This window comes from Populus trichocarpa, chromosome 2, assembly GCF_000002775.5.
Source record: "Populus trichocarpa isolate Nisqually-1 chromosome 2, P.trichocarpa_v4.1, whole genome shotgun sequence".
NCBI lineage: Eukaryota > Viridiplantae > Streptophyta > Magnoliopsida > Malpighiales > Salicaceae > Populus > Populus trichocarpa.
In genome coordinates this window covers 3,283,330-3,335,875 of record NC_037286.2, presented here as the reverse complement: position 1 = coordinate 3,335,875, position 52,546 = coordinate 3,283,330, and the positions used below count along the sequence as shown (strand labels likewise).

The following is a 52,546-nucleotide window of genomic DNA, read 5'->3' as shown; positions in this document are numbered from 1 at the left end:
TATTAATATAAAAAATAAATTTTAAAAAATAAAAAATATTAACATGAACTCCATCGTTCATATGCATGAACGCTTTTGGATTTTTGTTAACATGTCCATGGATTTTTTTATTAGCCATTTGAGTTTTTTAACGGGATTTATTCTAATTTTATTCTTTTGAAGAAGTGAATGAAAAAGCTGGTATAAGCGCACATGTCCACGCGTCTAGATTTTTGTTAACAGGCTCATAAATTTTTTTTATTGATCATTTGATTTTTTTTATCAATTTTTTTATCTTTTATTTTCTTTTAATTTCATTATTTAATATGATTTTTTTTTCTTTAGGCTTTTTGACTTCTTTTGTTTTACATTTTTTCTTTCAATTTTATTCTTTAATATGATATTTTTATTTAATTTTATCTTTTAGTATTGTGTTGATGGTAAATCAGTTTTTATATTTTTTATCATATAATAAAAATATTTCGGCTCTATATTATTTTTCAATTTTATTATTTAATATGAATTTTTGATTTAATTTTATTATTTAGTATTGATTTGATTTTTTTTCTTTCGACCTATCCAGTGAATAAGACAATTTCTATATAATCTAATTTAAAATTTGAACTAAACAGAAAATTCAGTCAAAATTTTTCAAATTTAAACTAATATACTAAGTTTAATTTATTTATTTTACCCAAACCGCAAGAAATCACAATTAAGAATGTAATTCCACAAATCAACGGGAACAATTTTATTTTTCGTATTAAATTTATGCAAAAAACGGAAGAGAATAACTAAAAAAGTAGATGAATTCTTAACAAAAACTCTAAAAACTAAACAGCTTTAATCAAAAGGAGGTCCAAAGTCAATGTAAGGTAATTATTGAAATCTCATGGCATCATATTAGACAATGAAACGTGATCAGTTAGAACATCAATTCACCACGTTGAGAAAACAACGTCATCGTATCCGGTTTCATTGAATTTGATGTCTTAGGTTCTAGTGATGCAATGAATTTCTTCAGTGAAATTGTGTAGTTTGTTACGAACAAGAAGTTAAATCAAGGTTTAGCATCAGCACAAGAAAAATATGGCAAATATGGTCAAAGAAACTTAGGATTTAAAGTCAAGTTTGAATTGGATTTCTAATTAAACTAAATAAAATACTATCCTGGTAAAACTTGATTAACCTAATGATCTAGATAATGTTTAAACCCAACGGAATTAACAAAAAAAAAAAAACTTATTCGACCCTATAATTAACAAATTGACCACATAATCCATTAACTCAAACCTTTTTTCGGAACCAATCATGTAACCACCAAGCACTCAAGTTTGGATATGTGCTATGGTTGGGCCAAGATAAAGATTTTTAAAGGGAACAAGTTTCATAGAGTCCAAGATTCCCAGCCCAACCGCATAGAGCCCAGGCCTCAAATAAGCTAGGTGAAATCCAACCTTTTCCCTCTCAGTCTTTTTTTTTTCTTCCAAGAATGAGATGATATCCAACCTTTTCTTCCCAATTGGTCAAGATTCACATCAAATATGACTACTTTGAAAATAAAATAAAATAAAATAAAATAAAACAGACTCGGTCGAAGTGGGTTGAAAAATACTACTACTGACATTAATCGACGCTCATGACCGTGTCGCCCATGGAGGCATACCGAGCACTGCCCATCACGGCGATCATAAATGTGGACATGCTCAGGATACATCCATCCACGCGAAAGATAGTAAACGAACACGTGTTCCAAAAAGGGCATACAGAGCATGATAATAATCTCTCACGTGTGATTTATATATATATGCCCATGTAGATCTTTAGATTCTTGTACATCTATGATCCATCACATGAAAACAAAGGGTTGCTTGGAAATGACAAGGACCATTTGTCCATGGCTGCCCTTTTCAACATGCTACCAAGAAACGCAGCTCATCGAAAGGCATACGGTGTGTTCTTAGATATATCAGCACATGGCACACTGAAACCATTCATGATATTTGGGGCAGGGACAGTGGGGCTCTCCTTCACAGTTGTTTACCCTTTACGTTACAAAATCATGGAAATTATTGTATGTTTGCTTTTCAGATCTCTCCATGTAAACGGGCATGTGCAGTGGTTCTTGCTACTTCATTGCAGTTGAAATATATAAAAATTTTGTATTCAACCTGATGCAAGGGCCCCTCTGGCTTTAGGCCTTTCATCCCTTTCTTCTACTTGTAATATTTGAAGAGATATTCCAAAGCAATGGAGAACTGGTCAGGTTAGTGGGTACCCGAGGGACAGCATTTTGTAGATAGATTCTGAGTCTCGGAGAAGCTCCGGGAACAAAATGGTTCCTACTTGCCCTTCCTGCTTTAATTCAGAGCTATGATTTCTTCTTTTCCAATTTGTGCAGGGAGCTAGGAATAAAGTGAGGTAAAGAGAGCTGGCAAAGCAGTGGGGTTCAGGGTGGGTCACTGGGCCTCCAACCGAATCAAATCGCATGTGACCGTATCTAGAAACTAGAAAAAAAAAACACAATTACAGTTATTATTTTATGAACTTTGAATAAAGAAGAGGAAAGTGTTCTTACAGGTGGAACAAGAACAGGGGTACAAATCTAGTCTTTTTTTTTATTTTTAAAATTTTATTTTTAATATTAAAACATCAATACGATAAAAAAATACAGCCCAGTCGCAATTCCAAACACCAAATGAATTAGGAAGTAGAAACTGAGGTGAAAAACAGCATGTGATGGTAGCTAATATTTTACGTGGCTTGTTTACTGACCAGGGCTTCTGAGCTTGAGACCTGGAATTCCAAGCACCAAAAAATGGCTAGTTTGTCGAACACAACTTCGGTGAAGTTGAAAAGACAATCAAAGATCATCGAAATGTCCTCCAAAGAAGTTGTAGAAATCCTTGAAAATCACCCTACTCCCTCTGGAATAGCTAGGGGTGTAAAAAAACAACTCTATCTTAATCACCTCCTATATTTGAAATACACGACGATGAACGCGAGACATTCATGGATATAAGATTCTTTAAAATGAATTTAGGTTCTTTATATATGAATTAGTCTGCCGAACCTCTCAATTTTTATTAGCTTTTCTGCAGCATTATTTATCAAATCAACTATAGCACAGACGTAGATTAGGTTCAAACCTAAAAATCAAGTAACCTTTTACTTGAGGGGCCAAGAAAAAAAAAAGATTGAGCGGGTATTTTATAATATAAATAATATTTTGAAACTTTATTTAACAACTTAATTTTATTAACTAAACTATTATCATGGAATGTATTAAAATATAATATAAATAATAAAATTGCCAATATAATACAATAATTATAGTGATTTTTTAAAACCAACAAGAGAGAGATTTGATTAATAAATATCATAATCTTATTTGATAGTAAGTGATGATATTTGTTTTTACATTACAATCTATTTTTTAATTGTTTTTATTTAAATATATAATAAATTAATTTTTTTTTTACATATTTTTAGATGATTTTCACATGATAAATACACTTTAAAGGGTACCACGATTTTTTTTCTGTTCCTTTTATGTGGTGGTCCGGTTAGTTAAATTGGATAATCATCCCTCCACTGTTTAGGAAAAATAATTTAAATAATAAATCATTTGCCATCCATTGAAGAAGACCCCTCATCATTCTTTCTTTCTTTCTCTGTTTTTTTTCCCCTCGAAGAATGTGGCTAGTGGCTGAAAAACCCAGTACCAAACCCATGGCAATAATAGTTGGCTTCTAAGGTAGAGGCAAAAACAACATCAATGATGCGGGAGGGACCAGATAAAAGTCTTGCAAGTCACCTAACCTCCATAGCTCTACTGGCCCCTCTCCCTCTCGGCGATTGCTTCATGTCCCTTCCTCATCCATCGTCACTATCCTCCATCAAATCAAGAGCTTTGGCCCTCCTCACTCGATGAAAAAAACACTCTTACAGCATTCTCGTTGTTATCTCACAAACGAAGTCTCCGAGCTTGTGGCTTATCTGGAAGGTTGCCAAATGAAGACTAGACTTAATCGATTACCACCTTTTAACATGTTCCATCGAACAGCCGAAGACTCCAAGATGTCTTATCCCTTGTTCAATAATTCGGTTTCAATCGATGTCTTTTTCGGTAGATGAGTCCAAAAAATAATGCTTCCCACATAATTAGACTTTTGAATGCAATAACCTAGTGCTATATGTCTATCAGTCTATGTCCATGTTTGGCCATCTCCCCTTGCATAAAATAAAAACTAGCAAAGCTGAGTGTGCAATTCCCGACTTTTCCTAATCTTTGGTGTCCAAAATCCTCCAAGATAACACACAACCATTAATTATTTTCGTTCACAACAATGTGCTTCAACCATGAAAAAAAAGAAAAGAAATTTAGGCTTGGAGACTTAGAAATTTTATATAGCTCTAATACCATATTTAATAATTATTGCTAGTTACTAAATTTGTAGTCCAATACAGTATAATTTTATAAATCATAATTAATTTCGACCCATTTTCCCCGAGTGTTTGGATTCCTTTCTTCATTTTATTCGGGTGATATTCAGGTTTTTAACTTTTTTTTTTTTTTTTTGCCTGATGGGACCATGTTCAAATTAAATCAATTAAACAAGCCATTATCATGAAACCATATGGATCAATTATAACACTTATCATGCTAGATGCCTTTTTTCAGACACCCAAGAAGTGTTGTGATTAAGACCACGTTTACTCTTCCACGTTCGTTCCTCCATGACCTTTTGATAGGCTCCCACGGAAACGGAGCTGGTGACTTGCTGCTCCGGGCGGCAACACTCCCTGCATCCTGTGATGATTAACAAGAGTGCTGGACTTTATTCTTACAGTCAAAGGAAAAGCAGATAAAATTTAAAAAACACGCACCAGTATTTTGCCTCGATTTTCCACCATATAAGTGCGGCATTGTGGTCCAGTCGATCCCACAGGGATGAGAAAAAAACCGAGCAACAGATAAAATTAGGAAAATAAAAGAAAATTAATTCAAAAACCTAAAAAAAGCTTGGTTAGGTTTCAGTAACTAAGCAAAACCAAATTGGTTTGGTTTGAAACAAGGGTATATTTTACTAAATCCTAAATAAAATTCCTGCCGCATCCACCCTCCTCTCCCTCTCTATCTCTGGTCTCCTCTCTCTAAAGCCTGCCCACCCTACCTCTTTGTCTATATTCTCTCAGTCTCTCTGTTTCTAGTCATTGATTTCTAAAACACTAAATAGCGCAATCATTAATTTTGCATGTTGATCATCTAAAGATTGTTCTTGACACTTTCTTTTATCTAGGTTAAATTTATAGTGCAAGACAATTTTTTTCTTTTTGGAGGGGAAATGGGTTGTTACTTTATGACATTATCTCTGTCTGCTTTCATGGGTGATTTATCAGTTATTATTCAAGATTTGTGAACCCAAAGTTGCCCAGCTTATGGATTCTCTTTGATTTCTTTGTTTGGTCTCTCGGGTTATAATTATTTTTGTTCCCTTTATTTCTTTTGACTCTTTCCCTCTGGCAGTTACACTAAGAAAAACCTAAAAAAAAAAAAACTATTTTATACTATGTTTGTTTTAAATTTGGTGTTTTTCAGCCTTTATATTGTTTTTTTTTTTAATTAAACTTCATAATTATTGGACTACAAATATTTATGAAAGTCTGAGTAGGAGGTGAAGGAACGGAACGACAACTTCTTCAATATCTAAAAACATATTAAAATAAAGTTGTTTTTGTTGATATAATTTAACTGGTTTTTGACGAAAAAACTTAACCGAACCAAACTAAGTTATTTGGTTGGAGCTGGTGGGTCGATTTAATTCAATTCTTAACTTAAAAAAATAAGAATTTATCTTGATTTGTTTCTTAATCTAAAACTGAACCAAATAAAAAATCCTCATCCCTATATAACATGTTGCATTGTACTTAAGAAATGCAAGGTTTGATGTAGAAAATAATGGGCACTATTTAAGTTCTTTTGTTTTTTTTTTTAATAAGTGAGAATGAAGCCAAAATTTGATGAAATTAGAATCTGGTTAATGGCGTCGAGTGTAGAATTGGCCAAGCGGCAATTCAAACGGAGGAGAAAAGGAGTTTAAAAGAAAAATTCAAGTTAATCATTTGACCTTTAAAGCTATGTTATTAATTCTTACTTACCGAGTTGATTCCATTTTTTTATCCAAATTGGGTGTTAAAAAAGTCAACTTGAAAGCCTGGTTAAAAAACAATTTTTTTTTATTTTTTAAAACAAAGTTATTTTGATTAAAAAAAAATACTCAAATGACTCAAATCAATCCACTCAGCCAGTCAACTCCATGTTGGGTTTAATTAAAAAAATAAAAAATAAATAAAGAGATGAAAGTTTGGTGGTGGAAAAAATGCTTGTAATTTGTAACTGTGGAGATGTCCCTTGATGCATGGGTGATAACGGTATTTATTTTTCCTATGTTTTTATGTATATCATATCACATATTTTATTTAAAGAATAATTTATTATATAATTATATAAATTATATTGTGAAGTTTCATTTAATAATTTAAATTATTAGATTAAAATAATTCTTTAATATAATATTAAAATTTTATTAATCAAGCGATTACAAATTTCATTATATTTATTTTATTTGAATTTGAATTTTATTATTTTTATTTTATTTAATAAAAATTAAATTTAAAATAATATAAATTTCAAGTAGAAAAAGCAGTGGATGTTGTGTGCGCAATGACGTGATGGGTCATTGTCGAAGAGAATATTATCTTCACCAGTGCAATAAGTATAACTTATAAGAATATTTTTTGGTTATAACTTTTCATATTTGCGTTTATTATTTTGCATGCCAACTAGTGAAATAGCGGAAAAGAGGAGATAAAAAAAAATAAAGGTGAGGAAAGAGGGGCAAACCCAACCACCTGCGCCTAGCCCACCTGGCTGGATCCTGTTTTATTATTATTATTATTATTATTATTATTATTATTTATTAACTTTGTATTATCAGCATTCATCTTATCATTTATTACTAGCTTTGATACCCGCGTGATTCCGCAGGTCATTTTTTTTGCATAAAAAATATTTAAAAAAATAAAAATTTAAAAATCTTGGGTTTTTCTGCAAAGTTATACCCAAGAATCTTGGGTTTGGGTGCAACGCCTGACTTAAGAGTAATATTTATAATATTAATAATAAAATTAAACTTGCATAACCCAAGTTTAAGTGAGTCTGACTGTAACACCGGACCCAAGAATACTGAATATGGGTCTGGTTATAAGGTCGTGTCATAAAAGTGTGATAATTAAATAGATTAATTAAAAAAAACAAAGAAAAGAAATCAACAGGAAAGAAAAAACTAATGAAGAAAAAGAAAAAAAAATTGAATTAATTAGGTCAACCTTTTAAACCAGGTTATCCCGTAAAACCTGGGATTTGCGTCATGAAAGTTTGATAACTAGATAGAAAAAAAATGACGGGTTTACCTAGAATTAACCGGGTTAACCCATCAAACCAAGTTAACCCGTCAAGCCCAGGATACGTGTCATGAAAGTATGAAAGTCTGATAATTAAATAGAAAGAAAATTAACTTTAACAAACTAAACTAAATGAAAAAAATAATTCGTCAAATCAGGTTAACCCATCAAACCCGAGATTCGTATCATGAAAATCTGATAACTAAATAAAAAAAATTTAACATTAACAAACTAAATCAAACAAAAAAAATTCATTAAAAAAATAAAAAGAAAAAAATAGTTATATAATATAATACAATATAATAATAATAATAATAATAATAATTATAATGAAAAAACATGGGGAAAATTAAAAAAAAAATGAAAAAAAAAATGGGGAAAGCTAAAGATAAAACTAAATTCTCAACCAACTCAATATTGAAAAAATAAATTTAACAAAGATAATTTAAAAAAGAACATGTGGGGAAAACACTGTAGCCAAACAAAAATAATGTAAGGGAAACACTGTAGTAATTCATAGTATTTTTTTTAAAAAAAGCTACAAAGCTAATCTCTCAACCAGCTTAATATATAAAACAAATCGACAAAGGCTATCTAAAAAAAAAAATAAGTCAATTTTGGGTAAAAGAAATGAAAAAAAATGTACAAAAAAGGAAACAAAAGCGAAAAAAAAAACACGTGAGGAAAGCTACAGTGTTTTTTAAAAAAAGACAAAAAAACTAAATTTTCAACCATGTAGGGGAAACACTGTAGCAATCCATATTGTTTTTTTTTAAAAAAAACTACATAGTTAAATTTTCAACCAGCTCAATATTTAAAAAAATTAGCAAATATAATTTTGAAACAAATTTTTTTTTTTAAAAAAAGAAACAAAAAAAAGAAGAAGAAATCAATTTTGGGTAAAAAAAAAACATGTAAAAAAAAACAAAAGCAAAAAAAAAAAAAAAAAAACCTACTGCTACAGTGAAAAACCCACACGTTTTAGAGTATTCTATAATTTTCATTTTATTAATGATTTAAACTATATGATAGGAAAAAAAAATCTTAATAGGTTAGATTTAATGCATATTTGATAGCGTGACCAACCACGTTACTCGTTCTTGTTCTTCTTTTTCTTAGACATTTGTTTATTTCTTCTATTACAAGTTGAAACTTGAAATTCAATGCAAGAATTAACAAATAAAATATTTTGACAGAGCTATAAACTTAAAAGGGGCGTATATTTATGCGCTTGCTAGAGAAAGAGAAAGAATGGAAGATAAATTTTTGTTTATTTTTGTGTTTTAAAAGTATTTTTTTAAAAATTATTATTTTTATTTTTTAAAATTATTTTTTTATTTTTTCAGATTATTTTGATATACTGATATCAATAATATTTTTTTAAAAATAATAAAAATATTATTTTGATATATTTTCGAGTGAAAAATATTTTTAAAAACGATCACTACCACACTTACAAATACTGTCTTTTAATTTAAAAATAATAAAAAATATTATTTTAATATATTTTTAAATAAAAAATATTAAAATGACATTCCAAACATGTACGATGTGCCATGACATCATCGTGGTCGTTAGTGGACACGGAGGAATATCTAGTGGCGTGACGAATGACATCCGTCTTCCGCCACCGTCCAAGACGCCCCCAAGGCCCCACCTTTGTAAAATGTGTTGCCGCACACCGTGTCAACGTACAAAGCATTGAAGATTCTCATTTATTAAAATTACCATAATGCCCACATGCTCTTTTTTCCCCACGCCTGCCTACCATATTGACTGGAGTGATGCTAAGTGGTCCTTTATTTTAAAATTTACATCAACATCTAACGGCTTCTTTTAAACTAACGGGTGCCACGGTTAAGGGCCGGAATAAATCTGTTTCTTTCATGTTAGCATAGATTCGGAGGCCCCCAATATTGTTGTAAGGGGCAACTCCGTTAAGAGAATAACGGTGTTTTTTTTATTCATTTTAAATATAACATTAATTTTTTCATATCAAATCAATAAATCAAAGCGAATTGTTTTCAACTCTCACTTGCTACTTTTGTTTTTCTAACCTTTTTTTTTTATGTTTCAAAAATATTTAAAAATAAATTTAATATTTTTTTTTATTTTTTTCCTTACTTTAAATTAATATTATTTGATGTTTTCTGATTATTTTGATACGATTATATCAAAAATAATTTTTAAAAAATAAAAAACATTATTTTAATGCATTTTCGAGTGAAAAGTACTTTGTAAAGCAACCACACTCCAAACATATTTAAATAAAACCACACTCCAAACATGTTCAAGTCTCATATACCGCATGATGTACATGAAATAAAACATATTTAAATAACCGAGATATTTAATTTTAAGAAAAAACAATTAATGATCCATTAAATTAATTAGTTCTGTTTTCCACTTCAAACGGACATGATCAAACCTAATCTTGTTTTCTTAAACCTTAATTTACTTAATATTAATTATGCGTAGAACTGATCAAGGAGAAGCATCCCTCAAACATGATAACACAATCTTCCTTTTCTTACAAAATGAAACAGGCACAACAGTAATCTTCAGTCCGAAATAACTTTCAGAAACAAAAAAAAAACATTTTTGAAATCTAACAAACAAATAGATTTTTATCATTTCTAACCACATGTTTGTTTTTGTGGTTATAAAGTATTTTTTTTAATTTAAAATATTTTTTTTATATTTTTAGATTGTTCTGATGTGTCGATGTCAAAAATAAATTTTAAAAAATAAAAACATATTACTTTAATATTTTTTTAAATAAAAAATATTTTAAAAAAACAATCAATAACAACTCATAATCAATATCCATACCAAAACTTCTATTTCATTAACTGATATACAAATAAAATCCATTTTAATATTAAAAATAACTAACAAAACACTATTAATTACTCTATTAGTCAATTGTTTTTTTAATATATATAAATAAAAAAACATTATTAATAAAAATATTTTTATTATTTTTTAAAGATAATAGATTTTATTTCCTCTCTTTTTTATTTTTATCTTTATATTCAATATAAATTTAAATAAATAAATAAATAAATATCATTAATTACTAACTCAACATCGTAAATCTTCCGTAGTTGGTCACTGTAGGAGCATTATTATCATCATTATCTTCAAACTTTCGAGGCATTTGGTCTTTTCCTAACTTCAATTTTGTTCGCTTATTTTCTTTTCCTTTTCCTCTACGACAGTTCTTTCACTAAAAAGCAACAGCATAAAAAGCAAGCAACAACGGCAAGAGAGAGAAACACACGAACAAATAAGAGTGACACAAAGAGACACAGAGAGATCTAACAAGCATGGGGTGATCCCCGAGAACAAAAACAGAGGAAGCAGCTCTACTTGTTTTTCTTCTCGCTGCTATCAGATTAGCCTCTAAACAACTTCCTTTTGGTGAGTTTTTTTTTCCTAAGAAAATCTCTGAGCTGTTGGCTATCACACCTCTTCTTCTACAATGAATGTCAATGGTCAATGAGCCGTGTTTTTCTGCTCTTGTCTTGCCTGGTTACGTTATTCTTGTCTCTGTTTTTTTTAACTTGCGATCACTTCTCTCTATTTTTTTATTTTTATGAGAGTTTCATGCTTTAATCTGTCGTGTATGATCATGCAGTTGCTTTTTCTTTTCTTTTTATTTTTTATTGATTAAATGACTGGTTTTTTTTTAATTCTATGAAGCATATCAGATTCCTATGTATGATTTTTTTGTGTTACTTTGATCAGGTTTTTCTTACAAATTCTTAAGAGAGCTGTTACTCTTTTGCATGCCAATCACTATCTGGACTTGAAAGCTCTGCTGATCAGGTAGGGTTTTTTTTTTTGTCTCAATTTATTTGTTTTAAAATTTTCAAGGTTCCGATCTTATGAATTATTAGTGTTGTTAACATTGAAATCAGCTGAATTAAGTATGTTTTGTTTGTTGATTTTGTCGACTTAGGTACAAGGAGGGGAGTACAAAACTCAATATTGAGAAATCAGTGTCGGTTTGACTGGTCGTTGGTTTGGATCGTACTTATTGCTTCAAGGATCGTAGGTTTGTCATTTCTGCGATCGGAATTGGGAAGTGGTAGTGTTATTGGATTGAATTATGGCTGCCAGGTCGCAAGCAGATTCTAAAAGGAAGTATTCGTGGTGGTGGGACAGCCACATTAGCCCAAAAAACTCAAAATGGCTTCAAGAAAATCTTACAGGTATTGGCTTGTTTCTTAGGCACTCGGTTCGAATTTCTGTTTACTGTGCAAGTGGGCTTTAGTTAACTACTGTTTAATCATTTTTGAGTGATCTGGCTATTTGGAAGACATGATAACCAACACATTACAATGAATGACCCCAACATTTTTCTGAGATTGGGACTCCAAGTTAATTGTTGTAGCATACTTCCACATTGGTCGGTGTGATGAAAATGCATCTCCTGACCACTCTCCTGCAACTGGGGCCAAAAGGAAACATAGTTAATGAATTCCAAACAAATGAATGGAACCAGTTAAAACGCTTGAAATGTAGGTGCAAAATCAATGATTTGGAAGCTTAAAAATGGAAATATGTTATCCTATTGAAATGGAATTAGAAGGTATTTAACTTGCATTTACTTTCAGCTTGAGCCTTAATATGCATTTGGCTGTCTTTGGGTATCACAAACATCTCTGCATTTACTTGCTGCGGTGTATTCAATAACTTGACAATAAACTAGGTACTAAAAATCTAAGAATTGATAATCATTGCCAATTGTTTTTCGTGGTTTCATAGATATAGCATCCAAGTTATTGTCTCATGCTTCTGTCTTCGCTTTCCGTTACTTTTCAATTGATAGATTCTTTTATTTGAGGGCACAATCTAGAGTTTTTTTCTTCTATGGCATGGGATTCAATGACCTAACCGATATCTTTGATCTCCTTATTCTTTTGAATTGGTTGTCCTTTTTTTTCCCTATTGGTGAAGGAACCAAATTTTTGGAGAAACATTCTCCTTTGAATATTAAGCAAAGAGTATCAGTTAATGAGTTCTTTAAGTCTATCTGCATCATGGCTTGTCTGGGAGGGCTTGCAACTTCGTATCCCATTCTCGGTCAAATCTGCATAAATGATCAGTAATTCTTATTAGCTTGCCAAAGCATTTCTACTTTCCAATTCAAATCTGAAGCCTGCTAACCTCTTACATTATGCCTGAGAACTGGAGCTACATCCATGGCTGCTCAGTTCAACTTCTAATTTAATTTGGTGTGTTGTGGCTGAGAAAGCTGCAGTTACTTTTTTAAGCAGAAGATATCTGATCTATGAATATATCTTTTAGCTAATTACTTTTAAGCACAAAACCACACAGTGTCTTGTACTTGCCCAAAATATTTAGTGAATTCATGTTTTATTTTCTCCATCACGTCTTTCATCCTGTAGGTTTTGTGCTAGACTTACTGTAGCATTTGCTCCCTCTCTTCAGGTAACCATTTAACAAATCTCTTTTCTATGAACAGATATGGATTCCAAAGTCAAACAGATGATCAAACTCATCGAAGAAGATGCAGATTCCTTTGCAAGGAGGGCAGAGATGTACTACAAGAAACGCCCAGAGCTTATGAAATTGGTCGAAGAGTTTTATAGAGCGTATCGTGCCTTGGCTGAAAGATATGATCATGCCACCGGGGCCCTTCACCAGGCGCAACGAACAATGGCAGAAGCATTTCCCAACCAAGCCCCCTTTATTCTGGGTGATGATTCCCCTGCAGGTTCTGCTACTGACTGTGATCCCCGTACACCTGATATGCCACCAATACGTGCACCTTTTGACCCTGATGAGCTGCAAAAGGATGCTTTGGGCGTCTCACCATCCCATGCTATCAATAGGAATGGAGCTTTTACTGAGAAATCAGATCCTGGAAGAAAGGGTTTGAAACAATTCAATGATCTTTTTGGGCTTGGAGATGGGATGGACAATGCTAAGTTTGCAGAAGGGAGGGTGAGAAAAGGCCTCAATTTCCATGACCCAGAGGAGAAAGGACGAGGTGTGCAAAACAATGGCATCCATGATCTCAAGGCTCGAGCCCCATCTGAGTCTGAGCAAGTTAGTAAAGCTGAGCTAGAAATTTTAAATTTAAAGAATGCACTTGCTAAACTAGAAGCCGAAAAAGAAGCTGGCCTGCTTCAGTATGAGCAAAGTTTGGAAAGATTGTCTAAACTGGAGTCAGAAGTCTCTCGTGCAACGGAGGATTCCAGGGGACTTAATGAACGAGCTAGCAAAGCTGAAGCTGAAGTTCAAACTTTGAAGGAAGTCCTTGCACAATTAGAGGCTGAAAAGGAATCTAGTTTTCTTCAATACCAGGGGTGTCTGGAAAAGATATCTAATCTGGAGAACAATCTCTCTCTTGTCCAAAAGGATGCAGGAGAACTAAATGAGCGAGCCAGCAAAGCTGAAACTGAAGCTCGATCCCTAAAGCAAGACCTGTCTAGATTAGAAGCTGAAAAAATTGATGCACAGGTTCAGTACAGCCAATGTTTGGAAAAGATATCTGATCTAGAGGACAAATTACATAATGCACAGGAAGATGCCAAGAGGTTCAGTGAGCGTGCAGATGATGCTGAAAGGGAAATTGAAGCCTTGAAGCATGCTTTGACCAGGCTAACTGAAGAAAAGGAAGCTGCTGTCACTCAGTACCAGCAGTGCTTGGCAACAATTGTCAGTCTGGAGCATAAAATTGCTTGTTTTGAGGAGGAAGCCCGGAGGCTTAACTTGGTGATAGATAATGGGACTGTGAAGTTAAAGAGTTCTGAAGAGAGGTGTCTTCTGTTAGAAAAATCAAACCAAACCATACACTCAGAGTTAGAGTCAGTGATGCAGAAAGTGGCGGCTCAAAGCAATGAGCTTACGGAAAAGCAGAAGGAGTTGGGGAGACTTTGGGCTTGCGTCCAAGAAGAGCACTTGAGATTCATGGAGGCCGAAACTGCTTTTCAAACTCTACAGCATCTGCACTCTCAATCTCAGGAAGAATTGAGATCTGTGGTGGCTCAGCTTCAGAACAGGGCTCAAATTTTGGAGGACCTGGAAGCTCGTAATCAGAGTTTAAAAGATGAAATGGAGCATGTCAATGTGGAGAACAAGAGCCTTAGTGACGTCAACTTATCTTCAGCTCTGACTATACAGAATCTGCAAGATGAGATTTCAAGCTTAAGGGAGACCATAAAGAAACTTGAAGCAGAGGTGGAGCTTCGAGTGGACCAAAGAAATGCTCTTCAGCAAGAGATTTACTGTCTAAAGGAGGAGCTAAATGAACTTAACCAGAAGCATCAGGCAATCATGAGGCAGGTGGAATCAGTTGGCTTCAGTCCAGAGTCCTTTGGATCATCTGTGAAGGATTTGAAGGATGTCAACATCAAGCTGAAGGAGGTTTGTGAGAGAGACAGAACTGAAAAGGTAGCTCTTTTGGAAAAGTTGGAGAACATGGAGAAACTTATTGATAAAAATGCTCTTCTGGAGAATTCTTTATCAGATTTGAATGTTGAGCTAGAAGGGGTCGGAGAGAAGTTAAAGGCACTAGAAGAATCCTGTCAATATCTTGTGGAAGAGAAATCCGTTCTTGTTTCTGAGAAGGATTTGATGGCTTCTGAGTTGCAATTTGCTACTGATGATTTGGAGAAACTTACAGAGAAGAACCACATTCTGGAGAATTTCCTCCTTGATGCAAATGCTGAACTTGAAGGGTTGAGGGAAAAATCAAAGAGCTTAGAAGATTTTTGCCTGCTGCTTGTGAATGAGAAGTCTGAGCTGGCCTCCATGAAAGGAAGTTTATCTTCTCAGTTGGACATCAGTGAGAAAAGCTTGCAGGATTTGGAGAAGAATTATACAGAATTAGAAGAAAAATATTCCCATCTGGAGAAGGAGAGACAATCCTCACTTCATGAAGTACAAGAATTACAGGTTCGTTTAGATGCTGAAAAGCAAGAACATGCTAATCTAGCCCAGTTGAGTGAGTCCCAATTGGCTGGTATGGCATCACAGATTTGTTTGCTACAAGAAGAAAGTCTGTGCAGAAAGAAAGAATATGAAAAGGAGCTGGACAAAGCTGTGAATGCAGAGATTGAGATCTTTATCTTGCAGAAATGTGCGCAAGAATTGGAAGAGAAGAATTCTTCCCTCTTGCTTGATCATCAGAAGCTCGTGGAGGCATCTAAACTGTCAGAGAAACTGATCTCTGATATGAGACATGAAAATTGTGAACAACAAGAAGAGGTGAAATGCTTATCTGATAAAATTAAAACACTGAGGATGGGACTTTATCAGGTGTTGATGACTCTTGAACTTGATGCGAACCAGTGTGAAAATAAACCCAAGCAAGACCAAAAACTGCTGAACCATGTACTCAACAGGCTTCAAGAATCACAGGAGTTTCTCTTCAAGACACAAGATGAAAATCAGCGGTTGTTCACTGAGAACTCTGTTCTAGTTACTCTGCTTAGGCAACTGCAATTAGAGGTGGAAAATCTTGTGAAGACTAAAAATATCCTCGATCAAGAATTGACAACCAGGTCTGAGCAATTCTTGGTTTTGCAGAATGAGAGCCAAGAGCTTTCAGGGATAAACGAAGAGATGAAATTGAAGTTAATAGAGGGAGATCGCAAAGAGGAGGCTTTGAAGGTTGAACTAAATAATCTCCATGTACAGCTGTCAGACTTGCAAGGTGCTTTCCAGAACTTACAAGAGGAGAACTGCAAGGTTCTTGATGATCAGAGGTCCTTGATGAAATCATTTTCAGACCTGCAGATGGAGAAATGTGAACTGGAAGAGGAAAACTTCTGCATTCTTGTTGAAACTGTATCTCAAAGTACCCTTTCTCTAATTTTCAGGGATATCATCTGTGAAAAATCTGTGGAAATAAAAAGCCTTGGTGTAAGCCTAGATAAACAGTGTCATGACAATAATGGTCTCAACGAGAAGGTGAAGACACTGGAGAAAGAGTTAGATAACTTCAGTGGCTTAGAAGATGATAAGAGAGAGTTGCATAAAATGGTGGAGGATCTGAAGTGCAAGTATGATGAGGTTGAGGTGATACGATCAGATCAAGAAATGCAGATCATTAAACTATTAGGAGATTATGATCAGAAAATTAAGGAGGCTGAAAACATTCGTGAAGTAAATCAGAAATTGGAGTCTGAAATTAGGAAATTGCATGAAGAATTTCAAGAAGTTAAAGACAGGAAGGAAAATTTGAGTCATGAACTGGTCAAGGAAAGAAATGAGGTTGAACTACAAGAGTCTCAGGCTGTTGCATTGTTTGGTGAGCTGCAGATATCTGCTGTCCGAGAAGCCTTGTTTGAAGGAAAGCTTCGCGAGCTCCTTAAAATATGTGAGAGCCTTGAAGATGGAAATTGCTCAAAAGACATGGAGATTGACCAGCTGAAAGAAAGAGTTAGCACTTTGGAAGGCGGAAATGCAGAACTAAAAGCTCTTGTGGCTGCATATTTGCCAGCTTTCATGTCGTTGAGGGATTGTGTAACATCACTGGAGAAGCACACTCTTCCAGATGCGACACTTCATGAAGGTGACAGCAAGGAATCAAAGGTAATTTCTATTCGTCTGATTTTGAATCGTTCCATTATGGCAATATTACTTGGTCTGGTTCTATAAGTGACATGACCATAATCCAACCAGTTAATTGTATAATCATCCTCTGTGGGGTTTTGAAAAATCAATCACATCAATAATTCCTTGAGATCTTGTCTGTTGTAACCTTATAAGCTCTCAAGCTTCATTCACCCAATTTTGATATGCCCGTACATTACTCCTATTAATATTCCTTGCACTTTGCAGTTTGACCCCATAGTTTGTAACCTTTTGCATTATGTTCACAAAACAACTCAGTTGGAATATGGGCAATGCTTTCGTTATATCCTTTAAAGTTCATGGTTTTAATATTTTTCTTATATTCCGCTTGCTGCAGGATGCTGCATTGGTGGTGCATGCCAAAGGCTTTCACCAAATGAGTGAAGGACAGAGTGGCATGGTGCCAGGTGGAACCTTGGACTTCCAGGATTTGCAAATGAGGATTAGAGCTATTGAGAAAGAAATCATTGAGAAGGAGAGACTTGTTATGCTAGAAAATTTGAGTTATCATTCCAAACTCGATGCTGCAATAAGGCAGATTGAGGACTTGAAATCTGGAAGCAGTGCACGTCAAAAAGGTGTCGAGACAAGGAGGTATGTTAAGCCAAAACCGGAGGATGGGGAACTGGGGGCCACACCAAGTGATGATCTGAGGCGGCAGAAACGAACACATGAAATCTCAGAGGATGGGAATGAAGTGATGACAAAAGACATAATACTTGATCAGATATCAGAATGTTCATCCCATGGAATCAGCAGGAGAGAAACTATGCAGGCTGATGAACAGATGCTTGAAATATGGGAAACTGCTGATCGGGATGACAGCATTGACCTGACTGTTGGAAAAACGCAGAAGGTGACTGCTTCACAGAAGAAGAAAAAACACATTAGGCAGCATCCTTCTGCAGAATCAATGGTTGAGAAGGAGGTGGGTGTGGACAAATTAGAGATCTCAAAAAGATTATCAGGGTCTCGTCAAGAAGGGAATGAGAGGAAAATTCTAGAAAGACTTGATTCTGATGCTCAAAAGTTGACAAATCTTCAAATAACAGTTCAAGATTTGATGAGCAAGGTGGAGATTACAGAGAAGAGCGAGAAGGGAAAAGGTATTGAATATGATAATGTGAAGGAGCAGCTGGAAGAATCCGAGGAGGCCATCATGAAGTTGTTTGAAGTGAATCGCAAACTAATGAAGACTGTTGAAGATGAGCCACTGTACTTTGACGAGAAACCTGAATTAGCACCAGATGAGAGTGGCAGTGTCAGGAGAAGAAAGATTACAGAGCAGGCAAGAAGAGTGTCAGAGAAAATCGGGCGTTTGCAGTTGGAGGTGCAGAAATTGCAGTTCGTTTTGCTGAAACTTGATGATGAAAACAGAAGTAGAGGGAAAACAAAAATCACAGAGCAAAAAACAAAAGTTCTACTGCAGGACTATCTGTATGGCAGCACAAGAACTCGCCAGAAGAGGAAGAAAGGGCACTTCTGTTCATGCGTGCAACCTCCAACTAAAGGAGATTGAGGCAATCACGTTTTATCGGGAAATAATAGATGTAGTTCAAGCCCTCAAGGCTTAAATATGAGACATTAGTTGCTTTGTGCATAAGCTTTCCGTGCTAGATATGGTTATATAGAGTGCTAGCTGCTAGACTTCTTTTCTTTTGACCTTTGCTTGATTAGAGAGGACCCTGTCGTCTTTTAGTTTAGAGATCCTGCTGTACATGCCAGTCCCCGTCGAATCAAAAGAGGCTGCTCTATTAGAGCTTGTTTTCCCCTTCATTTCGTTTGCATGTTTCGACATTGCTCAGGTTTCCATGGGGAGCTATTTTCTTCCAGGTGCACCTGGCGTTATAGTGAATGACTCTTCAAGGCCCTTTGGTTGGATCCACTTATTACAATGCTTAGCCGCAATTATTCGTGATTTAGGATTTACAATAGAAGAAGATCCAAGTGATTTTTTACCCTTTGTGCTGTTTTTGTCCTACAGTTCAGTAGTCGTAGCTCAATTACTTTTTTTCTTTTTTTTTTTATTGCTGGGATGGATCATTCATTCTCAGGGCTTTTGTTAGTTGATTTAAATTCATATATACTGGTTCATTTCCCGCGTGGCGGGCCAAATCTTTTTTTTTTTTTTTTTGCAATGATATAAACTTGGATAAATTTATCCTTAAATTTTTTATTTTGAATTTTTGCTTGGCGTGAGTTTCCAATAAAAAATATAAAAGAAATCTGGATAATTATTTTTTATTTTTAAAATACTTAATATTAAATAATAAAATTAAAAAATAATAATAAGAGAAAAAATAAAAAATGATGTCAAGTCATATAAACTTTTCAAACCAATAACTCGGGATATTAGATCAGAAATATCATACATGAAAAAACAGTGAAACTCAATTCCCAGCAAATCTAACATCGAATGATAAATTATTCATATTATTATTATTATTATTATTGTCGCTATCACTGTCACTATCATTACAACTATCACTATCACTATTATCATCAATAAGTATTATTATCATCATTATTATTAATATTATTATTATGATCACTATCATTATTATTGTTACAATTATTATTATTGTTGTTGTTGTTGTTATTCTTGTTAATACTATTGTTATAATTATTATCATCACCGCTACAACTAATATTACTATTATTTTTATTCTTATCATTATTATCATTATTCTTATTACTGTTATAACCATAATAATAATAATAATAATTATTATTATTATTACTACTACTATTATTATTAATAGCATTAATACTATTATTGTTGTTGTTGTTGAAATAACAAAAATCATAAACTTGATTTGAAGGATAAAATTAAAAATCATAAATTTTTTGACAAAATGGCAAAGGAAACAAATAAGAAATCAAAAGTAGAAAGACCGAATCGAAAAACATCATATACACAAATTAGAATTGAAGGACTAAATTTAAAAAAAAACATCTATAAAAGGAATAAGAATGAAATAAGAAATTAAAAGAATGAGGACTAAAACTATAAAAGGAATAAGAATTAAATAAAAAATTAAAAGAATAAGAACTAAAATGAAAAAAAAAATATATGAGAAATTGTAATTGAATGACTAAATTGAAAAAAAAACTATTATAAAGGAATAAAAACGAAATAAAAAATTAAAAGAATGAGAATTGAAATTTAAAATCAAACAACAGAGATGACAATAATGTATTTTAGTTGTCAAGAGAGAGTTAAAAAAGAAAAAACAAAAACAAATGATCATTGGCAACAATTCGACCACCACACGTCTACACGCACCACATTATATGAAAGAGAAAATAGTTGCACATCTACTAAGATAACAGATGATCAAATTTGATAATCAGGTTGCATCACATGAGCCATCTAAATGGTGTAGATGCCACCCACTCATTGGTGTGGAACACACACCAAAAGATTTTTGAAAAAATTAAAAATAAAATGTGAAAAATACCAAAATGTCTCATGAATTGTTAATTACACAAAATAACCATGTAAAAATATCAAAATATCCTCAAAGATAGTTTTTTTTTTTTTTTGTTCCTTTTTAAGGATAACATTGTGCTTTCTTTGTACATGGATCATGGAAGAACCATAAATTTCATTGCCCAACAACTCAATAATTTTTTTATCTTGAGGTTAAAAAAAATAATTTTACTATTAAGAAACTTGTGAAAAATCGAGAAAACCTTGATCAACATTTATAAATTTTGTTAACTTTGGACTAAAAAATATTTTTATTGTATAGAAAAATTTAATAGACGCATTCACCCCTAACAAAATATTTTAATAATTAATGGGTGAATGAAAAATACCAACAGACTTCCAGCTTCAAGGCTCAAGTTTTTTTCACTTAATAGTAAAATAGGAAATTTACTGTAATAATCCATAATAAACTGCAACTCACATGTTTACACGCCCTTTAGCTTCTCTTTTTATGTGCTTTCTCCCTCCCAAGTAGCTATAATATGAAAGGTCTTATCTTAAGGAAGCTAGTGGAGCCTGCCTTCCTTACAAAATACTTGCACACAGACTACTGGAACAAACCAGCTCATTTTGTCAGGTACATAAAAGAAAAATTAACACGGATACCCTGGATGTATATTATTAGCCCTGCAAAACCCATCACCTGCAAGGAGTATAGGATTAAGATTAGGATTGGTCTGATGGCTAAGGGATAGTTTAACTGTAAATTCTATCAAGTAAGACATGATTAGGATTTAGTGTCCTTGATACATGTTCTTACACCTGTTACACAAGGATTGCTTTGAGCTCCAGAGTTCACAAGACAAATTCATCCCACTGTGAACTTACAAGAAAAGGATCCTTGGCACATCTGCTAACATTCTCAATGGTATCACTAAAACTCCTTAAAACGATCCTTTATATGGAAAAGGCTAATATTATATGCCCCCAAATCCGTACCAAAATAGGTCTGTAACACTTCAAATGAGAGCAAAGAACAAGAGCATGTTGGAAACCCTTTTCATAGACGAATTCCACAGTTCATAAATTTTGTTGGTCTCATCAATAACTGTGAACTCACGTGACACTTCATTGCTTGCTTACAGCACTGTTCATAAGATATCTCTTCAAAACAGATTTCTATTTGTTATGCTGCAAGTGTTTCGCAAGGTTTTCTCTTGTGATTTTTCCCGAGGGATCGACTTGCTTACAACATTGTTCTCCATAACCAGAGTCGTGATGACCTGACAGAGCAACATCAGGATGCAATTGATCTCCACAATCGATTATAATATTGTGGAGTAAACAACATACCAAGATAATACTTGGCAGTTTCCGCTTATCAGGTCTCCACATGACCTTGCTGAGGATTCTCCAACTTCCCTTCAAATGCATGAACGACCTCACTGCAAGCAACCTTGCAGCCTCATGCCTTGCGTTGAATGCGGACATGGAACCTGAGATTCCCTCGCTCACTTCTGGAGTTATGAGCCATGGAAGAAGTGGATAGCCTACCCCACCAACAATATATTCTCTGATTTCTGCTCCTTGAAATAAATTCCTTGAATTTCCATTTAAACGTTCTCCATTCTCACAGAGTTTGAAAAATCCTGAGCACTTCAATAGTCTTGGCACTGTCATGCCACCAGGCCAACCTGTCACAATATCTAAAAATCTCATTTCATGGTCGACAATACCCTGCAAGAACATGCTGTAATTTTTCTCTCGGTCACACCAATCATCCGAGGTTTCGACTGCAGGAAGGGTCATGATAATGTGTGTTGCATCAATTGCTCCACAACAATTTGGCAAGCCAAACAAAGTTTCGAATTTACACTTAATTTCCTCCATTCTATCAGAATCAGGCCACTTGAGATGGCGCTTGGCCCGCTCTTCTAATGCTTCAATGAATCTCCAAGTCACTTGAGAGACTGTAGACTGACCAACCCCGAAGGAAGCCCCAACTGAGACCTGAGACTCACCAGATGCCAACCTTCTTAGAGCAATTGCAACCTGTTTCTCAACACTAAGAAGCCTTCCCTCGATGTTGATGAGTCCAGATGGTGGCCTCGATATAAGATCTTCTCTTACAAGAGAACAGATGTATTCGAAAGTCTTCTTTGAAATCCTGAAGAAATACTTAAAACCTTCTTCCTCGTCAGACGGTATACCTACAAGGTCAATCAATCTCTCATTTTTAGCACATCGGACATCAAAATCCCAAGATTTCTATTAAAAATTTGGGTAAATTCAGTACGGTCTATATTCTACATTCTCAGCATTGAAAAGCTCTAAACTTTTTATGAAGTTCAATTTTCCACTTTGAAGCCAAAGTCACCCAAGCACAAAGGACATACAGTATGGAGATTATAAGCAGATAATTGCCTATTAAGAAATTTCTCATCAGAATCGAAGATCTAATTAGGTCCCAAATTTATTAAATTATCTCAATTTATTATACTTAACAACAGCAATGAAGAATAGTATTACCAGCAACAGGAGTGGAAAGCAAACAAATTCCATTGATTATATGAGCATTTCCAGACTGAACGAATACTAAAGAGAAAACCAAAACAAAAAAACAGAAACTAAAAAAAAACCAAGGATCAAGAGAACCTGGGGAAGAAGAGTTTTTGAGCCAGAAAGTATCCCACCAATCGGAATCAATGGCAGAGGGATCGATGGGAGCAGAGGTAATGTTTTTGTTTTTGAGTTTCTTCTTTTTCAATTTCTTCTTTGAAACTTTTTTGCTTTTCTTCGATTTGATAGGCGGAGCCATCTGATGTAGCACTAGATAAAATCTTACTACAGCTGATGCCCTATAAGCTCTTCTTGTCCCGGTTGATTTTCTGGGTTAATGTCCGTTTCTACGAGAAATGGGAAGGTAATGTTAAGTGGAAGATAAGCGGAAAGAGAGACTGACCCCTCCCGCTGTGTCTGTCGGAAGATGGCTCTGTGACACAATAAAGCGATCAGTGCTCTCTCCTTAATATCGAGACTTCATACGGTGCCGTTTAGAACGATCAGACCTTATAGTTCTTTCATATAATAAGTTTGAGGAAAACCTAAAAAAAAAATCCAAGAGGAATCTCGAATAAATGCCGATCTTTTTTTTTTTGGTTGATTAGGTCCTCAGCGGGTCGATGTATTTTAAATCGGATACTCCAATCGTGAAAAGTTAGTAAGCTCCACCCAACTTATATCTGGATAAATGATTAGATAAGTTAATAAGAGTTAATTAAAATAATATTATTTTAATTAAAAAAAGTTATGTTAACTTAATTTTGTTTTTTTTTTTTTAAGTTAAGGTTTGATCGAGTTATAGGTTAAGTGTTAAGTTGTCGGGTCAATTTTCATCCAAATTTTTTAAAACCCGGCACATGTTAGGTGTGTTAAAAAACTATATTAATTTTAAATTTTAAATTATTAGATAAGATTTCAAAAATACATTTATATTACTCTCTAACATATATATTCAAGTGAAAACTTTTTTGATGTTTGGGTTCTCATCTAGTTTTTTTTTACAAAAACTTGTTCTGAGTTATGTTTATCAAAGAACCTTGACCCAAAAGGTTAATTATTATGTGAGATTCCAATAATAATTTTATATTATTTTTAACACATTCACTAAGTGAAAGCCCTATGAACTTGAAACTTGTATAGATCTAAATTACATTATATTTAATTTTATTAATTAGAATAAAGATGGTGAAATTCAAACTCGTGATCATTTGATTATTAAGATTTTTAATATAATTTTAAAAAATTATCTCAATTTAAAAATTTAAACTATTAAATAAAATTTTAAAAATTAATTATATATTACTCTATAAAAATATTCTGGTTGTATGATCAGAAGTCGAAGCCAAGTTTACATGCCAGGAGAGTAGAGTTAAATTAAGATTTTTTTATTTATGTAAAACTTATGTGAGAAATTATATTGTGTTTAAGAAATACAAAGTTGTTGTTTTTCTTTGTATACTTTATTCTAGTGTGTGATTAGTGATGGGATGGGAAGAATTTTATTAAATTTACAGGGTTTTTTTTATTAAAAAAAGATTAAATAAGTTTAAAGTAATTATTGAACGTTTTTGTTAACTAAAACTAATTTTATTCAAGACAAAAAAAAAATGGATTAGAGGACTTTGCTTATAACTTTTTGGGACTTTTTTTAGTTTTCCCATTGGATGATAAATTATTCGATGCATTTCATTTTATTTTGTTATAAAAACAGATATGTTATAGTGAGATGAGCGGTTTGTTATATTATATTATAATTACAACAACAAAATGTGGTTTCTCTTACTTTTATGAATATTATTGTAGGTTGTAATAGTAATTTATAGTACTTTTATGAATATTGTTGTGGATTGCAATAATAATTTATAGTATTTTATAATTTTTCTTTAGATATTTTCATCTTTTTTTCTATAGTTATTGATTTTTTTTCAATTTTTTTTCTTATATTATCTATTTATTGGGATTTAAAGTTAATAATTTATTTTAACTAGCCTTTTATATGATTATAGTAATATTGAAAAAATTTATTGACATCATTTTGATATCAAAAAAATATCACAGCATCCCGATATAGTCAATTGGAAAAACATTGTTTCTCTTCTTTTATAAACATATTTACGTTGTTTTGTTAATTTTTATTTTTTTGTTTTCATCATTATCTTCTTTTTTTCTTTGGTTATTGAATTTTTATTTTTAACTTAGTCCTTATATTGTGTTTTTATTGAGATTTGGAGTTGATAATTTATTTTGATTTATATTTTATATAGTTATAGCAATATCAAAAAAATATTTTGATATCAGGTTAGTATCAGAAAAATATTTTAATACCATGATATGATTGATTTTTATTAAAATATTTAAATAAGAAAATGGTTTTGAAAAAATAACTAAGTTATTAAATTTTGTGAAGTTAATGACCTCCTTTGCGAGTTTGATAAGGTATATAACGCGAGTTACCCGAATTCATGGGTTTGGAGAAGTACTTTTTTTTTTTTAATTGAACTCAATTCTGCGATCTGCTTTTTTTATAATATAGTTAAAAAAATTATTTTGATAAAAAAATCATGTTATTAAATTTTAGAAAGTTCATGGACCTATTTGCGGGTTTGGCAGTTTGAACTTTTTTTTCTTTTTAAATTCATTTTTTTTTAATTTTATCATTTAATATAGGGATGGTTGGGAATTTAATTTTATAGTTTGTTTTATTTTGCTTTCTACGAGGTTATTGCGATCTCAAAAAACATCATGAAATAGGGTTGATACTTGATTTTACGATCATTTATTTTTGCTATCATATAGTTAAATAAACAATAATTTTGAAGAAAAAAGTAATTAATTTCAATAAAGTCCATGATTTAATTCACGAGTTTGATTAGTTGATCCAAATGACTAGATTCACAAATTTAATAAGAGTAATCAGCGAACCCGATATATATATATATATATATATATATTTTAGTTTTTAGTCCTTTAGTTAAACCAATTTTGGTATCTTAATTTCTCACCTTTTCGATAGTGTTTGGAAGAATGACCAGACCATGTAGAGACAGAAATACAACGTGTGTTTGGGTGAATTTCTGTATCTCCTTTGAAGGGATACAGGAGACAAAAGGGAGAAAACATAGATACTGTTTGTCGAACTACACGAATTGTACTTGAAATATTGGAGTTCATCTTTTGATAGCATTAGCAAGCATAAAATGTGATAAAAGTAGCATTGCTTTCATTCAAAATTTAATTTTAATCACTCTTTTTAGCATTGAGATTGGTCATTGAACATTGCTCAATAATCCTCTTGCACTATAAGCTTGCTTGGAATGAATTCTCATTCCATTTTCTTATTTCTCCATTGATGGCAAAGGTTGGATGCAGAGTCCAATCTTATGCCTGCGGTCGCTCACCAGAATTACTCTAAAAAGGTTTTCCATTCGAAATCTCTTGTATAAAAGATTCACACTGTAAAACCTGTACCTTGTCGGAAGAGAAAAAGTACCTCCAACTTCAACTAATGATTCAAGTCAGCTTCTATTTCACTTCCAGCAGTTGATTTGATGCAGCTTTATGTGATGCATAACAGTTCCTACATGCACGCACAACTGATACATACATATTTATACAGTTGACCTACATGGAATAAAATTAATACTCTTGCTGATCGACAGCTTAGACTTTGTTATATGCCTCAGATTCCTCTTTCAAAGGGCTTGGACTGCATCTGTGAAGCATGAAATCGCAAGCTTCGACAGCTTCCCCTACTGTCAAATGGATCCATTCTTGCCCTATTTTCTCAATGAACTTGGACTTGTTGAGTTTCTTCATTACTTCAGCTCCAGGATTGGCCAAGACAAGCTATAAACATGGAAGCAAAACATTAGAACATATAAATTAGTGGTGCACGACGATTCAAATATTTCGCACAAGATAATAGAACTTCGATCAAAATGTACCTTAAGCCCCCTTCTGTCCATTACTTTCTTAACTTCCTCAAGCATGCTTATCCCACTTGTGTCAATGTTACCAACCGCTGTCAGATTAAGAAATAAAGGTAAAGGGATTTTCTATGTATAATCATTTTTTGCGGAAGGAAAATATTGCAGGATCATCCCTTACCTCCCATGTTTAGTATAACATACTGTAGGCTCGTTTCTCCTGAAGATTTTAACTTGTCTTCCTCGTCATCAACCCACCTCGCAATCCTGATAGATATAAAAATATATAGCAGCACTTGTGAGCTTCAAATTTAATTGGTTAATTTTAAGAATACTAGGTGTGCAGATATGCAGAAAAATTGTGTTTGATAAGTTTTTTATTAGATTAGAAGCTTCTGACCACACCTTTCTCTTAAGTAGCCTGAATTTGCAAAGTAGATGGGAGCATCAATCTCGAGAATGAGAACACCAGGAACGCTGCTTGTGTTTAGATATTGTTCAACATTTCTGTAGATCATTGAATTTGGAATGTTTCCGAGAATAAAGGTTTTTGGTCTTGCGACGAACAGAAGTAGTCTAAGCAAGGAAATTGCCACCTGCATTTGCACAAACGAATTGGTATCAAAGGATGGTAATCAGACATTTACGATTGCAGGTTTTAGGCCATAATTAGATGTCCATACCGCAATGACTAAGCCAATCTCGACGCTGGCGAAAACCACGCCAGCATAAGCGCTGATACAGACGATGAAGTCGAACTTGTCGACAGTCCAAAGATGGATTGCTGCTTCATAATCTAAGAGACCGAGCATAGCAGAGATAATAATAGAGGACAGAACCACAAGTGGAGTGTAATGGAACAATGGCGTTAGAAATAACAATGTGACCATGACTGCCAATGCCATGACAATATTTGATACTGCTGTCTTGCATCCTGCATTGTAGTTCACGGCCGATCGCGAAAATGGCCCTGGAAAATTTCATTGTATCACCAAGAGTACTTTTAGTTTAGTATTTTAAGTTTGAATTACGTTCTCAATTAAGTACAATTAGGAAATGAGAGCTGGTAAGTCAGTATATACCTGTGGTCAGATAGCAAGAGGTGCAAGAGCCTACAATGTTCATGGTCCCAAAAGCAATCATCTCTTTGTTACCATCTATATGGTAATTCTTGAACATAGCAAAACTCCTTCCTACTGCTATTCCTTCCTGTAACCAAATAAAAACAGGCAATCGCTTAAGCACATGACATTGATGTGCATGTGTATATTAATTAGGTGGTAGAATTTATCTTATTTTACTCTTACAAGGCGAGAGGGGCAGGTCTTAGTTCAACTTCTATCTTTCTTATTAATCCAAGAAAAAGAACAGCAAAATAACAGAGGAGAAGGGAGCTTACAGCAAGAGCTATGACACCAGTGATGATGCCAGTTTTAATAGCTGTCGTAAGATAAGGAGATACAAACACGAGATCCGTAAAGGACAGTGGATTTAGCCCCTTCTTCAAGTTTCCTATCTGAAAAAATTACACCAGCATGCAGCAAATAAGAACACATGACATGAAAACAAAAACAGAAGGTTGAAGAAAGTACTTCAAAAAATTGACCCACAATGACCACTCTGGACTAGCGCTCAAAGTCCAACGTAGTCTGGGAATGTGGTTTTTTTAAAGTTTAAAATTTGTTTTTAGTAAAATTAATTTTGTTTATGTTTTTATATTATTTTAATATGTTAATTTTAAAAATAATTTTTAAAAATAAAAAAATATTATTTTTATATATTTCTAATAAAAAATATTTTAAATAATAATGCTATCATAATTCTAAACGATCTCGATCTCGAGTGTATCCACCAAGTCTCTAGGCAAAACGTAGGAGGCTGAATTGGTGGGACGAGATGGAAGAAGACGAGATGTAGAACTATAACAGTGATTTATATTTATAAAAATGATTGCTCTGTATTATCCACCTGTTCATGATAAATTGAAATGCATTTTAGAGATATTAAATTAAATTTATGTTAAATTGGATTGGAGACATGACTTGGAAGAGAACAATTATTTGGATTGGGCCCAAAAGACAATAATCAAGTACCCAATAGGCCGAACCACATGTAGGATAGACCTAGGCTTCATATTGAAACATACTTAGCCCACTGAATCTCTATGTTTGCAACTTGCAGGTCACGGTTGCTTTCGTGGAGAGTAGCATTGACAGACAGGGACTTGAGTTCCGTAGAAAGTGAACAAATACAAACAAGAAGGAAAGGCACTATTAATAATTTATGGGAAATGCTCACCACTTGCACTCCATGTTTCTCAGCATGAGTGAGATACACGAGAAGGCTTCCTAGAATGACTGACGTCAATGGTGCCATTGCTGATACCCAAAAGTATTTTGGTTTTCTCTTGCTCTATACAAATAGTCAATCATCAAAACATTATTATCTTACGCCATTATTAAACTAATCAGATGAGCATGTTATTAGATGCAGCATGACAACATTAGCGTGCATATATTAGTGTAAGAATATTGAAAAATGAGCAAAGAAATTAATTTCTCCAGAATTCGAGTCAAAGGAGATGTGTTTATAAAAGTCTTCGTCTTTTGTTCTAACGTAACTAACAAGTTGAAAATGAAGGCATGGAGAGGTATATATATAATCATACCATATAACACCATCGATCTTTTACGATTATCTACAAGAATTGATATATTTTTTTAGGATGGAGCAGGTAAAGAGAGAATTTTGATCCCAAATTAAATTAAATATTTATATTGGTATATATAGAGGATGAAAAAAATGAGTCATAAAGTGAACAACAGGCTGCTTAGTAAAGCAATTCACAATTTAATGCTATATATATATATGGCGGCCCTTCTCTCTTTATATACTAATATATTCATTTGTTTTATTTAATTTTGGCCGCTACGTGTGGGGTAAGTCTGCGACATGGAAATCAGAATATATAGCAGTCTGCGATTACGTGAAAGACTGAAACTATACGAGAAAATACAATTAGGCTATATAGCAGTATTTATACTTACAAAGTATCTGGTGGTGAGAAGGAAGAATAAGAAGCCAAAGCCCAGAACGGCACTTTCCCATCTCCACTGCATTAATAATCAAGAATCAGCGTTAGCTGAACAGTTTATTTTAGTATGTGTATAAAAGGTGATGAACAGTGGATAATGTTAGCGCTAGCACTCATGGAAATTAAGAAGCGAACCTGGTGAGTTTGGGTGAAGACGGAGCGCATGACAGAGACAAGATCGGTTGAATGGGTGAAATGATTAAGTCCCAGAATCCCTTTCAGCTGTTGCATGATAACTACAGTTGCTGCTCCAGCCATGAAGCCTATTATCGTTGCATGTGACAGAAAATCCACGATAAACCCTAACCTGCAGTACAGTAAACACGGTAACTATTAAAATTTATAAAAGAAAACGTTAACATGCTCTTCTTGTTACTTAAGGTGTCTTTGTCCTTGTTGACTGTTTACCAAATCTGATAATAATAGGTCTATCACCGTCTATGGGTCTTCTTATTCATATAGAAATAAAATAAATAACAAAAGCTCCTGTATTTATATAACATATATAGAGCAGCGAAAGACAAGAACGCTAGCACAGAGAGAGTGAGAAGATAGGACTAAATAAAAGACTTGTATTTGTCTGTTGATCTTACTAAAATAGTAGTATAATATATGTGTGTGTGTGTGTGTACGTACGTATATGCATATGTATATGTGCCGAAAATTACTATATTATTAAATACATACTAGTAAATTAAAGAGGAGAGGAATGAATTAATTACTCTGTCTACTTACCTTAATAAGCCAAGGGAAGCTTGAAAAACTCCGGCAACGAATGTTGCCGTGAATGCAAGGTGGAGATAAAGTTTGGGGTTCTCATTAGCATTAACTACATTTCCTAACATAGATGCTGTGAGGAGAGATGCAACAGCGACGGTCCCCACTGCCAAATCTCTCGAACTTCCCATCATCGCATAAACTAGAGGTGGAATAAAGCTTGAATCTGCATGCATTTAAACAAATCCAATGAGAAAATGCTCTTAAATTATTCAGTTCAGCTAATTAAAATCTGCTCTAGCAATATATATTGGTGATTTTTATACTGGCTAGCACTTACATAGACCAAGAATTGGTGGCAAATTGGCTAGTTTTGCATAACTTATCCCCTGAGGAATAGCAAGACTAGCAATAGTGATCCCGGCAATAAAATCACTTTTCAAGAAATCCAAAGTGTAACTAGGGGCCCAATCAAAAATTGGAAAGAAGTATTTTAGGCCTAGTACGAATCTTCGTGAAGTGGTCTGGTTCTTGAATTGTCTGAGAGGATCATCAGGAAAGAAAGTCTCTTTAAGATTATATTTCAGCGACTTCATGGATGATTGCGGTGGTGGAATCACTACTCGAGGTGTACGCTCTACATTAGTGGACGGATAAACATAGTCGGCGTTGCCCATATCCTTTATTGTTTTGCACGAAATTTGGATGCTTAAAACTTGAATTTGCTCTGAAATTTGGTTAATTTGTTTAAATTTGTGCGGCTAAATTTTCTAGAAATTGTGGGTGGAGAAGATAAAGAGAGAGAGGAGATGGCGGGTCTTGAGATTTAGTGAGGAAGTGTGTGGTCTGGCCATGAATTTATATATGGGTGTGTAGGGGGCGGGGGCCGGGTTCCCTTGCATTTTCAGTGGGTTGTGGGAGCCACAATTAATAAGATTCATTTTGTAAGAAAAAAGGGTGAAGTTATTCGATATTTTTTTTTTGTAGCCTTGCCTGCCCACCTCGTGGGCTTTTATTTTGCTTTGTAATGATTCGGGAGAGTTTGGCACCGAGGTGGTTTATGTTTTCTTTATCTAACTACAAAAAAAAAAAAAAAAATGTTTAGTTAGTAAAATATTTTTTGTTTTTTTTTTTTGCGGTGTGGTGTGCATATATATATATATTAGACCTTGATTTTATGAAAATTAAAATAACACATTTTTTATTTATAGAGGTATACTTTACATTCCTTTTGCATGTATTTTTTACATTCATCTTATAATCATTTTAACCAAACATGAATTTTTTAATCTATTTTTAAAAAACTATAATTAAAAATGTTTTTTGAAATTATCTTTTTTAAAAACTACTTAATTACCAAATACACACCGAGTCCGAACTCTCCCTACCACAGAGGAGGCAAGATCCAGGAAGCCGACGTCTATGTTACAATTCAAGGACGGCTGTTCTTGTGCCACCAAGGAATGCCATTGTGACTTGGTACAGTACTGCCATTGGATAATTCTTCAAGTGGAGATCAACTAGAGACGTGTTAGATGACGGTTCGATTGTAAGATGTTAACTTCTGGACATAATTGCATTAGACAAATCACAGTGCCGACATATGCTAAAAATGGATTACTGCTTGGCCAAATCTTTGATGTGCTCTCCTATTAATGGCAACTTGTATTCTTGGACCTAATTAACGGCGCCTAACTTTCCGTCAGCAAGATAAAAATCTCTTTAAATCAACTTTGAACAACTAATTCTGTGTTTTTTTTTCCAATCTTTATCTCGGACTTGATTGTTTTATATTTTTCATAGTTCCATGATTGCAGATAAAATGAGATAGCCCGCGGGAAAATATCAACCACCTTACATTGAATTCAAGGTACAGGAACTAACTTGAGAGATGACCGTCAAAGACCTGGGTTGTGGGCTGGTTTACTTGTCCGAGAATTAATCCGAGTTATAATTTTTTTGGGGAAGAAAATGAAAATAAAAAAATTATTTTAATATAATATTGAGGTTTAATAAAGAAGGTCATTTGACATGTTAAAATATTGAGGATAACAATCTTATGAGAAAGAAAGTATCATCTATATATCATGAGCTGTTGTCTAATTCACTCATTAACGAGAAAGGCATTTGAGAAAAATATTGGCAAAATAAGACCAAAAAAAATGAAAAGTTGCACTGTTTGGTATATGTATGACATTTAAAGTAGTTGCTAGTGGAAAACATGACATTTCAAAAAGAAAATGAGTTACACAAATTAATTACAATGAAAAGAGATATGAGAGAAAAGGAAAAAAAAATATCTTGAAAGTATACTGAAATTCTGATTACGACACCACTAATACCATACTAAAGATCTCAATGACACAAATCCAACGACACTAAAAAAAATCAATAACGATGAACAAGGTGGGTCATACTCTTTATCCAAAAGCGAGTGAGCAATTACAATAAGAGGAGAAAGAGAGAGAGAGAGAAAACTTTAATTACAATACCATCAATACCTTAAAAAAGATCTCAACCACAAGAATCCAACAAAACTAAGTAAGGACATTAATGGTAATTGAAATGTGTCACACTTTTCGTTCAAAGGCATGTGAGCAAATGCAATAAAGAGCCTTAGAGGTAAATAGAAGCTCTAATTACAACATTGTCAATACCATTAGAAAAATCTTGATGAGATGAATTCAAAGACATTAGAAAAGTCACTAGGGTGATCGAAATAGGTCACACTCTACATCTAAAGGCAAGTGAGCCACATGTTGTATGTGACCCACTTTGGTCATCGTTGGTAACCTTTCTTAGTGGATTCGCGTCATCGAAATCTTTTTTTATAATACTAGCGGAAAGATGATTGGAAAACCAAGCTTGGGTTTTTTGGACCTAAAAAATCATTTTCAACATAGTTTCACTTGGAAACACCTAATAAACATCTTTATCATGTCAATAAATTAATCTCTCAACTTAAAACACCTATAAATTGATCTAAAAATATAAAATCAAACGGGGGAGATTCTTTCTTAACTTTGATATACTTTTTATGGCAATATGAAGGCTTAAAAACACCTCAATGGAGACCGTTTCTTGTCGAATGGAACTCGTTGACACCAAGATTGATCTTTCTTGTTATCAGAATATGATCAACCATCAAATTTCTCTCTTTCTTATTGTTTTCCAATGAGTTTCTCTCTCGTCTCATAAAACTTAGGAATTGAAAAGGAAAAAAAAAACAGAACTTTCATACCAAAACTAAAATTTAAAAAATGAAAATGTTAAAATCAGAGAAGAAAGGAAAATAGATGGGCCAAAGAGCATTTTTTTACTGACTTTGAGAATACTCGCCACATGTTTTTCTTTCTATTTTATATTGTGGTCCTCTCTCTTTTAATTTTATCTTACACAATTTAAAAATTAATCTTTTGAAATTAGGTAACCTAAGGATTAAATTATAACATATGCTTAAAGAATTAAATTAAGGACAAAAAGTTAAAGGTATAAATTGGAAAAAGAAAAGAAAAAAAAGGAGTTGGTTCACACTTACTAACTCCAGCTCAATTGTTACTAACATCGGTGTTTGCACTTCGCCACGGGATCGAACTATCTTTTTCATACAAAAAATAATGTTTATATAGCACAAATGTGTTTAAAAAAGGAAAAAATAAATGACTTGAGTCATAGACTGAAATGGGTCAAATAAGTTAGTTTTATTTTAATTAGATGACAAAAAATAGATCAAATTAAATAAAAAATGATAAAGATAACCTGGGAAAAAGAAATATTGTGTGTGAACAGGTCTAAAGGATGTAGCTCAATTCTCGTCTCATTAAATACATAAGGGAAAATTGGGTAAAAAAAAACCAGCTTAAGTCAATCTGAGTTAACATGACAACCTTGTAACTCAAGGAATAAAGGGCGAGTCAACCCACCATTATAGTAAATAAAACAAATAATCAAAAGAACAAGGACCAAATTAAAAAAACAAATATTGTATAGATAATTGGAATGAAAATAAAAATAAAAACAAATAAAACTTTTACAAATTAAAAAGACCAAGAATAAAAATTAAAAATCAAAAGAATAAAAACTGAAGTTAAAGTACTATTAACAAAGAGAGTCAAGTTGTAATGTTTTTGGAAAGAGAGGGAAAAAAAGGGAAAAAAAAACTCATCAGCAACAATCCGGATCACCATCAATGACATGCACTGCTCTATCAGGAAGATACACAGTGGTGCTTCCATTAAAACAGTGAAAGAGTATTTTTAGATGTTGGAAGGCGTTACACAGAAGGACGTGAGTGCCTCTCACGTGTCGATGAGTGCACTACACTCGCCCCTTTTTATTATTATTTATATTTGGATAGATACTAAATTGCCTCTAATTTGACATAATAATAAAGAAAAAACTATTATGAAAAGACAAAAAAAAATTGAAACAAGTTTTAATTTTTTACTTTTAAGGGCATTTTAAATGTTTTATTGTGCTTTTTATTTTTATTTTTTTTATATTTGGTTAAATATCTAGTTTCCTCTTAACTGACAATATAATAAAAAAAAATTGTGCAAAAACAAAAATACACTTTGACATAAATTTATTTATTTTTATTTTAAATGATATTTTGAACATTTCACGTGTAAATAGAATAAAAAAAGTTATTTATTTCTAATTAATTTTATAATAATTAATAAGTTCCGTGAATAGACATGAATGTACTTGAGAGCGAATGTTAGATTTCTTGGAATGAGAAGGGAAATCATCATTAACTATTTTAAGAATCAATGCTTATATAGTCCGGCCGTGTTTTCTTTTCCAGACTATTCAGCTTCTTTTAATAATATGTATCGACATCGTCTTGACCATCGGAAAGAACCCACACTTGCCAAGCCTCTATCTTATATCTCTAACTCGAGTCATGTTAAAGGAAATCATATTTATCTATCTACATTCGAGATGTTGGTATCTATCACACGAATATCTCTTTCTATTTTATTTTATTTTATTTTTTTATCAAAAGGTGGGAATCCATGCACTTGCGCAGGCACAAAAACTCTTATCATTTTTCCCTTCTAAATATTTTTTAAAGAAACAAAATAGAAAACCCAGCACCGATAACTGGAGCTCGAGAGGTTCAAGAGCATGATGATTTCTACTTATGGAAGGTTGACCGCTAATGTGTAGCAGCTGAGGTAGAGAGAAAACAAAAGCATTTTGTTTTGTTTTCCGAGAGAGAGAGAGCATTTTGTTCTCCATGTCCATAATTCTAGCACCGAACGGAAGACCATCTCAGGATGGGGACATCTTATTTCAATGTCCAAGATTAATTTAAGTATCTGGGTCAAGCATGAAACGCTGAGGAGTCTAGAACATTAAAAAACACCAAAAGCTCACCGACGATGAATCGGAATGCCTGTGCAGGACACGTGCTGACATCAAGTTTCACCGGATTACATTTTCATCAGACTTTGTGACAAGTTGTGGCCTTGATTATTAATTTTTTAAATGTGCTCATCTGTATTTGTTCATATTTTTCAATGATTAGGTGTGTTTACAGTGTAGAGTATATGTATTTTTGCAAAGCATTAAGCTGGTTCTTTGCAAAATATATTTTTGCAGTGTCACTAAAGCCGTGGTGTGTAAAAACCCACCACCACAAATGCCCATTAGTTGTTTTACATAGTTTTAATTACAAAGATTAACACGAGAATTAAGGGATAATTAGCTTTTTTTGGTCGCTACGCCGTAGGGTCATTTCTTTTGTAACATAAAAAAAGTCAAAGTGATTATAAACTGAGTCACCCAGATTAAATTAATTATTCCTCGATCTAGATTAACCCTAGCTGAAAAAAAAAAGAATTAGAAAGATGAAGGCCAAACAAAGCTAAACTCAAATAATAAAATTACAAAAAAAAAAAAAAAAAACTCAAGTCAAACTGGGTTCATTTTACTAACCCATCACCCATGACATGAGATTAAAATAAAAAAAATTATTTTTTAAAAAAAGTAACATAGAAAAAAAGATCAAAGCAAAAAAAATTTAAAACATTAAAAAAAACTTAAGTCACCATGGGTTAACTCAACAAACTTATGACTATGAACTTGTGACTCAATATAACCCTATAGAAAGAAAAAACATAAAAAATATCAAGACCCAGTACCTCAACATCAAACAATAAAATTAAAAAATTAAAAAAAATCTAAAGTAATTCAGTTTAAATTGACTAACCTGCAAGCATGATAACTCTTGAGAAAGGAAAGGAAAAGAATTAGAAAGAAAGCTCAATGCCCAATACCATAATAATGATGGAATTAATTAAAAAAATAAGATAAAAAACAATTAAAAAATCAAATAAAAAAACAAATGAAATAAAATTGGATAAAAAAACGAAGATAACAAATGAAATATCATAAAAGACTACTTCCTTTTAAAGTTTTTTTTAATATTATATTTGTATTTGTTAAGATTTATATTTAGACTAGGCTTAAATCTGTTAGTTTTGATGCGGATAATCTGTCGTCAATCAATTTTGGGGAAGATAAATACAGTATTGATGATGAAAGCTGACACGAAATGCATCTGGTCATAATTTTTTTAAAAAAATATTAATAATTCTTAAAAAACAATTGCTAGATAGATCTTTATAATGTAGAAGGCAGGAACTTTCTTTCTTTTACTGGAACGTACATGCACTTGTTAAGCTCTTCTTCGCAGTTCCAAATTTTGCGCTTTAAGATTGCAAGATACACATAAAAAATTCGAATCAATTTTGTCAAAAGAACAAAGTGATAAGAAATCATGAGAGTGTAGGCCCTCGAGCCCATTGGTTGGTTTGAAAGACTGGTATGATTAAAACCGTGTTTTGTATTCGTTGTAGTTTAGAAAATATTTAATTAGTCAATATATTTTATAATTTTATATATATTCTACTGAAAACTTTTTATTAAAAAAATTATAATTTATAACTATTTTTCCAATTTTCACTATAAAAGCTATCACAATGTTGAATACACACTTAGCTACCTACTAATGGTTGGTGGTGTGTGGCTATTGTGAGTGTGTTTATTTACTCGGCCATGTATGTTTTTTTAAAAAATTAATTATTTTTTTGTTTTGAATTATTTTTTAAAAATAATTATTTTTTTAATATATCTTGAATAATTTATTTTTTTTGAAAAACAAGTATTATCGGAATATCAGACTACCTACAGTTACCATGCTACATAGAATGATTATTGACAAACAAAATTCAACGTTTACTAGCTGAAAATAGGATCTAATTAACCTACTACAATTAAGTAATTAATTATGAGCTCTAAACTTCTCGTGAAGTGCATTTGTCCACTTTAAGATAAGATTAAGAAGCTAGGCAAGTTGTTAGCAACATGACAATTGACAGCAAGGCCTCCGTTCTTATGTTATGATTAACTGGCAGTGTTTTTCATGGAGAAACCGAACATAAAACAATATCATGTCTCTATGCTTTTTGTCTCCTTCACGAAAATATATAAGAGTCTCGGGATCATCCTAATTCCTAATACCTGAATCGACAGCATTAATCGGACTCTGTGATGTGCACAAACGTGCAATTCGTGGAATGTCATTATTAATTTTGAAGAGGTGATTGAAAGCACTTGTTGTGATGATGCGTTAAGAGTTGTGTGATGTCGATGATTTCTACATGTTACAGGGTTTTTTTTATATATTTTATCAAGCAAGCTCTAAAAATTGATTTTGTTTTTAATTATTACGAGTATTAGGATCAGTTTATGTATATCTTGATTAATTCTATAAATTTTAAAATTAATAATCATGTAAATTTTTAGTAATTTGTTTCGATAATAATAATGTGCTTCTAATTATACCAGAAACGTAAGTCCAGCCTTGGCAAAATAGAGGGAGTGCATCATTCGACAAAGATCATGAAAATCACTTATGGTTGCTTTTGAAAACAAACTTTAGTGAATTAATTTTAACTATGTGACCAATATTAAAAAAAATTATTTATTTAAATGCATTGTATAATGTGGTGGTGCCCATTGAGTATTTGTTTGATGAGGTGGTGGAGAATGTTTTTTAATAGTAGTTTTTAATTGAAAATTTATCAAAATTATTATATTTTGTTGATTTTTTTCTATTTTTGACATTGATATATTAAAATTATATAAAAAAAAATTAATATTTTTTAAATAAAACACAATTTTAAAACACACTAGAAGACAGAATTTGTCTAAGTCCCAAATACTCACCTAATTCTTAAGATGGTCAAAGAAGTGACTTCCATTTCAATCAAGGCACAAGCATCTTCCTCGGCACGCCTTATTATCGAATTAAAAAATAAAAAACTATAGTTACAAGGAGACAACGTTTGTGTCATAAGTGGCAGTGTCACGGGCATGACGCTATCGATTTCCGGAAGTAAATCTTTTTTCTTATTATTTTTTAAAATATTTTTTATTTAAAAATATATTAAATTAATATTTTTTTAATTTTTAAAAATTATTTTTAATATCAACACATTAAAATGATTTAAAAACACCATAGAATATTATTTTAAAACAAAAAAAATTAAATTAAAATTAAAATTTTTTAAAATATAAAAACAAACCGTGCCTAACTTTATTCATTGTAATTAGAAAAATAATTAATTATGGTGTGCAATTTATCCAGATAACCTGTTATTGCTCAACCTTAAGAAAATCAATCCTGACAGGGATGGACCTGTCCTTTCAGAGCTCTCGTTATGAAATAGAAATGGTATACTGCAAGAAGAAAACAAAATTGAAAATGCAGCAAATAAAACAACTAATCAAAACTAAAGGGAGTGTATTAGTGTCTTTCTTCTTCTTCTTTTTGTCTCTCGATTTCTTATTCAATTTGTCTACTTAATATTTTATTGACTTGAAAACTTAATTTGAACAATAGATAGATATTCATCCTTTTTCTCTTTAAATAATAAGAGACTAAATTGCAATATTTACAGGGAAAAGATCAACCCCAATTTTTTTTGGTCATTTGGTTTTTATGTTTTTTAATTTTTTTTAATTTAATCATTTAATATTAAGTTTATTTATTATTGAACTTAACAATATTTTTTGGTTGCCTAAAAATAAGAATCCTACGATATCGAGAAAAAGTTATAACGCACAGTTGATGCTCAATTTGAAAAATATAGTTCAATTTTATTGCTCTAAGAGTGTGTTTGGTATTGCGGTAGCTGTTGTGGTTGTGGTTTGAAAAAAGTTGTTTTGTAAAAAGTACTTTTAATTGAGGTTGGTTTGAAAAAATAGGTGTTTGGTTAAAACTGTGGTTGAAATTGAGATTGAATAAAAAGTAGTTTAATGTGTTTGGTTAAGAATGCTTTTAAAATTAAAGTTATAAAATAATTTTAAAATATATATATTAAAATTGATGGTTTTTAATTTAAATGTTGTAGATTTAACTATTGTTATTACTTCATGAAATAAATAATACTTTATATAAAATATTTTTTATTATGCCATTAAACCATCTACAATTCCATTACGTACAAAATTCATTCGACAAGAATTAAAGTTTCTATTATTTTTTGAGCGTGTAATAAAATTAGATAAAATATTATCAGGAATAAAATTAATTTGATATTACAGTGCGAGTGAATTTAATTCACTCTACACTAGTTTTTCGAGAAAGAAAATATTATTTACATGACAATGCGAGTAAATTTAATTCATTATAAACTAATTTTTTTAAAAAAAAAATACAAAAACTAAACACACTGAAAAAAAAAAAAGAAGAAGAAGAAGTTCACGCAACAGTGCAAGTGAATTGCACTGTTCACGTGAACAGTGCAATTCATTTGCACTGTTTGCGTGCACAGTGCAAGTGAATTGCACTGTGCACGTAAACACAGGATTTTGCAAAGCAGCTATGAGCTGCTTTGCAAAATTCACGTCCAAAACGTGAAATTGTATGGGACCCACTAGAATTAAATTGCGTTTTCAGTGGAACCAAACATTATGTTTGCTGTGGTTGCTTCAAACGCAGAAGCAACCACGCAAACAAACGGGCTCTAAAACAACCAAGGCTCGAGGGACAAAATTTGAAACTAGTAAAAACTACAGAGACTAGGATCAAGGGGCAGTAGCGAAGAGGTTGGCACGTGCATTGCACATGCTAGCATGTGAAAGAAGCCATCTTGCTTTAGCAGTGCATGCGGCTTCCTCCAGTGTTAGAACGTCACAATCCTTGGTGTCTCTAGAAGCGTCTCGATGAGGTTGTCCTAGTGGTGCAACATGTGTTGTTGGTGGAGGCCTCTGGAGGCACATTTTTTTTTTCTTCTCTATTTTTTTTCTCTTTCTTCTCCTCGATTTTTGTGCCTGTTCTCTCAAAAATAGCAAGGGGCCATGCCATTTTATTTTTATGACAAATTTATTCATTATTTTTTTGATTGCTATTTATTTTATTTTAAATTATTTTTTAATTGATTTTTTTTCAATTTCATCCATCGTCATTGAGTTGATTAGGAACTGAGCTTCGTGATTTTCTTTGGTTTGCCTTCTATAAGGTAACTCAAGCCTCATGATTCGGGTTATAAGTTTAAACGGTTAGTTCGGTTTAACTTTGGTGTTTTCTAGGTCCTCTTAAAATTATTATTTTTCAATTTCATCATTTAATATTGAGTTGGTTGAGAATTGAACTTCATAATCTTTTTCGCTTTCTTTCATTTGAAGTTATCTTAGACTCTATGACCTGGGCCAATGTTTTGGCAATTTGACTCAGGCTTCTTTATTTATTTTTATTTAATATTTTTCTAATTTTGTCTTTCAGCATCGGATTGGTTTGGGAATAGAACTTCATAATTCTTTTCAAGTTGCTTTTTATAAGGTTATCTTAGTCCTATGATCCCGGTTATCCTGACCTTTCAACTTGAGTTGAATTGAGTTATTTTTTTTAATAAAAAAACCCTTTTTCTTTTTAGTATTGGACTTCAACATTTAGAGTTGGTTGAGGATTAATATTTGTGACTTTTTCCAGTTTACTTTCTATTAAGTTATCACAATCTTATGGCCCGAGTTATATTTTATCGGGTTAATCTAGGCTGGTTTATGTTTTTTTTTTTAAAAAAAAATTGTTTCTTTTTTTAATCTTGTTCTTCAACAATGGGTTAGCTGAGAGCTAGGCTTTATAATGTTTTTAATTATTTTTTATGGGGTAATCTCGTTCTCCTTGATAATGGTCGTGAGTTTAGTTAATTGAGAATTGAGCTTTGTAATTTTTTCAACATGCTTTTTATTAAGTTATCTCGATCTCATGACTGAGGTTGCGGATTTGTCAGGTTAACCCGAGTTAACTCAAATTATTTTTTAAGTTGTTTCTTTTTCAATTTCATCCTTCAATAATAGGTTGGGTGAGAGCTGAGCTTTGTGATTTTTTTCAATTTGCTTTTCATGGGACGATTTTGTTCTCATGACTCGGGTTGTAGGTTTACCAGGGTTGATCCGAGTTGCTTTTTTTAAAATTGAATATATATATTTTTAGTTTCATCAACATTTTTGCTTTTTGATAATAAAACTTCTTAATTTGTTTCACTTTGTTTTTTATAGGGTTATTACGGTCTTATGATTCGGGTTACAGGTTTTGTATGTTAGTTAGGGTTAGTTTTGATCGATCTGATATGTCTTCGTTTCAATATTAAAAAAAAACTTTCATCCAATATGTTACCATATCGGTATTTAAAAAAGATGTTGTCCATTATACATCAAATTTGAATTTCATGATTGATTTTAATTTTTTGTTTTTAGAAAACACGTTAGCCACCATTAAATAATTTTTTTATTAAATAACTTAGTCCACAGCGTAGCACGTATCAAGAATCTAATAATGAACTATATTTTATTTGTTGTTACCCATACACACAAAGACTCATTGTTCATTGCTTTCATGAACGGTAAAGCTAGCCCTGTACGAAGAATTATAGTGAGTTCTGGAGAAAAGATACATGCAACAAGAATAATAATTAAAAAAAAAAAACAGTAGTATGTTGAAATAATCTTTCCCCTATTGTAGTTTGATTTTTTAAAAGTTTATAGTTCGTTGAAAAAACGACTCAAATTCAGGCAGAGTCGACTCTTAGCAGATTCATTAAACTGTTCGTCTGTTGGATTTTTTTCTTTGAGGAATTCAGCTGTTTTATTTTGAAAGTTGAAAGGAGTTTAAACATATAATTAAGAGCATCTTTGATCAATCTCGTCTACATTTTCAGACTCTTGAAGATATTCTCTCTGGGGTTAGAAGGTCAAGACTGGCCACTATAGTGGGTAGATACACGATTCTTATCGTCCCACCATAGCGCACTGATCTGGTCTCCAATAATTTAGAAATTTTTCACGTGCTTTTATTTCTTGGATCTTTTTATACCTGTTCAGCTTACATATCTCAAGTTTCTCGAGATGTCGTGACTCGAGACGCACTCGTACAGATTCTTTCCTCATTTTTCACACTCTCGATCCTTTCAATTTAAAAACCTAACACACAGGCGTTGACATTCTGTCACCCCCAACTTTTTTGCGCCAAGGTCCCAGCTCCTCAACGCATTCATGCGCAATGGACCGAATAAAAAAATTTGTATGCAGTCAGTCCCTTGACAAGTCTCCTTCAGTTTAACACCTTTGCTCGTACTTTGTATAGCAATATGAGTAGGATAGATGGGTAGCATGTGTGTATTCAAGGTCAACTTAACATTTTTTTTTAAATTAAATCCTTGTTTAAATTTAAATAAATAAAATAAAATAAAATTTAAGTTTAGAATAAAAAAAAACAAAAAATAATAATACAGACAACTGTTGTAATCCACGATAGATTATATATTTCTCATGTGTATTACATTTTCATTTCATTATTTTTTTAATATGTAATCTATTTGGCATGGCCTTGCATATTTTTATAATTTAAAATATCATTTCATGGTTTATTGGGTGTTAATTTTGTAAAATTGCATTATAATTATAATTTTTAAATGGGAGCATAAAATAAAGAAGAAGAACGTGAACAGAAAAAAAAACATTTGAGGTGGTTAGTTCTTCGTCCACCACCTCAAATGTTTGAATTGTACTCTGCTAATAATTAACATGTTGAGGAGTATATATCTTCATTCTTTTATTTCTTTTCTTTGGTCAGCAAATGTCAAAAAAACACAAATTCTGGTTAAAAAACACTTGGTATTGTGATTGATGACAATAATTTTCTCCTGCCCATGTGTTAAAAGTGTTTAAATATGTGAGTGTTTGTTTTTGTTATGTGTTTTTAAATTATTTTTATCTAAAAAATCATTAAATTGATTCTTTAAATGTCTTTGAATGATTTTAATATGATGATGTCGTATATAAGAAAATCTTAAAAATATTCTTTTAAATGATGTCGTATATAAGAAAATCTTAAAAATATTATTTTATAGATCAATTAATTTTAAGGAAAAAGATATATAGATGATGATGATGGAAGAAAAAATAATTAACATCTAGACTCATAAAAATAATAAGAATGTAATTTTAACTAGATTTCAAAATATTTTTTTATTATCTCTTTTTTATTTATATTTATCTCTCTTTTATAGAATAATTATTGATGATTGTTTTAAGAACACTCTAAAATTTATCAGTCATAGTACCGCGCGTGATATATAAAGATTTAGTAAGTGGATGGGAAGATGTAGAGATTTCCTCCCGTGCTCCATACATTATTGTTCATGACGATAGCGATTCGCTTAAAAAAATATTAAAAAGAAAAAAAAAAAAAAAAGGAAGGAAGGAAGAAAAAAAAAGAGAGGCTACTGATGGAAAATTATTGAGGTGGTCGTGCATTCGTGCGGTCTTTCCAGGACTCAAATTTAGACCGGGATAGGGTCGGCGGAATGTCACTCTTTTCTTTCAAAAAGCGTGGCGTCCGTTTTATTAATTCCTTATCCTGAAAATTACGCCATGTTTGTTTGTTCCTGAACAGTGGTTTATTAGAAATTATTTTTTAATTTTTTTAGTGTTTATTTATTATTAAAAAAGTTAGTTAATAAAAAATACTAGTGTTTTTAGTTAAAGAAAAATTTACCTTGATTTTTATGAAATTGTTTTTCTTTTGTTTTGAGTGAAAACCACTTTATGTGAAAATTAAAAAATATCTTATTATTTATTGGCTATATTAAATTTAATTGTTATATATTTTATTTTATTTTTTTAATTTCTTCTTTTAGAATTTGGTTTAATTTAATTTTTATATCAACTTTGGTCTTCGTTCTTTTGATTGTTATTTGTTTTTCTCTTATTATTTTTTTAATTGAATTTTTTTATCTATCATATTTAACCCTTATTTTTTTTATTTATTTTATGAAATTTGATTTTTTTCAATCATAATTTTTTTTAACTTTTTAATCCATCAGATTCGTTTCAATTCGTTTTATTGCTATTTATTTATTTAAAATAATTTATGAAATTTGATTTGTTTTTCAATTTAATTCTCCTTTAACTTTTTTATCTGTCAAATTTAATCATTGTTATTTTAATAAACTTGAAAAAAATTTAAGACATTAATAAATTATTTTTCATCTCATTTTCTATGATATAACCAAATATTAAAAAATATTTTTTAATTTATTTTTCATGACACCTTTAAATATCAAAAAAAATAATTTACTTTTCATAAATTTATTTTTTATGAAAATCACTTTCCAAAAATAATATTTTCTGGCAAATAATCTGGTTTAGTTTTAGTACCTTAACATTTAAAAAGAAAAGAGAAAAAAAAAAAGGATACAAATTTGGGTTCAACTCTGAATAATTCATGAGTTGAAAACTGGTGTCTTAGTAGACTGTTTAAACTCCTATTTTTTTTGTGCTTTTTTGACCGATGAAAATAATCCATTAATTTACACATTCAAATATTCATAATCTTACAAAGCGAAAAGAGTTTGAAGTACTTTCGAATTAATGTAACTCAATTAATTGGAAAAGGAGTCATCTAACGTTGTAGTTATCCCATAATTAAATCACTGGAGGGTGCTGTATGAAAATTTTAAAAATAAAATATAATAAATCTTGAATATAATTTAGAATAAATTACGCAAAAAAATAATCCAATACGATAAAATAATCTTTTTATTTTTAAGAAAATATTAAAAGAGATATATAAACTAAAAAAACTATTAAAAAATTAGTGAAATAATATAAAATAGGAATGATCTTTCTTTCAGTAAATGAATGGTATTATCTCACAATTTAATTTCGATTAATTTCAGCTTTACTTTTTAATAAATGAATAGTATTATATTCACTATTTAAAATTAATATATTCGTTAATTATCTAATTATACATATTTTTTTAAAAAAATAGTAATTAGGGATGTTTTGTTTTTTTTTATAAAAAAATAATCTATTAAATTTTCAGAATTTTGAATGATTTTTCTTTTTTAATTCCCTTAGTTTATGAGAATTCTGCACTAAACTATCTATGAATATTCATCAATTATCGATAATTAAATATGATGTTTTCTGTCTCGTGTCTCCCGTATCTGTATTTTCCCTCCCATATACTCTCACCAAGCACTACCTGTACAGTAGAGGCTGAGAGCTAGGTTATGATTACTTCATGGTAGTTAAACATTCAACCTCGTCATTTTTATTCATCTATGATCTATGATCTTAGGTTTTCTATCTTTTTATTTTTTGCGTGGAAGAACCTGCCCCAGTTGAGGACTTTCTGGATAAAACGCTGCATATAGTCCTAGATAAAGCCTCTTGATCTCTTCCAGAAACCGTCATGATTCATTGTTTTCTTCCGTGGGAGAATTCCTACCATCCTTTACCAAAAAGTCCTCCACTTAGCCTTCACAGTGCAATAAAATACAAAAATATTCAACCCTTGGTTCAATGGACATTGACGAAGATTATTAAATTTTGATGAAAATGAAACAATAATTGAAGGTTAAAAGCTTGCCATATGAAACGAAACCCACTACCGCACTAAAATACATTATTGCTAATATGCTCAAATTTTCAATGACATTATCAAAGTCAGTCAGTGGATAATCACAATGTTGGACAATTCTATCAGTTCCCATTTGCCTTGTATTTGTTGGTTGGTGCATCTAATTCAACAGTTGGGATCTGTTTAAAAGTGTCACATCTGAATATTCTTCGAGATATTGGGTATAAAATCTTCTTGGTTGCCATCTTTTTAGTCACGATCGTGTTACTTCCTACTTACATTAAGCATACCAATTAAGGTTGTTCATCCATCAAATTCTAAGCAGACGAAATAATTAACAGCTTGTGTTCAATTTATTTTCAGTGCTTGCATAATGATCAGCCCCCCCTTTTTTTTTTCATGACCAATCTTCAAATGCTGCATATTTTTGTGCTTCTCACTTTCATTAACCCACCATTTTATTGTCATATTATTTCTTGATGCTCCAAATTCCATTCCCACCCAGTTCTGCTTGGCTCTGGCGGAGTGTCCCCGTTGCAAGATACTGTCGTTACAGGAGTATAAACATTTTTTTAAGGACCTAGGCAAGTTTTTGATAGGCAAAATGATTATGTAATTAAGTACACGGTTCGGAATAGTCAAATAATCATGTGTAAGATGCAGAATGCAGTTTGTAAAAGGTTTCATGGCTTTAACATGGCTAGCTCGGGCTAGTTGGCTCAAAGAAATTTGAGTTAGCAGTTGGTCATTATCAGAGCCATTTCTTATAATTAATGATGGCAGGTGATCATGCTAGAGAATTTGAGACGTTTCAACCATTTTTTTCTCCTTGAATGCAAGGAAATGTCCTCTGTGGTTAAATGAGAAACCAGGATTCCTTTCAGACTTGGACCAAAGTGATCTCTATATCACAGTGGGATTATAGAATGTAGACTAGATTGATGGCATGCGCTTTACTACGCGCCGAATCAATTTCTTTACAGCTTAAAAAAACAATGTCAAAGTGCTATCGTTGTATTCTAAAGAGTGAAAAAAAATTAATGACTTGACATAATAGAAAAAGAACTACAAAAACATTATGAGTGCAAACTCCATGAATCAAACTATAAAATGATGAAATCAAGAAAATTTCCATGAAAAAAATATTAAAAAAAGCTCTATCAAAACCAAGTGAGGTCATCGAAACCCAAGGGTAATATTGTGCTAAACCTTAGATATAAAAAAATATTGATTTGAAGGGCAAAATCAAAAAGAAAAATCAAATTTATAAAAGAATCCAAAACATAATATAAAATACATTGCAATTAAAAGAATAAGAACCAAATATAATATAAAAATAAAATATCAAAGGATGAAATTGAAAAAACAAATTAACTCAATAAATAATTCAAAACTAAATACATTGCAATAAAAAAAATGAGGACCTAATTTAACTTAACAAATAAATAGCTAGACTTTTTTATATTTTTTTTGCAATGACCAACATGTTTTTCTAAGTGGAGAGAGGGAAAAGAGGGAGGAAGGGAAAAACTCCTTAGCGGCGCCCCTCTGCGCGCTGCTGGCGAACACGTGCCTCCTTACTTTGACGGGGGGTAGTGAGGCACATTGAATGCCGCCTTGGACAACAACATTTAATGTTGTGTGGGTGCCACATGCACCATTTAAAGCACGCGAGCAGCTCTCACGAACGCGCTATCAATTTTTTGAATTTAATATATACACACACACACTCCTAACTCCACATGAGGATTACAAAAAAACCAGAAAAAAAAACCTAAAATAACCTTGCATTCATAGTAGAGAGAGAGTTTATTTTTTAGGAACATTTAAGTAATTGACATTAAAAAAAATGAAAACAAAAAAAAACTAGAAAAGCCTATGAACTAAAGAGAATTTTTTTAAGGGTTATTTGACAATTATACTGTAGAAAAAATATAAAATTACTAATTAACACTTTTTTTAACATAGTTATTGATAATCCTCAGGAAAAACACCCATATACCCCTAAATCTAACATTATCCATGCAGGGGCAAAATCAGCCTTTCACTTGGGTTCTCGCAGTGAAAGGCTGCAGCATTTTAGTTATAGTTAATGTTGACTCCTGGAGAACAACAAAAGCAGTTTCTGCTGCATCTCATTCAGTGCCAACAGTCTCCTGCACAATCGAGTCACGAAAATCTTCTTCTTCTTCTTCTTCTTCTTCTCGATCATTAATCATGAATGCCTTCAACAACAATGTAATTGCTTAATAAAACTGATTAGTGATTTTTGTAGGCTTTTATCTTCATTCCAAATCACTTATACCCCATTTACCAAATCAGTCATGAAAAGTAGAGTAGCTGAAATGGGCACTTATGTAGCAAACATTTCGAGTGATTGATTCTTGTAGGATTATATATCAACATGATTTCGATAGCTAGGTTTTGTAGACTCAATGATCTCTTTATCTACATTATTGTTGACTTGCGTAAAATCTCATGGCATTTGGAAGACACCATTAGTGAATTCTACCACCGGAGAGCACAAACATAATTTTTTGGAGTTGGTGGCTACAGAGAGTGTATCTGCATTGACCAGTGATACAAACATTATTCCATCCGAATTATGGTTTAAGTCCTGCTGCTGCAGGGACGTGTCCACAATTTTGAAAATCCATTACCTCTATTATTGAGTTAGCAGGATATGTGTAACGTGGCCCACATGAAATGTAGCGATACTGTTTTTAGCATCACACTGTGATAATTGAACAATAAACAATGGTTTTCACCAAAAAAAAAGAAGACAATAAACATTGGTCATTGGATAGCTATTGGAAGAACATTGAACCTGTGTCTTGTTCTTGTCAGGTGCATGGAAGGAACGGGTAATAGGCCCACGAAAAGGATGATCTTTGAAATGGAACCAAAAAGAGAGTCTTGAAAGTGAGAGTAGTGGCACAGTTACCACGCAATGACGGATGGTGTGTGGACCGAAAGAAGTCACGAAATATTGAATAAGGTCTGAAAATCAAACAACGAATGGTGCTAAGGCCATCCTTACAAATGCATCCATCAGAAAATAAAGAGAGGAGTGTAAGGATATTTGGAGCTTTCAGAGGTCGGGGTGGAATATATGGTGGAAATCCTACCCTGATCTCACTGAATATGGACTCATGAACGTCAAACCCTTTAAAGATTGGTAAGATTCCCTGATAGCAAATGAGAATTTGTCCACTCAAAAGAATGCTGATTAAATAAAATTATGATCCGTTACAGCTAGCCTCTAAACATTCTGGACATAAGCTGCATTCGTTTTTTATGATTTTGTATAGATTATGTTGTTTCCTTCGACATGGATTGAGCAGAAGAACATATATGAATTCGAAGGTGTCCTGCTTCGATAATTTTGAAGTGAAATCATATTCTTTCTGACAGAAAATTCAACAGTATTATACTACATCTGGGATCTTTTCCATTTCCTGGTACCAACACTTCTTTTTAGTGTTGATGATGTCAAGCGATTAGGAATTAAACAAATGCAAATCAGTGTAGGATATATGTGTTTATGTAATTTGCAACTTACATTTTCTTACAAACTTCAAAGCAAACTGAATACTGAATACCGTGGGATATGATCAAGAGAATAGTACAGTATAAAGAAACTGGAATTTCCAGAGGGGAGACATGAAAATGACAAAAGTGAAAGAAACAACCACTTCTACTGGTAATGACACTGCACATGATCCTGTAAGACCTTTTCTCCATCACATAAGACTCTCTATATTAACAACTACCATCCATCCCCCCTTCTCCTTTCCATTTGCAGCCAGAATTAATTAAAGATGCTTAATCTTTTGTCCTCCTATGAAAAATTAACTTTTCCAGCCCCTCCTTCTTGCTAGTCGACCTCCTCTCCTCACATCCCCTAATCATGTTTTTCTTCAGGTATTACCTCCCGGTATGTCGGATTCCGGCTGTCCCACCATAAATCATGAACATGAAGTATATGCAAATGGTAATGTGGGTCGGATATTGTGGTCCGAAAATGTAAACAGTATGCTAGTGGCTCTTCTACAGAGGTATCAATTCGAGCTCTAACCCATGCCTACTTTACCAGATCACATATCACCGATCGAATCCTGTTGACCCTACCTCAAAAAATATGATCTTCACTACTCATGATAACTCTACAACGTTGTGGGGGTACCAATGGTCCCAGTTCTGTGTCTACTTCATGTAGAACAACCTATGGTTGAGCAGTGGCAAGTGGCCCAGTACTATGTTGGTTTCCTGGCAATTTGTTTCATAAGCAGGCAACGCAAAATAAATGGAACGTAGAGACATGGAAATTGTAAATAAAAAACGTACGCTTTTAGTTTGCTCCAAGTATGTTTTCCACTTCCTTGAGGGTTTGAACTTGGAAATTTTTTAATCTAGAAGAGTCACGTACGTGGGAATCAAAATCTTGTTATTGGCTCAAATTCTGCCTCCTATATGAATTAGGGAAGTGGATCACCTTACCAGGAACCCTGCAGTAAAGTCTGTTGAAGCTTGTTGGATATCTACGTAAATGCTTTTGTGCGCCTAGTCAATTCTTTCTTTCCTTTTGACGAAAGCATCAGTCAATTCATGTCTCTCGTGATTATTTGCCACGTTAACTTTTGATATGTTTCTTCTATCTTCAATCAAGCACTCCTCTAGCTAGTGCTTCCACCAAAAACATAACACTAAATGAAGGGCTCCTGAAATCAGGTATGGCATAACCATCGCTTAGAGGAGAGCAGGCCATATTTGTATTTCCTTGTTGGACCATGTTTTAAAAAAAATGATTTTTTTAGTTTTAAATTAATTTTTTTATATATTTTTATATCGCAGTGTTGATATTAAAAAAAAAATTTTAAAAAAATTATTTTAATATATTTCCAAACAAAAAATACTTTGAAAAACAATATTTATCACAATTTTAAACACGCTCAAAGCAAGGAGTCTATTATAGCTAACAAACTCGAGCCAACCTCGTGGATTGACTTTGTGTTCCATTAATTTAGAGTCTTGAGTTAGTCTTGAGTTTGTTTTTAAATCAAGTAGAAAATTAAATTTAGATAATCTGAAAAATTAAATTAAATCTTGGTTACTCCTATCAAATCCATATGAAACTACTCCAAGATTTTTTTTTTAAAAAAATGAAGTGGTTTTAATTTTTTAGAACTTTTTATTCAAATGACATTTTATTTTAAAACACTTGAAATGATTTTATTTTATAATGGAACCAAGATTATCCATTAACCTATGATATGGACTTCAAACGGGGTTTGCAAATTAAGGGAGTACTTGGGATTAAGGTGTGGTGAAGTGTGGATGAATTTTTTTTGAATGGAAATCAAAGAAAACACATGTATTTTTAGTTTCTAGTAATGTATTTTTCCATTTCTTTTAAGTTTTTTTTTTATTATTATTAATGTGGGTGTTCAGGTTAGCTTACGTGCACCTCAACTAATCTTACAGGTCCTGAAATTAACGACCATGTAAACCTCCAGTAGCCATTATATTAGTAACCACATGGCTCGAACTTGAGACCACAAGGGAAGCAAACCCCTTGGTTCCAAGCTCTTACCACTAGACCACCTACTAGATGGTTACAGTTCAGAGTATAGTTAATATGGAGAGTGATGATTTTTTTTATAAATGTTTTTTTCTTAGAAATATATGAATTTTTTTTTATCTTTTAAAAATTATTTTTGATATCACCGATTATAACAATTAAAAAATATAAAAAAATTCAGATTTATATTATAACAATTCAAAAATATATATAAAAAATATTATTTTGT

General features: G+C 32.3%; 3 protein-coding genes and 1 long non-coding RNA gene across 6 annotated transcripts; 1 reads left to right on the top strand and 3 right to left on the bottom strand.

Moving 5' to 3' along the window:
* Window positions 1-1,752: 1,752 nt before the first annotated feature.
* LOC112326456 (uncharacterized) lies at window positions 1,753-3,039 on the bottom strand. The gene is made up of 2 exons (XR_002980024.2): window positions 2,755-3,039; window positions 1,753-2,486 (listed from the first exon to the last, which is right to left on the bottom strand). It is a non-coding gene; the product is annotated as an uncharacterized LOC112326456 (long non-coding RNA).
* Window positions 3,040-10,676: 7,637 nt separating this feature from the next.
* LOC7480019 (protein NETWORKED 1D) lies at window positions 10,677-18,837 on the top strand. Its single transcript, XM_002302066.4, has 5 exons — window positions 10,677-10,869; window positions 11,197-11,277; window positions 11,411-11,663; window positions 12,941-17,019; window positions 17,399-18,837. The coding sequence occupies exons 3-5, from the start codon at window positions 11,561-11,563 to the stop codon at window positions 18,578-18,580; spliced, it is 5,364 nt and encodes a 1,787-aa protein (XP_002302102.4). The 5' UTR covers window positions 10,677-10,869; window positions 11,197-11,277; window positions 11,411-11,560; the 3' UTR covers window positions 18,581-18,837.
* A 2,054-nt stretch (window positions 18,838-20,891) lies between these two features.
* Window positions 20,892-23,588, bottom strand: LOC7480018 (protein ANTAGONIST OF LIKE HETEROCHROMATIN PROTEIN 1). 2 transcript variants are annotated; one of them, XR_002980609.2, is made up of 3 exons: window positions 23,150-23,522; window positions 21,317-22,704; window positions 20,892-21,197 (listed from the first exon to the last, which is right to left on the bottom strand). XR_002980609.2 is itself a non-coding variant. In XM_002300786.4 (2 exons), the coding sequence occupies exons 1-2, from the start codon at window positions 23,310-23,312 to the stop codon at window positions 21,674-21,676; spliced, it is 1,194 nt and encodes a 397-aa protein (XP_002300822.2). In that variant the 5' UTR covers window positions 23,313-23,588; the 3' UTR covers window positions 20,892-21,673. The 2 variants fall into 2 exon arrangements, 1 of the variants encoding a protein (XP_002300822.2); XM_002300786.4 differs by having other exon boundaries at window positions 20,892-22,704; window positions 23,150-23,588.
* Window positions 23,589-26,543: 2,955 nt separating this feature from the next.
* Window positions 26,544-31,634, bottom strand: LOC7480685 (sulfate transporter 3.1). 2 transcript variants are annotated; one of them, XM_002300785.4, is made up of 12 exons: window positions 31,134-31,634; window positions 30,812-31,019; window positions 30,212-30,383; window positions 30,030-30,095; window positions 29,281-29,394; window positions 28,382-28,498; window positions 28,065-28,191; window positions 27,666-27,952; window positions 27,388-27,578; window positions 27,164-27,249; window positions 27,001-27,077; window positions 26,544-26,902 (listed from the first exon to the last, which is right to left on the bottom strand). In XM_002300785.4, the coding sequence occupies exons 1-12, from the start codon at window positions 31,468-31,470 to the stop codon at window positions 26,717-26,719; spliced, it is 1,968 nt and encodes a 655-aa protein (XP_002300821.2). In that variant the 5' UTR covers window positions 31,471-31,634; the 3' UTR covers window positions 26,544-26,716. The 2 variants fall into 2 exon arrangements, with proteins under 2 accessions (XP_002300821.2, XP_024450548.1); XM_024594780.2 differs by lacking the exon at window positions 29,281-29,394.
* Between the last annotated feature and the right edge of the window lie 20,912 nt (window positions 31,635-52,546).

Coding starts and splice junctions, on each gene's coding strand:
- LOC7480019 (XM_002302066.4), top strand. CDS start 11,561: ATGGCTGCCAGGTCGCAAGCAGATTCTAAAAGGAAGTATTCGTGGTGG. Junction 11,664..12,940: donor GCTTCAAGAAAATCTTACAG/GTATTGGCTTGT, acceptor TTCTATGAACAG/ATATGGATTCCAAAGTCAAA. Junction 17,020..17,398: donor GTGACAGCAAGGAATCAAAG/GTAATTTCTATT, acceptor CGCTTGCTGCAG/GATGCTGCATTGGTGGTGCA.
- LOC7480018 (XM_002300786.4), bottom strand. CDS start 23,312: ATGGCTCCGCCTATCAAATCGAAGAAAAGCAAAAAAGTTTCAAAGAAG. Junction 22,705..23,149: donor CAAAAACTCTTCTTCCCCAG/GTTCTCTTGATC, acceptor TTGACCTTGTAG/GTATACCGTCTGACGAGGAA.
- LOC7480685 (XM_002300785.4), bottom strand. CDS start 31,470: ATGGGCAACGCCGACTATGTTTATCCGTCCACTAATGTAGAGCGTACA. Junction 30,384..30,811: donor GCTTCCCTTGGCTTATTAAG/GTAAGTAGACAG, acceptor ACTGTACTGCAG/GTTAGGGTTTATCGTGGATT. Junction 29,395..30,029: donor TTCTCACCACCAGATACTTT/GTAAGTATAAAT, acceptor CTATTTGTATAG/AGCAAGAGAAAACCAAAATA.